Below are 61,931 nucleotides of genomic sequence, written 5' to 3'. Positions count from 1 at the left end.
GCATTCCATCTGCCAGCGTTACTTGGTGGATGTTAAATATCCCATGGTGCTCGTTGCAAGAGTAGCTGAGTTATCGATGGCACCATGGTCAAATGCCAGCCCTAACTGCTTCGAGTTTCAGGCATGGCCAGCCAGTTCGTGAACGACTTGAGCCAAAAAAAAAAAGGAAGTTTGTAGGTTTGTTCGACTTCTATACATTCTTCAGCTGCTGGATAGAATGAGTTGAAAACTAGTTGTTGTACTTCAAGTGTACATGTTTTTAAGATTAAAAAAAAAAATCGACTTTAGGGTTCAGGGTGGAGTGGAATCCTGCAAATTCTCTACGTAAATGTATTATGTGGCAGCTCTCCTAGTGTGAGGAGGTATTCCAAGTCATAAAATATCCCATTTCTCTGCATCAAAACCAGACATCATGGGCTTGAGAGAATTACACAATGTCATTGTGTGCTTGTTTTACTTCGATGCACTCTTATTCTTTCCATTGGTTCAAGATAGAATTGAAAACTGGTGGTTACACTCATGCTATACAGTATACAGGAAGGTTTAAGTAAGAAAAACAATTCAGTACCCAGAGTTCGGTGTGGGTGGAAGACCCCAATTTTCTCGAAGTAAACGTGCATCATAATCACAACTGGTGGAAGCTTATATTACAAGCCATACATCATAAGAGTAAGGGAACTAACTCATCTGACACGATGGGTTACTTTCTGATGAAATTAAAACTTAAAATCCCATTTACATCTGGGGGAACCAAAATACACACACCACTTACATCCACCCATCCATAGGGACCATACTCTGTGCAGAGCGCTGGTGCTGCCTAAGCAGTCTCCTTGGCTATTGGGCACAATCCTGGATGGGTCACCACTCTGACACAGGATACCAGCAAGCTGGCACTCATTTTGCCAAAACCAGAAGGATGACAGGCAGAGTCAACCCCACCTGGTATTAATTCAACAGCTGAGTGGGATTTGAACTCAGGATCCTTGGATCCCAAGCCCACCACCCGACCCATTAAGCCAACACCAGGCACCACTTACAAATGTGAGTCAATTTCCACAATATGCTTTCATCGACCACACAATTTAAATTTTATCTTTACAATTTCTCCCAAAAAAAAAAAAATTTAATGAAGGCAAAAAAAAAAATCATATTAATGTGTCCACCAACCAAAAACTTCAAAAGGCTTTCTTTGGCAAACTGCTAACCAACCAAAATCTTTATTTCAAAGACAATAAATTTTTCGTTCCCCATTTTCATTATAAACAAAACACCACAGGCAGAAACCGACTTTTCAGGCATTCTTGGCAATGACATACCTTACCCAGGGTTCAAAATATACAGCACAAAATGCCCTTACGTCCATTACAATACTAAAAAGTAAGTGGGGAGGGGGAAATCAATTTGACGACAAGGTAGCATGGTTGAATGAACCTTATCTTCATCCATGCATTCAATCATGCAATATCAGGTGTCAACATTGACCCTCAACTTTATGATCATGCTGTGCAGCCTGTCCCAAGCTCCAAGTTCACGTTGATTTGTCTCATTTTAAACCTAGCCCAAATCCAACTGCCAGGCAAAGCAAACCCATGCAAGGCAGCAAAAATGGAGGAAACGGGAAATATACATAAAGACCAAGAGGACAAACTCAAGCGACAGCGTCTTACGTGTGAAACAAGCAAAGAGAATACTGGGACATTTGGAACACTCGAGAGAAAACACACCGAACATGTAAGCTCAAAATACATTGGAAAATGGCAAGCGAGCTTGGCAAAAGCAGCATGAAATGGGGGGGGGGGTACAAATTACTGTAAATAGTGAATGTTACAGTTCATTGTGAAATATGAAGAAACTCCAATGTGGACATGAGGAACTGGTGCTCGGAGAATTGCTGTATCACACAAAAGCCTGTGTGGGTTAAGTGTGGTGCACACGCCAAATTACACTGCTCTACGCACACCAGAAACGGCTGCGTTCTGCACGTTTCTATTGGAGAACACCCCTTGTGCAAACTCCTCCTGTGCCTTTTGGAAGCTGGCATCCGTATGTCGGTATCGGGAGTGCACCTACGGAAAGGTAGTGGGGGAATGATTGGCACAGTCAAGCATCACCGAACCTGTTATTAAAATAAATAAATAAAATTGTCCACTCATCTAATCCCAACCACTCTCTCCAAATGCATATTCTGGTACTGTACAAACAAGAAAGGGCAAACTCTCACCAGGACTCGTTTTGTGTGTCAAATAAATGGAAGGATGTAATAAATTAAAGGTCTAAATGGTCTCGTAGTAAATGTGTCAAGGTCAAAGGTCTGAAAAGTTGAAAGGTCAAAATAATAATAATAATAATAATTTAAAAAAAAAAAAAACTTAAATCTGCTGCAAACCATTTCATGAATATGCATACTTCACCAATACTGTATATTGGTGTGGTTTTGACTTTCAGGGGGTAAAATAATTAATCGTTGGTGAAACGGTATTTATTTCATAGTATTTGCTCAGTTAAACATGTTGTGTTGCGTGTAAATAGATATGCTTTGCCAACGTGTGAGAAAAGAGTCCATCTAGGTTATTTTACTTTGCACACCATTTACTTTAACCACTTTCACACACTTCATAGCACAGAAACTCCTTCACCTCCACTATCAAAACCCTTCCAACCGGTTCAAAACATTCTGGGGTTCATCCTATTGGCACAGTGCGGCAGATGGTCAATCGATTGTCATCAACTCCGACAGCTCGCCAAAACCCGGTATCCCAACTTAGGACCCCATGGGGCCAATCACTGGATGTTTGGATTAAACCAATCACTGGATTGGATTAGACTGGATTAAACCAATCACTGGATGGCCCGAACAGAGTTCAGGGATCAGATTCACCAATCAGGTGAGAGGAGAGAAAACCCTGGCCCTGTGTCCCCTCCCATGGAAAAGGGTGGGAGCCCGAACGTGAGGGGGGGAAAGACGCTTTACAAGTTAATGAAAATGAGCCATCTTAATCTTGACTTCATGGTCTGAGAAGTCTCTTGTAATCGTTGTTCAGAATAATCTCTGGGCTTCTTGGAATGGACTTGGGATCAAGGAGAGAGAAGACACCACCCTCCTCATCTCGCTCTCGTCAGGGTCTTTGATCTGGGCACGATAAGCTAATGGTCCGGGGTCAGCACTATGCCCATCTTCTGGTTCGGTGATGCAGTGTGACACGGTGGACCACAGGCATGTGGAGTGGAGCCAGCGCCGGGACAAAATGGACCACGGCTAAAGGGACATTGTGCCAGTCATTGGGGTGTCAGCTCAGCCAAGTGGATGCAAGTTGTGCTGCGGGAATGATTGGTCACCACCTTCTTCTCTCTCATTTCAATGTCTGGATGTTTGATTGGTACCACATATGTAATGTGTTAAATTGACTGCACAAGGAATCTGAGGGTGGGAATGTTCACTTAGGGGATAAGTGAGAATGCCAATTGCCTTTGAAATACATGCCCTGTGAATTACCCCTGTAAATACGTACGGTTTTAATACATGCTCAACACCATTTTGTGGCCCGACTCCTCCTGTCTGTCCCGATGGCGGTGTATGACAGCTGTTGATTGGTTATCAATAAATTGTTGGGCTATAGAGATAAGAACACAACACGTGACATTGGTTACGCTCTGCCAATCAGTTAAGATCTGTTTCAGTGAATACTGGCATGACTCCACATTTGGAACACTAACCTCATTAGTAATGGCAATACAGTTTTGGACATGAAGCCAGCTGGCGGTACGAAAGACGATCATGGTCTTTACAGACTTGCCGTCCATTTGGGGTTATTCAGATGGGGGACGACCATAAAATATGTTTTTATTTTTGATAAATAAAAATAAGTTAGTTAAAGTTAGTTTCTCAATAATTTTTTCAGTTATTGCTATGATACAGGAAAACACAGCCCAGAATGCATGTTTTTTTCCCCCCCATGTGTATATTATTGGGAAGAGGGGTCTTTTGTAACACTGGCAGAGTACCCGCCATGATAGCGATCTTGTTCCAAGCATGCAACCCGTTCTGACACACACCTTTGTTTTGGGCTGTGTATAGGCAACTGACGACTGCCTCAATCACTCCCGAAAATTTTTTTAAAATAAAAAATAATAACTAGAACTGCCACTTTATAACTGCTGGCAGTGATGACCGGGTACCCAGACGTCCGTCTTTGATAAAACATGAGAATTAAATGATAGTCGCAAAGTTTCCCTTCGATAAGATAAGTGGTTCAAGAGAAAACATTATTTAATAGTCATACAAATACAGCCCTGCTTCGAGACAGCTTGGAACAGACAAGTTACGAACCGCGTCGCACAAAGTGTTCAATCTATTTATTACGTATGCAGTTAGCCCTTTTTCCTGGGGACATTGTCGGTATCAATTGAATTGAGATTCCTGTACCCTCAAACGCATGCAGGTGCAGCCAAGTGAACCTTCTGGAAAAAACAAATCTAAAAGGTCTCAGATTCAAATAATTAAATCATTCTGGCTGCCAAACCATGTGGCCGATTGTGTTGAAATTTTCCAGCCGTTCCAATGTGTCCAGCTGTTCTGGAGATTTTAAAAATTTATTAATTTTCAATCCAAGATGGCTGACGAACGTGACCTACGACATCATAAATTTATATTCTGCTTCCAATCGTGTAGTGGAACACGTGTGTGAAGTTTCGTGTTACTCGGATAAGATGAGTTTTTATCTCGTGGGTTTTTATGTCGTTTTTATGTCTTAAAAGGATGTCGTGGGGAATGTGCGTGTAAAGTTTCGCATCAATCTCTTCAGCCGTTCTGGCAAAGATGATGTTTTTAATTATCTTTTAAAAAACAAAATGGCTGCCGAACCAAGTCACCTATGACATCATAATAATTTTTTTCTACAGTGAATTGTGTAGATGACGCTCAAGAAATTTCAGATTTTTCCTATGCAGCGTTGTACTTAACAAATTTTCACCGGGATACCGCTTCAGTGATGACGTCACGAAAAATCACCCGTGTTCCCCATGGGGAGTTTATTAAAATGTATGAAGCAAAAGATTTTTCCATTGCACGGTTTCAGAGATAGAGGTCCAAAGTTTATTGGGTTTTTTCAAGATGGCACCTGTACCACGTGACCTATGACATCACATTTATCAATAAAGTATGCTCTCAAAAAAGATACATACGAGGGTGAAAATTTTGTGTTGATCGGACTTACCGTTCCTGGGAAAATGATTTTTAAAGCGAAAAAAACCCAAAAATCGCGGGCGGAAAAAAAAATAACATGCTGGTAGGCGACGAGGGATTCGCTAGGATCGAAGCGCTGGATACGATGCTTTTCATTCTGACCGATCCACTGACGAAGATTCATTGCCAAGACGTATTGGTTCACATACAATTGTTCCTCTACCTGGCAAGATTTTTCCTGTTGCGTATTGTTGTGGTTGACGAAATTCGCAAACCACCATTCAGGTCCCTTAGGTGAGATATCTCTGTAAGTATATGTGTAGTTAGGCCCAAACCCGTTGTTTAGAGGGAATAAATGTCATTCATTCGGGCTGCGACCCTTCTAGATAGCAGTTTTTCTTTTACTATCTTTATTTTGGACCAGCCGCCATTACTACCATTACTACCACCACCAACCACGTCTCAACAGCCATCACACAACAACCACCAACCGCAACGCCGCTTCACAACCACAGCCACGACCCTTGCCGTCACATCTCGCTCTCGCAACCATCGCATCACCGCCATTCCCGTGCCGCTTGTGGACACCGATCCTGGACTCGTGCAGGGCGCGCGCCGAGCGGCGGGTGCAAGAACACCAGCCTTTCCGAAGAAATCGGATCAAAAACGATTCACGCCCACTTCTGTTCCGTCCTATCAGTGAGCATGGGGCGATTTGGCCCCGCCTCCAGGTGCGTCGGAGTATAATTGCTATATGCAGATTCGCGGATCAAAAAGCATTCACGCCCACTTTTCCTCTGTCCAATGGGGAGCCAGCCAGAGGTAAAGGGTCGAAGGTGAAGGAGCGAAGCCACGGGGGCTATAAAGGGCCGCGTTCGCTCGCCAAGCAGTTGAGTTGGGAAGAGTCGGAATAGTTGAGTCAGTCAAGGAGAGAAGAGAAGAGTCGGAGAAAGCAGTTGGACGGAGCTGAGGAGAGTGGAGAGTTGGAGAGTGGTGGTGGCGGCGGCGAAGGCAGTCGAGAGGGCGCTCGTGTCAGAGTCGGGGAGCTGCGGAGAGGGGAGGCCGGTAACGCGACCGAGGTCGCGGTGGAGACGCTCGTCGCGGGACCCGAGCCAGCGAGATATCCTCATTCCCCCGAGCATCAACAACCCCCTCCTGTTTCCCCCCGCGCTGAGATAGTGTGAGAAGGGGGCCCCGTTCCCACCCCATTCCAGACACTGTCCGCGAGGCCCGCGGAGTCGGGGCGCCACCGCCATTTTGCGGCTCATCACCAGACGGGTAGGCTCGACGCGGTCTCGGCCCCAGGCCCGTCTGCCCCCTCATAGTGGAGGGTGGTTCCTTTTTCTTTTGCTTTGAGTATATGTGTTGTCGGCGCCATCTGTGAAGTAAAACTGTATAAGTGTTGCCGTGTGCTCGGTAGTCGGTAGTAGATCTGCAGTGTGTGTTTCTCTTTTATATTTGCTTTTTGTGCATTATTGTGTGTTTCTTCTATTTTTACATTTGCTTTTGGTGTATAATTGTATATGTGTGCTTTCCGTTTGCCGCGGAATAAATGTGTTTTATGTTGAACTGTTTTTCCCGTTTCGCTTCGTCTTTTCCTTTATTGAATCTCCATCTTACTTCACGTAAAGGGTTGGTCGTGGGCTAAAGACGCCCAATAATTAATCGAACCGTCGAGGTTGACTATAACACCGCTCGGTTATCCCGATAGTACGGAACGGGTCGCTTAAAGTGGCCCGTGTCCGAAGTCGACCTGCGGCGAGGTGCGATCGCCCGGTCTACCCTCCGTGTGGGTACTTAGGTAGGTCGAATTTGGCGAGCAACCCTATCCCACGCGGGGGGCCGATTGGCACGATCGTGGTGAGGCCGAAAGGCCCACCCGTGACTAGTTACCGGCGTTAGTCCGAGAGGGTCACGACGGGATTGTCCGTCCGGTGGGCGACGTGCCGCGATTCGAGTTACGTGGCCGTTCGCACGCCAGCGGGCGCGAATCCGCAACAGTATTTTGCCAACTGGCACTCCTCATAAAAAATGACGGTAAATAGACACCCTATTTTTGAAGGACTACCATTTGAAAAATAATCGGTTTGCTGGTTTGTGCTGTGGAACCTCGCGTTGCAGACACACACACACACACACACACACGCGCACACACACACACACCCACACACACACACACACACACACACACACACACACACACACACACACACACACACACACACACACACACACACACACAAAACCCGACAATAAGGGATATCTTGCATATATGGCGAATCCAATAAGAAATAATAATAAAAAATAAACAAGAAAAACAATGTTACCCAGTCCATTGGACTGGGTACCCTAATAACCTGGGTTACTTGCATGAAGCAAAAACATACCGACTGCTTCTTAATCAAAATACCTCACTGCACTGGAAAACGGGACAAGAATACTGTACAGTAAATCCTCAAATATCGCAGGGGTTAGGTTCCTGGAAAATGTCGCAATAGTTAAACCCTCGATCGTGAAAACCAAGGACCAATGGGAAAAGGGGGGTTCGGTTCCTTGACTTCGAGAAAATATAGAGGAAAACCAAAGGCAGCCAAAAATAAACACAAAACAATTGAGATAAACACCTAAATATATATATATATATATATATATATATATATATATATATATATATATATATATATATATATATATATATATATATATATATAGCATGTTAACATTGAAATAAACATGTAAAGACAATAAATATGGTTTAAATTAAACAAATCCACAAGACTTTTACCTTTTAAATTTATTCTAAAACAGGGAGGTGGGTGAGGGTGAACATATACATACGCATTCATACTGTACTCTGCCAAAAATTAGAAAACACAAGATTTAGCTCGGGATGACAATGATGCAGCTGTAGAGGGGAGGGTGGAGGTTAGAAAGATCTGGATGAAGAACTCGCGATGGCTGTTCAATCATTGGGATCATGACAAAGTCACATGCTGTGTTGCCACATAGAAAGAGGGTAAAACGATCATTAGCTACCTTGATCCGGAACAGATCTTCCTTGCTTGGAGAGGAAGGCACGAGATGGCATGCTCTTCCAAAATAATCCCGTCTCTTCGGCATTAAAAACCTGCTCCAGCACGAATCCCTTCGCCTCGATTAGTTCCATGGGCCATGGATGAATTGGAGCCTTCAGTCCAGGGGTGCCTCATGACAACGTTGATAAATATGAAATCGTTTCTTCCGTACACTGGACCACTCAAAGACATTTCTTTCTGTTTGGTCATCGATCCAAACATTAAGCACTTTTTCCATCCTTTCAATACGAGGATCGCTGGAATGAACCTTTTGTGCTTTGTTGGCGAGAATCCTTGCACGGATGGATATTTGACTCGAATTTAAACACAGTCGATTCCTTGATCCCGTAGTGGCGGCCCACAGATGCCGCACTTTCACTTCTTGCCGACGTATCTCACAACTCGATTTCTTCGCACAATGTCATAACCTTTCTCTGCCTTTTGGCACAATGAATTTTGTCCATCGATTTACGTTTGGGTGCCATTATTAACTGTTGTGTGTCAACGAGATCTTGTAGATCTAGTATTACAAGATCTCCCTCTGTCATTTTCTGTTCGATGACGATTCATTATAAAATCTAGCTTTGTTCCTGTGTGCAGTCGTAGTAGTAGTAATAGGAGTGGTTTTATTCAACCGAACAAAAACAAACATAGAGAGAAGAGAAATGGCTGCAAAATAGTACATTTTAATATAATTAAATTGCGTACTAATTAACATGCAGAGAAAAGTCATGTTATAACAAGGGACAGATTAATTCACAATGGACATGATCATTGCAAGCCAGAAAGACGAAACCATCCCCATTATACATGTGATGTATAAACAATTAAGGAAGAAAGTGCACTGGAATGGCTTGTCATTCCTCAGTATGTGTAGGTGACAAGGAAGGCAAACAAATCACATCGTAAAATATCATGACCATAAGGCAGGATAGACACTATATAGGAGGGTGAATACAGCAAAAAGCAAAGGGAGGATTAATGAATAGGTGCAATAGCACATCACAAGATGGAAGCAGAGATAAAGTAAACATGAGAAATGGGGGAACCAGGATGAATGGGATTAAAAAAAAGAGAAAAGAAAAACTCAGCCTGGGAACCATACTATTTCAGGTTCAAAGAAATAAAGAGCTAAAAAGTGAGTTACCTGAGACCAAAAGGCAGTGACAGGTGTTGTCATGTAAAATTAATGTAAAACATCAAAGGAGGACAGCAGCTACATTGTATATTTATACATCCATCGGGACCATACTCTGTACAGAGCGTCGGTGCTGCCGAAGCAGTCTCCTTGGCTATTGGGCACAATCCTGGACAGGTCACCACTCCGACGCAGGATACTGAAATGGCTCAATCATCCCAGCAAGCTGGTACTCATTTTGCTGACCTCAGAAGGATGACGGCCGAGTTAACCCCACCTGGTATTAATTCAACAGCTGAGTGGGATTTGAACTCAGGACCCTAGGATCCCAAGCTTGCCACCCTAACCATTAAGCCAACACCAGGCATACATGTATATCAAATATCAATTAAAATCAAAATCAGCAGTATGTTTGTAAAAAGACATACATGTAATTACTTTATACTTTAAAAATCTTAAAAGAGGATGTCATTAAAAATGAATAATAATAAAAAAGGAGAAAAAAAAAAGGGGTGAGTGCAATGTACATTATTCATTAAGAATCTTAAAGTATCGTCTGGCACCGTTTTTGTACCTTTGGGTTTTACACGTAATTTGTGAAAGTTGAGATGAATTTCTGAGAGAGTACTGTGTCCCATTCTGCCTGAGGTCTGTAAGCCATTGCCTAAACTCATTAGATGTTAGCAATTGGCCTGTGAATCTCAGACAAATTTCAAACCTACATTGTTTCAAGGTACAAATATCACAAAACTGAAGGGCCTGGTCATAATCGCTGTATAATTGTCCTAGAATGACTTAGAGGGCCCTTTTCTGATCCTGTTCCAATTCATTACTTTGGCAGATTGTGAGACCAGCATTCCAAACTCGAACGGCATACTCTAAAAGTGATCTACCAAAGCCTTTATAAATGATAAGCAAATCTTCCACGGCGAAGTTAAACTTTTTGAGCATATTCAACATAAACAACTTTCCATTTTCCCTGGTGATGATATTGCGAATGCGAAGGTTCCACTTCACATCAGATGAAAGAAGTAAAAATTACAATTGAAAAAAAAAGACAAAATGTAATAGCCCCCATTGTTTTTGTAATTTTGCTGTGGAGTTAAAGGGCGACCCATATTTACGTATAACTAAAATGGCCACCAGTCTACCAGTCGACCATCTATGATCAGATCGCAAAATATAGTGAGGTGCACGTGTATGCCATCATGTACTGTGCTTTCGCCAATTTTGAACAAAATTGGACGATGCATGTCTGAGAAATGGTTGGGGACACATTTGAGTAACAAAATGACCGCCAGTCAGCCATCTTGAATCTGATCTCGAAAACAAATGACGTGCACAAGTAAGACATCATTCTTTATCTGTGTGTCAAGTTTGAACAACATCAGTAAATGCATGTCCGAGAAATGGTTGAGGAAGTCTACATTGGGTTTTTTTTCCAACTAAAATGGCCACCAGTCAGCTATCTTGGATCTGATCTCAGAAAAAAAAATGATGTGCATATCTAAGCCATCATTCTTTATCTGTATTCCAAGTTTGAGCAAGATCGGTAAATGCATGTCAGAAATGGTTGAGGACGTGTCAGAAATGGTTGAGGACATGTTCGAAACCGTTTTTTATCTTGCCAAAACGAAGTTTTTGCAAGACATGTTAGTCAGCTTGTATTTTTTTTTTTTGTCGTTTGTTTGTCTGTAATCACGTATAAAAAAATTCTGCAGAGCACAGTTATCATTGGAAATTTTTGAAACTTCGTATATCAGAGGCCTATAGAGGTCCCTTTCAGCGCATAAAATTTTGAAGGTCAAGGTCAAAGGTCAAGGTCACTGTCGCAAATCAGGGGAGTCGACGAAACCCTTATTTTTTGAGTAATTTTGATCGGATCGTCTTCAAACTTCATGGGAATATAGTTCATGGTCTGGCGCTCAGCTGATTAATTTTTGGTGGCGATTGGCCTTGACCTTCATGGTTAGCGCCTAAGGTCAAACATATTTGACCCCAAGGTCAAATTTTCAAGTTTTAGGAACCATATTGTGTTGTACCTCAAATTGAACACCTCGATAAGTGCTTTCTAGATATGTCAAGCTTGAGACATTATGATGTCATTTGGTGACGTTATGAGGCAAAAGCATATTTTTCATGGTTACTCTGGAGAACGATTCACATCGGAATCTCTCGTAGGCAGATATTCCTCAAGGAGTCGCTTCTGGTGGATAGCAGCTCTGTTCACCTCAGTGTGACCTTAAAGAAGTCACACGTGGTCACCTTTTGGCAAGATACGGGTCACACTGCGGGTGACATTGGTTTATTTTTGTTGTTTTTTTTTAACTAAAATGACCGCCAGTCGACCATCTTTGATCAGATCACAAAATAAAGTGAGGGACACATTTATGCCATCATATACTGTGCTTGTGCCAAGTTTGAACAAAATCAGACCATGCATATCTGAGAAATGGTTGGGGACACATATAGGTAACAAAATGGCCACCAGTCGACCATGTGGGATCTGATCTTGAAGAGATCACGTCAAAGAGGATGTGTCACACATGTCCTCAACAATTTATCGGACAAGCATTTATTGATCTTGTTCAAATTTGGCACACACATAATGAATGATAGCTTACATATGCACATCTTTTTACCCCCCCCCTTCCCCCTCGATAAGATCCAATATGTCCGACGTGTTTCCATCGAGATGTCTCCTACACGCCCACGGACCAAGCAACTCCATACAATCCTAACTTTGCTTTGAAATTCCTCCATCCACCCCCACAACCATAACAATATGAACAGCCTAATAGTTATTTTCAAGGACATACCTGTACCTGCAAAGCACTTTTCCATAAACAATAGGTGCAATGACCATTTTAAACTATTCAGGTTTCTTAAAAGGGTTTGATGAAGAAAGCGCACAGTGCATCTGTCAGACTGTTAGGATATCTGTTACAACCTTCCTGTGCTTGGAAAAGAGGAAATGTTATATAATCGATAGTTAATAGTTTGTCAAAAAAAAATCCAAAAAAAAACATCTGAACAATTTAACAGAGTGAAATGACAAGACTCAATGGATCTCAAAACAACAAAATGAAAATTTGAAACCAGCAACATTGTTGATACATTCACTCCGATAAGAAGCCTGGTGTTGGCTTAGTGGCTTGGGCAGCTGGCTTCGGATCCAAGGGTCCTGAGTTTGAACCCCGTTGGCTGCTGAATTAACACCAGGTGGGGTTAACTCAGCCTGTCATCCTTCCGAGGTCAGCGAAATGAGTACCAGTGTACTGGTAGAGGGGCATAGCATCAGCGGCACAGCCGCACTTCCAAGCAATGATAGCTACCCAGCAGCCAAGCTGCCATTGCAAGAAAAGAGAACTCCCATAAGATGAGTTTTTATTGCAACTAAAGGGATTGCACCCTCAATGCCAAGAAATGATCTAATAAGGGATCACAGAGTTTGTGAAACTTTTATAGGAATAAAAAAAAAATTTGGAGCGAATTAATTAGAGTGGCCTTTATCCGATAATTGGAATCTTACTCAGAATCTGACAGCGTTTCACCAAATCATGAATCAGAAATGGAAAAATCGTGGAAAAAAAATGCAAGTTTCACCAAAGTTACATTTTCTAATCTTCATTGAAAGATCCACGTAAAGTTAAAATACATACTGTGTATAAATTTTTTTTTTTACATAAACCATCAGATTTGAGTCCGAAACTTCTTCAGTTTTTCATTGTAAATATATAAGTTTCAATAACATTTAAGGATAAACTAATGCATGAAAACCAAAATTCAATCGTATTCAACGTATTAATACTCAAATTGTGCTTTTGTCAACATAAAGCACGAGTTGCATCTTTAATAGAGTATTCGAGGCAGTCACAAATTATGATCACTGTTCAGCAGTTTACATTGGTGCAGTGTGATGTAAATGTTTGTATACTTGTGATTCGATGTGGAACAAATTATTTGTTTATATACAACTCTGTAATGTTCGTTGAGGCAAGATGTTTATTCTGAAAGTTGAGTGGAGTATCGAAGTGACAAGTTGTATTGTTGTCGTTAGACAGCTGTGTGGAAAGATTGCCAGAATTCGGGAAATTTCTGGTTACTTCCCGATACAGAATCTCGTACAATTAGGCCCCGCTGTACTTCACCTCGATATATGTTCTGCTTCTACGCCGTTGCCAACGTGACAGCAACGTACTATTTTCAGAGGTGGAATCAAAAAAAGTTGCTCATCAAATGGCCAATAATTCCTCATTCTCTTCAATATGAGGTGACTAAGATGGCTGAGCTAAAATACAACCAACGACATAGTTTGACGCATACGTGGGGAGGGGGGGAGGGGGGGCGGTTAAAATGTCCGTTGGAGGAAGTTAGTGATAAAAATAACAAGCATCACAAAAATCAAATAAATTAGTCTTTGTCACACACCAAACCTGTCCACCACGTTTCGTCGTAATCCGTCCGCAAGTTTTTGAGATATCCTGCTTACAAACAAACAAACAGACAGATGTGAAAACAACCTCCGTCCACCTTCAGTGGCAAGGGTGATGATACCTTCCAAAATGATATCCAGTTTATATGCACAGAGAACTCATCAACCAATTAAAGAATACTCTGAATGGTATCGTTAAGCAGTTTTAAAACAAGGGCAAGCACAAGACAGCATTGAAAGCTCAATAACCTATATTTCCCATGTCGGCTCGTTGCCGAGCTGTTTATGGGCTTGATGTGCATATCTAAGCCATCATTCTTTATCTGTATTCCAAGTATGAACAAGATCGGTAAAGGTTGAGGACGTGTCAGAAATGGTTGAGGACGTTGAGGATTCTTACAGTATTCATCATCCTGCTTTTTGTGACATCAGAACAGCACCGGAATTGCATGAAATGAGCATGAGGGATTCCAATGAATCGAAAGTCTTTCATATATATACATACACACACACACACACACACACACACACACACACACACACACACACACACACAAAAGTTCATGTAGTATATGCTTCAAAAAGCTTAAAGTAAAATAAAAAAATACTGAACAGAATCAAACCAAATTTGGCATGCTGGCCAGGGGTACCACAAGTATGGTTTCTTTCAGGGTAGCATATCCTGGGGAGGCAGTTCAGGGTGGTGGAAAGACCCCAATTCTTTCTGTAAATGTGAATCGTATTGTGCCTCCAAATTTTGCAAATAATATTCTTACATGAAGAAAGTTAAAACAACTTCATAATTTGCATTGCGGCAATGTTGAATAATGACATTTTTGTTTCATTTCACTCATTTTAAGTGGAGGTTCAAACCAAAGCATCCAATGCTGAGCTTCACAGCAAAGCAGAAGTGATTTTTGCTCATGTGATACACAGAGTGTTCCAAAAAGACCTGGACAACTTTAGTTGTTAATATATTTAATGCCACAAATGACACAATAACCTTTGTTTTATACGATAAAGAAACTCATGAAGGATTCTTCATTTTCAAGTCTGGTGGGTTAATGTAAAAGAAAATGGTAACTCTGCAGGAGAAAGCTCAAATGCGTCAAATGGTTCACCAAGACAAGATCCGACACGCAAATTCAGCGTAATTTCCGTTCAAGGTATGGAAGGAATCCGCCATCATGGACTAGTCTCAGAGAGTGGTACGAGAAGTTTAAGGAGACTGGAAGTTGTCAAACAGAAAAGTCGACCAAGCACAAGTGCAGCAGACGTTGAACGAGTACGTGAGTCATTTCAATGAAGTCCCAGAAAATCAATTAGACACGCATCCAGAGAACTGGAACTACCAACCACCACTGCACACAGGATTTTGCATAAAAGACTGAAGCTTTATGCCGATAAGGTGCTGATTCTTCAGGAACTCAAACCGAATGATGGACACAAATGCAAGACGTTTGCCATGGAAATGCTCAATCGCATATAGGATGATGAAGATTCCCTAAAAAAAGGTCATGTTTGTGGTGTATTGGCACAAGTAAGGTTACTTACTTTGATTCGGTTTGTTAGGGTTTGAACGCCCTAACAGCTTTCCTCGTGTCACGTTTGAGGTCGTAAAATTAAGGAATGAGGGTTATAATGTTCACAGACGAAGCTTTCTTTCATGTATCGGGGAAGTTCAACAGGAACAATGTGAGGATCTGGGGCTCTGAAAACCCCCACGTGGTCATTGAACACATATGTGACAGTCCAAAGGACAATATGTGGTGTGGCCTTCTCCATGACTGCTTGATGGGTCCGTTTTTTTGTGGAGGATACAGTGACCTTACCAATTTACAATAACATGTTGGAAGGATTTACCTTCCCAAATATTGAAGACCTGCAACCCGATATCATTCTTCAACAGGACAGCCCTCCTCCTCATTAGGCCTTAGTCGTTCAACCTGTCCTGAATGAAAATTTTCCAGGTCGCTGGATTGCCAAGATGGGCCAACCGTCTGGCCCCCATCATCACCAGACATAGCCCCCCTTGATTTTTTTCTGGATGGGTTTTATCAAAGATGTCTACAACACCAAGGTTGCAAACCTGCAGGATCTTTTTTTCTTGGAACACAGCTGGTGCACTGGGGGATGCAAACATGCTGAGCCGAACAAGGCAAGAACTCGTGTCCCACTTTGATGTCCTGCGCATGACAAATGGAACTCACATTTAGTGCGTTGATGGTGTGCACAAAACTTTATGAGTTTCTGTATCATATAAACCAAAGAGTATCGTCCTATCATTTCTGGTTCTAAATATATAAACAACCAAAGTTGTCCGAGTCTTTTTGGAACGCCCTGTATTTAGGCAGTAAAGATGGTTGATAAAGTTGATGCTTGCTGACTTCCAAGCAGATGGAAGATGACCTCAGGAAAATGACGGCGTGACAACAGTAGACTAATTGTGATGTCTTTCAATTAAATGCATCAGCTAAACGATGGGTACTTCTGCTGGTGGCAGATAAAACAGTTGGAGAAAAGAGGCATCGAGGACTTCAGTGATAATAAACTACATACCTTTCCTTAAGATGGGAGGAAGATTGACTGGTCTGCAATTAAGGGGTAGGTGTAGTCGAGGCATGATCATTTGGTGACTAGGTAATTATGGGAATTTTCCATTATTTTGGGAGCAAGGACTCTGACAAAAGCCCGTAAGAGAAGCAAAGAAAGCAACACACAGAATGCTCATGTCTGGTTCAGAGCACTAAAAGTCTAGACCAGTGGCTGGAATTTTTTTTTTTTTTTTTTACAAAATTGATGCTCATGGAAGACAAAGGTAGACAAAGGTAGATTCCATCCCTCTCCAGCAGACTTCACCACCATGGCCTGGAGTCAAACAGTTTGTGATGGTCCCATTTAAAGTGTGTAGCACTTTCCTCATGCCTTTTGTGCCCGTGTCCTCATCTAGCCCCACCCGCAAACAAGAAATTTTACACATATTACCCCAAGCTATACTATCTATAAATTATACACTGCCTCCTCAGTGTCACGTTTAACAACACGACTTAGCCTAACAGGTACATGGCAATCTAACCGACTGGAACAACATGGTCTATACTATAATCTTTCTACATTCGAACTATGGATCCCCCCATGCCCCTTCCACGTAATACTATTTGGTAGTTACATAGATGTTTGATGTTGATTAATGTATGAGAAGCAAGAGGATTATGTGTAAGAGATCAATGATTCATACCCGTTTCAGCATGATTAAAGAGAAGACAGCGGAGATGGTGAACAAGATGGCAATTATTATCATGATGGCCCCTGGTGCAGTGTCGGAGCGAAGCTCATCAATAGCAGAGATCCAACCACTGAAAGAGAAGGTTCATATTTAGTTTTAGCCAATCAAATATGACAGACCACAACTGAACCTGTGAGGAAAGATCTTGTAGAAATAAAGGAACATTGGTGACATAATAATGATAATCATAGTTTTATCAAAATTCACCTGCTATTTATGGAGGGAAAAGCAACCCTACAAGGATGGTGTTGCTGCTACCCAGAGTGCCCTGGAGAAGTTGCATCACTCCTCCCAACTGCCTCCCCTTCCCCTCAGTGGCTGTTTGTTTAAAGTAAAGGTGTTGTTTCATGTGCCGTATTGTCTTTGGGAAATTGTTGGGGATCGCCTCAGAGTAAGAGAGGACGAGAGAGTTGGTTCGGCTTCGGATCGTGTGAGGGAGAGAGTTTCATCGCCTCTGGTCTGGCTCATGTGCCTTCATCGTTCCTGCTCATCGTCTTGCCTCCCGAGTTTGTGGTGCCTGCTTTGTCGCAATCCTCCGTCGCCAAACACCAAGCTTAGGCCTCACCCAGGTTGTCGTTTCCCACTCAGTCCGTGCTCGAGTCTGGTGTGAAGGTGCCTTAGATTTTAATCCTCTTGTATATAATTATTTATCTGTTGCAATTATGTGTTTCCCCATCCCCCCCCCCAACCCGACTTATTCCGCCGTCGTATCCCTCCATCAGGTTTAATCTTCCCGTTATTGTGGTCAGGAAATAAACCTCGTTAAATCAGAACAAAGGTTCTCAAATGCTTCTTCAGTTCGCACGCATGCGAGCCACCATCAGTTGGTTTGAACGCAGTTAAAGATAGTTTCAGTTCATCGTGGGATGAACACCTCCCACAGCAGCATGCCCAATATTAATTCACCTGTTGATGCTACAATACATACAGTGCCTTCAGAAGGTATTCACACCTCTTGACTTTTTCACATTTTGTTGTGTTACGGCCTGAATTAAAACTGGATTGAAATAAAAAAAAATTGTCACCAATCCACACAAAATACCCCATAATGACAAAATGAAAACAGGTTTTTCGAAATTTTCACAAAGTCATTAAAAATGAAAAGCTGAAATGTCTTATATCAAGTATTCAATCCCCTGAGTCAACACTTTGTAGAAGTGCCTTCAGCAGCAATTACAGCTTCGAGTCTTCTTGGGTTTGTCTGCATCAGCTTTGCACATCTGGATTTGGGGATTTTTCTCCTATTCTTCCTTGCAGATCTGCTCAAGCTTCTGTCAAGTTTGATGGGGAGCATCAGTGAACAGAAATCTTCAAGTCTTTCCGCAGATTAACAATGGGATTCAAGTCTGGGCTTTGGCTGGGACACTCAAGGACTTTCATGCTTTTGTTCTGAAGCCATTCCAGTGTGGATTTGGCTGTATGCTTGGGGTCATAATCCTGCTGGAAGATAAATCTTCGCCGCAGTCAAAGGTCTTCTTCACTCTGAAGCAGGTTGTCCTCAAGGATTTGCCCCTATTGGGCTCCATTCATTGTTCCCTCGATTCTTACAAGTCTCCCAAGTCCCTGCCGCTGAAAAGCACCCCCACAGCATGATTCTGCCACCAACACGCTTCACGGTGGGGATGATGTTAAATGGCTGATGAGCTGTGCTCAGTTTCTGCCAGATGTAGCACTTTGCATTCAGGCCAAAGAGTTCAATCTTCATCTCATCAAACCACAGAATATTTTGCCTCATGCTGAGTCTTTCACGCATCTTTTTGCAAACTGCCTTTTTCTCAGGAGTGGCTTCTGTCTGGCCACTCTCCCATAAAGCCTAAATTTGTGATTTCCTGCAGAGACTGTTGTCCTTCTGACAGGTTCTCCCATCTCAGCCAAGGAACTCTGTTGTTCTGTCACAGTGGTCATTGGGTTCTTCGTTACATTCCTGACCAAGGTCCTTTTTGCCAGGTGCTTCAGTTTGGTCGGACGGCCAACTCTATGAAGAGTCTGGGTAGTTCCATATTCTTTCCATTTCCTGACAGAGCTCACTGTGCTCTTGGGAAATTGTCGAGAAAATGTTTTATACCCTTCCCCAGATCTATGCCTCTCACAATTCTATCTGGGAGTTCTACAGATAGTTCTTTGGACTTCATGGTGGAGTTTCTGCTCTGACATTCACTGGCAACTGTGGGAGCTTCTACACAAATGTGTTTTTCTAAATCATGTCCAATCAATTGAATTGACAAGAGATGGACTCCAATCAAGTTGTGTAGACATCTCTTGGACTATCAAAGGAAAGTGGATGCATCTGTACTCAATTTGGGAGTGTCATGGCAAATGGATTGAATATTTACAGTATTGAGGCAAGACATTTTAGCTTTTCATTTTTAATTAACTTGTAAAATTTCTCTTTAAAAAAAAAAAATTCAACTGGCATTTTCTGGGGTATTATGGATCAACCATTGATAATTTTTTTTTAATTGAATCAATTTTAAATTCAGGCTGTATAGTAACACAACAAAATGCAAAAAACTCGAGGGGTATGAATATTCTGAAGACACTGTATTTATAAATATAATCACATCTCTTACCCATAATTGGAGGCAATAACCAATCAGCTCTCACCTACTCAATTACCCCAGGTGTCTAGGATTTCTATAAATTAACCCCCATGCTCTTCCAGCCAAGTAAAGCTGTACAAGCCAACTAAGAAAAGCTACACAAGGTAAGCCCTTTGATGTTTCAAACCCTACCTGAGTTCTTCTACATTTGTGCCATTTCTGAATGTCTGCATACATAAGAATCCCAATGCTACATGCCCCCACAGCCACCAGACCGGTTTCATCAGAGCACAAACAAACGCACACCACCAAGGCTTCCAAGCATGAACCACGTGCAATATGAAAAGCAGTCTGCAGCTGTAGAGTCATCCAGGTAGGATTTGAAATGGCAAAGGGCTTACCTTTTGTAGCTTTATTTTGCTGGATGAGCATGAGGGTTAATATATGTGTATGTCTAAAACGTAACCATATGCAATATGTTAGAGCATGAGGAAAGACGGTCAGGTCAAAAGGTCCTTTTAAAAACTTTTCAATTCTACCTCTTGAACCCGAGAACTAAATTTTCTAGCTACCATTAGATGAGAATCTTGCTACGATGCATTTCATTTCTTCAGTTACACCACAGCACCTTGCCTCATGACATTCTTTCAAAATAACCTCAAACATACAAGCATTAAATGCCTAGTGTTGGCTTCATGGTTAAGGTGGTGGGCTTGGGATCCTAGGATCCTGAGTTCTAAATCCCACTTGGCTGTTGAATTAATACCAGGTGGGGTTGACTCTGCCTGTCATCCTTCCGAGGTTGGCAAAATGAGTACCAGCTTGCTGGTATCCTGTGTTGGAGTGGCGACCCGTCCAGGATTGTGCCCAATAGCCAAGGAGACTGCTTAGGTAGCACCAACACTCTGCACAGAGAATGGTCTCAATGGATGGATGGATACAAGCATTCCCATACGTTTTCCACCAATTTATCTCAACCACAGCTCACATTATCTAATTTCGGTTTGCACCACAAATAATTTTAATCCATCGCTCCATCCCATCCCAGTGGCTCGTGCAAACAACATCACCTTTGGACCTGCAAAGGGCACTATGCTTCGTCTCAGGAATGATGGATATACTCCAGCTGCAATGTACGATTTCAAATGCAACCTTTTCCAAGGGCCTCTTAAACTTATTGTTGTTGCCACCAAACACACTTTTACAAAATACATGGCTAAACTCGACAGCATTGTTTTTCGTCGATGACACGAAAAAGTTTACTTGGCAAGGTCATCAGTCGAGTTGCAGCAACCAAGCGTTTTAGGGTATATGCAACATAGTATAGTCTTTTCCATTAATTCCCAGATCTGTTGAAAGATGCATACAATTCAAGTAAATAAAGGGGGAATAAAAATGCATTTCTGCAGAAACTATTTTTTTTTTTTTTAAGTCAAAAACATGGCTTCCATTCCTATAGCTTCAGGAAATCGCCGGTGGAAAAATGACACACAAAAGGATCAACATCTGTGCAGTTTTTCTTCATGGGTCATAAAAAATAAAATTTGACTTCCCCTTATACAAATGGACTCAAATGATAATTTATGAAGTCAGGTGTGTTTATGAGCAAGATCCAAAAAAAGTTTCTCAGCAATCATAATACTTTGATCTGACCATAAAGCTTATACATCACTTTTGAGAATGAACAACGAGAAACAGACAGACCTGAGGCATCATTGTAACAGTATGGCACACCAGCATCACAATGTTCTCCTATGAGTGTGTTCAATTTGTATACCACATCCGACATTTGTTTCAAATACAAATTAGAGTGTGGGTAGGAAGGTGTCATTTGAGGTTCTTCTTCTTTGACACACAGCACATGGCTACAGGTAACATAATTTGCTAGGGGCGTAGCTGTGCCACCGATGCAGTACCTTTGCAGGTGAGAGCATCAATTTGTTCAGAGTGTTGACGTTAGCTCGCCTACTCTTCACGAATGACACAGTGCGATCTTTATAATCCACAAGTAATGCTGGCATTTGGGAGTGGCGATGGGCTTGCCTTAAGGCCCGGTCACACCTTGACGTTTTAGCCAACGTATGCCGATTTTTGAATTTTTTTTCTAAAACGCTGGCACACGTTGAATACGTTATGGGTAAGTTTTGATAACATTGAGAGCACGCTGAAAAACACTGCCATACGTCGTTGTACGTTGGCTTTAAACGTTGTACTTTTTGGTTGTCCTCAAATTTGTTCATGCTTGAAATTTCACGACGTATGCCGGCGTATGACTCACACGTTCTGCTACGCTGGCCACAAGTTGTATGCACGGTCTGCGATCGTTGACAGACGTCAACACATGCTACTTCTACTTGTAAGTTAATCATAAGTTGAGACACGCCGAGGTAATGTTTAGCGTACCCGAAACTTATTTCTAACCTATGATTAACGTGTTGTTGGCACGTTACGCGATCGTTGCCACACATCGACAGACGTTACTTTTAAGTTACTCATAGGCTGAAAGACGTCGGTATAATGGATCGTCCTTGCGTCAGCGTCCACGGCCACGGCCAGGACACTTATTTGCAGCATTCTTCAAACTTTTCTTCGGCATGACGAGGATGTTCACACTTCGATGTCTAGCTTGGCTATGATTCCAATTGTCCATCGGCAGCGTCTATTTAAAATAGTCGAATTTGAGCGTTTTAACACGTTCAGAAGAAACGCTTCAAATTTCCAAACAAAAAAAAGGCGTCAGCGTCAAAAAAACAAAGGCGAGTGACAGCAATTTAAATCGTTCATTGTAAACAATGAAAATAGCTGAGTGGTACCGTTTAAAAGTCGTTGAGTGTAAAAAAAATCCAATTGTTGAGCGCAAGCGTCTACTTTCAATAGTGGAGATGCAGCCAATTAAATCGTTGAGTTTATCATTTAAATCGTTAAATCGTTAAACGCAAGGACGATCCATCATAACCCACACCCTCCCCCTCACACTCACCTACTACTGCCAACATGAACAAACTACTACTAATACTAATACTGATACTGATACTGTTACTGCTGACATGGACATCGACTCAAAAAGGAACTCGAAAACACTGTTGGGTTCCCCTTTTATGAGCAGCATTTTTATATCCCAATTCCCAAAACCGCTGGGAACACGTCTTTATATGGCAGTTGTAAGCTAGAAACACGTTAATTCTTTTTTTTTGTCGATCGGAAGACGTCATTGGAATACGTCTACATACGTCGATGTGTGTTGGGACTACGTAAAGAATTGGTTCAAAGCACGTCAAACATAAGTTAGAAATAAGTTTCGCGTAAAAAAGACATTACCGCGACGTGTTTCGACTTATGAGTAGCTTATAAGTAGCGTTTGTGGACGTGTGTAAGCGTCCACATATCGTGCGTAAAACTTATCCCCATCGCATGCGGAACGTGTGTCATACGCCGAGTACGTCGTAAAATTTTGAACATGTTTAAAATTTCTTGACGTACTCTACTTACTACGACGTATGATAGCGTACTTTAGCATTCTACTCACGTATACCAAACTTACTCATACCGTATTTGACGTGCCCCAACGTTTTAGACACATTTTTCTTAGGTCGGCATACGCTGGCAAGATCGCCAAGGTGTGACCGCGATGTTGACACTTCCATTTCTACGGCAGTTATGATTCGAATCGTTGTGCATCAGCCTTTTAATAGGCTACGTCACGACATCGTCGGCGATGCGTGCAACGCGCTATGCCTAAGTTAGACTATCGTTGGGCATCGGTTGTGTAGGCCGACAACAGGTTCAGCATTCGTTGGTATAAGTTATCTATAACACAACGAAACGTTCTGTGTCCGTTACCAATGCGTTATATATATATATATATATATATAAGACCAAGTCGCTATGAATACGTCCGAATCTTTAAAAAAAAAACATCAAAAGTTCAACGTAAGCCAGCGTTTTACATACATTTTAATACGTTGCCATCGCTGGCTCAAACGTCAAGGTGTGACCGGGCCTTTACTTAGGTTAAACATTCATCTGAGCAATGGCACATGTTATTCAATCGCCCTGCCTGCGTAACACCAGAGTGACATTATACTTGGGTCAAGATTAATGGCTTGAGGTGGCAATGCAAGTCGAAGCTACTCCTTGCAATAGCTCGAACTCTGTTTTCAAATGGCTGTAAGTGCTCTAAAGTGAAAGGCAATGTTATGAAAACTTTCATTGCGCAGCATACCAGTTTCCCCAGCCTTTTAGGCCAAGGGCCTGGATGATGTGGATTACAAACTGTGCAGCAAACACGAAGAAGAAGAGGAAGAAATTGAAAGAGCTGTCACTCCTGGTAAGACACAAAGGAAGTGGATAATAATATCAAGCTTTAAAGATTGTCCACATGGCATTCTCATAATGTGATGGTGACTGCATTGTCATATTATATTTGGCATCCCACTGTTAATTTGCAATGGGTCACTGGCTTCGACACAAATATAATTGTTTTATTAGGGGCCCGGGGCATCAAAAAGCGACATATAATCGAACAAACAGTTTCAAATGGAGCACCTCGCTGCCATGAGAGCATTTAAATTGCATCAGGTATGGAGATAGATGTGAATTGTTTCTCCCAGCTTGCCGGCTCGATGACAGAAGATGCCATTTACATTTTTTTTTTTTTGCCACCTTATACCCTACCCCCTTTAGAATCCAGTGTGGGCAGGGGCAATCTGCTAGTTTAAATAAATGTCATATCCCAAACACGACATTTTCGTTCTGCCTTTTAAATCTCTCGCACATCTTGTTTTGTTCCATTTCATCATATATATCCATTTTTTACTTTTAGGTTTTAATTCACTAGACATATTTGGATGCAATTCCTCTCCCCCACTCCAAAATCATTTTTAACAGAGTTTACTTTGACGTGCTCCATGTGATGCTGTGCATTCCAAGATGTCAACTTTACATGGCCCTTCAAAATGTAAACTCCCCCCTCCCACCCCCCCCCCCTTTCCCTTCGACATGTGATTTGTGAAATTTTCCAATACACTGATGACACAATCGAAAAGCTCCGCTCCACGATCTCAATTCAGACAGGATGGTGAGATCCTGCATTTGAGAGAGCTCAGAAGTCTTCATCTTATACACATTTCATAAGCTCGAGCTAGTCAGTCCTAAAACTCAAAAATGGTTTCCTTTGGCTACACTCATTCATCCTGACAATGTCTCTCTTCAGAAATATCTTTAGGATGCAACAACAACAAAAAACTGTAAATATTTATTCTCAGTTCTTGAGAAACTCTCCCTTCTTGATATACCTGAAATGGAGAAGTTATTAATTCAGCTTACAGGGCCAGATTGATATTTATAAGTGGAAACTGCATATTTTTTTTTTGACAACTTAATTTTTCCAGAAACATATGATGGAGAATGTATGGGGATTCCAAAAGCAAGTGATCCAAGCCAAAAAGACCCCACACAGAGGTGAGAGAAAGGAAGAAAGAACAACAGGACCACTTCCATAAATTACGCAAACGTTACACTTACCTGAATGCCTTGTAAACAGGTCGGTACCAGCAGAAAAATGAACAGGGTACAAACAGGACGACCCAGAGTATGGACATTCCAAAATCGATGCCACGATCAGGTTTTGCAATGAACCAAGCCAAGGTACCAAGCACATTGAGAAGCAGAGTGACCACGTGAACTGTGGAGAGACCGAAGGGAAAGGAAATCAACAAGGAGCAGAAGTCGGAGGGTCCAATGGATTACAGACCCAGAACTCATGCAGATGTTCACATGAATGTGCAGCAAATCATGGAGACACAACAGCTGCACATCTGGCATTATGAAGTTCTACAACAGTAAAGTGCATTCATCAGCAATTACAATGCTTTTCAACATGATATCTCATCTGTGATGCTTCGACATGACATCAGTGTTCGTTATGTCCACAACAGCGGGTGACTCAGAGATGGGATAGCACCAAGTGGATTCTTGTTATTACATTGTCATGACCCACTAAATCGTGCAGTTTATGGTAAACACCACAATTTGGGGAAATAGCACCACCATGTATTCATTCAAAAATACCCCCCACCCCTTTCCAACCTTATAAACACTTAAGATTATTCATTCCTTTGTCAGTTTTGGTGCACATTAGCAGAAGAAAAAAATATTTCATCAGTTATACATGGAACAAAGGGCATCGCCAAAAATGATGCAGGCACCCATGGAGGAGGAGGAGGAGATTGGGACCACACTGTGCAGAGCATTGTTGCTGCCTAAGCAGTCTCCTTGGCTATTGAGCACAATCCTGGACGGGTCACCACTCCGACACAGTATACCAGCATGCTGGCACTCATTTTGCCAACCTCAGAAGGATGACAGGTCGTGTTAACCCCACCTGGTATTAATTCAACCGAGCAGGATTTGAACTCAGGACCCGAGGATCCAAAGCACACCACCCGAACCATTAAGCCAACACCAGGCATACCGACGGAGAATCATTAAATAAATAAATATATTAAATATACATAAACAAGCATGAGGTGTGTGTGGTCTGGCCTGTAGTTTGTGGCCTGTGGTGTGTGGTCTGTGGTGTGTGCAGCCTTTTCTTTGATTTATATATAATTTAATGCACCTGGGTCAATCTCAACCAAATTTTGCAAACATGCCAAGGGTACCGAGGGTCAGATAATGGAACCCCCCCCCCCCAAGGCAAATGTATGTACTGTGTGTATACGTCTGAAAAGGAATTGAAAAAAACAAAAAAAACAAAACTGGCAACAAGCGACTGCTCGACCAAATGAGACAGAGGAGAAACTGATCTCAAACAAGGAAATGAGGCCATGTGCCCCAATATTGCCATGGTGCACTCACGGGTTAATTTTTGCTGCAGCTTTAAACGTCAATCTTCTCGATTGTTTACTGAAGTCTAAATAATCCAATCTTGATCGGGTGACCCAACTTGTAAGTATATAATGGAGAAAGCACGAGGATTCTTGTTATCAGATTGATGGTTCGCAAGCCAATGTTGTTTCTTCGTCAAAAATAAGGCAGGTATGGATATTTATTTTTATGCAATTCAACAGCAGCTTTCTTGGGCAAATGAATTTTTCTTAATCCAATACCCCTATATACAAAATAATACATACACAACAATGCAGCAGCTAATGACGTTTCAACACAAACACGTTATGTTATTGAATTTTCATCGCCTGGTGTTGGCTTAGCTCCTAGGGTGGCTGGCTTGGGATCTTATGGTCCTCAGTTAGAGCCCTGTTGGCTGCTGAATTAACACCAGGTGGGGTGGGTTCAAAAACAAACAAAAAAAAAAGCACCAAGGCGCCAGAAAGCACCAAAAATAAATAAATAAAATTTTCTGCAAAATGGGTTCCAAAACAACTCACAGAAGAGCACAAGCACAACAGTGTGACAATGCCAAAGCCTTTTGAACAGTTTTTATCATGAAGGGAATGCTGTTTTGAGACTCATTGTCACTGGAGATGAGACGTGGATCGACCATTACAAACCAGAAAGCAAACGCCAGAGTATGGAGTGGAAACATCCGACATCACCAGTCAAAAAGAAGTTCAAAAGTCGACCATCGGCCAGAAAAAATGATGTTCACTCCTTTCTGGGACTCACAAGGCCCAATTTTGGAACACTATCAAGAGGGGGGGCACAATGGTAAACAGTGTCTGTTATTGTGAAATGCTCTGGAACCAGTTAAAACCAGCTATTCCATGGAAACGCCAAGGGCTACTGTTCAAAGGTGATGCATTGTTGCATGGCAATGCCCGTCACACACAACCGCCCATACTGTGGAAACACTCCGGCAATTGAACTTTGAGGTGTTGAAGCATCCTCCATACAGTCCTGATCTGGCCCCTTCAGACTTTCACCTACTTGGTCCACTCAAAGGCACTTTAAGAGCCTGCTACTTTGGCAGTGACCAACAAGTGAAAGAAGCGGTGCATGTGTGGCTCGTCATTCAGCACAAAACTTTTATTTTTTTTTGAGGACATACAGAAGCTTGTAAACCGATGGACTAAGTGTGTTGAAAAGGAGGGGGACGATGTGGAAAAATGAAGCTCTTGTACGTGCTCAATTGTAGGTATATTATTTAAATAAAGATATACTGCAGATACTTTTTGACTCGCCCTCATAAACAGTGCCTATAGAAAGTGTACATCCTCTTTCGAAATTTTCACCTTTTGTTGCCTTATAGCCTGGAATTAAATTGCATTGACTCAGACAAATTCCACCTTTATTTACACGTCGTAACTCACAACTTCCAAGTGAAAAACAAATTCTTCAAATTTCAGAAAATTAATTAAAAATACAAAACTAGAATATCTTGGTTGAACAAGTGCCCACACCCCTGAGTTAATACTTGGTGGAAGCACCTTTGACAGCAATTACAGCTGTGAGTCTGTTGGGATAGGTCTCGACCAACTTTGCACACTTTGAGTGGGCAATATTTGCCTATTCTTCTGCACAAAACTGTTCAAGCTCAGTCAAGTTGTGTGGGGAGCGTTGGTGGACGGCAATGTTAAAGTCACGTCACAGATTTTTTGATTGGCTCTGACTGGGCCATTCGAAGACATTTATCTTTTTTGTGCCTCAGCCACTCCAGTGTAGCTTTGGCTGTGTGCTTCTGGACATTGTCATGTTGAAAGGAGAACTTCTTTCCCAATTTCAGCTTTCTTGCAGAGGGCAGCAGATTTTCCTCTCGGATATTTGTGTATTTTACTCCATCCATTTTCCCTTCTATCCTGACAAGTGCCCCAGTCCCTGCTGATGAAAAATATCCCCATAACATGATGCTTCCACCACCATGCTTCACAGTAGGGATGGTGTTCTTTGGGTGATGTGCTGTGTTGGCTCTGTGCCAAAAAGCTCCATCTTGGTTTCGTCAGACCCAAAACGTTTTCCCTCATGGTTTCAGAATCTCTGGAGTGGTTTTTTGCATTCCTCAAATGGGACTCAAGGTGGGTTTTTCTGAGTAATGGCTTCCTTCTTGCCACACTTGTGGAGTGCTTGGGATATTGTTACCACATGCACACAGTGACCAGTCTTTGCCATAAAGGCATGTAGCTCTTTCAAAGTTGCCATTGACATCTTGGTGGCCTTTCTGATTAGTCTCCTCCTTGCCTGGTCATCCAGTTTGGAAGGGACGGCCTGATCTAGGCAGGGTCTTGGTGGGACCATACACCTTACACTTAATGATTGTCTTGACTGTGCTCCATGGGATATTCAAGGCCTTTGAAATATTTTTAAACCCATCTCCTGATCTGTGCCTTTCCACAAGTTTATCCTGGAGGTCTTTTGAAAGCTCCTTGGTGCTCATGGTTGAGTCTTTGCTGTGAAATGCACTACCCAGGAGAGGAATCCTACAGGAACAGCAGATTTTATTCTGAAATAATCAGAATCATGACAATTTAACACAGGTGGAGGCCAATTAACTTGGTGTGTGATTTTGAAGGTGATTGGTTCCACCTGAGAAAATTTGCAATTGCTGTTATAAAGAGGGGGGGGGTGGACAATTATATAACCAAGATATTGTAGTTTTGTATTTTTAATCAATCTTCTGAATTTTGTAGAATTTGTTTTTCACTTGAAGTTGTGGGTTATGACGTGTAAATAAAGGTGGAAAAAAAGTGTGATTTAATGTCATTTAATTCAGGCTACAAGGTAACAAAAGGTAAAAATTTAAAAAGGGGGTGTCCACTTTCTTTCGGCACTGGATATGTTTACAAGGTCACACTTTCTTTTTTTCTTCGTCAGTTAGGAACTCCCAGTGTATGCCCCGGTTAGAATAGGTGTACCATATCCCTGTGTATCGTAGAAGTGACCAGGGATGGCGTCAGGAAGGGCATCTGGCCATAAAAAACATTGCCTCAAGAAGGGAACCATGATTGCATGGAGCCCGCAAAAAGCAGGGAAAATAGCTGTAAAAACGGCTGTAGTTAGGAAATCACAATCCAACTTTACTTTTGGTCCCATTAAAAAAAAAAAAACAACAACATAACTTCCACTCAAACCAACCTTTACACATGTTCATGAAGTATGGGGGGGGAGGGAAATAAAACAAGAGTTAAACAGTGGAATGGGAACATTTTATTTTAATTATTTATAAGAGAATATTATGATAAATTTGAAGGCAACTTTTGCCCAAACTTACAGATCCACAGATAATATAGAATTTTGACAGTACGCTGGAATTCCAAAGGGATTTCTAGAGCAAAGTCTTGGTAGAAGCAGGGCTTCACAGGACAGAAAGATGGTAGGGGCGGCCAATTGTTCTTGCTTGTACCTGTACGACAAGGGGTTATGGAGTAAGAAAGGGATGAGAAGATAATGCGTTTTGGACAAATGGACATTGGACAAGAATTGCAAGCTATGGCTGAGCAATATGATAATCTGGTCAATTATAATTATACCTGTCTTCATATATTGAGAAATAAGATGAACACCAGCTGTGTGTGTGTACATTCATAACATTATATCTGCATGAGAAAAAGCCATGTGTACACATAGTATACACTAATATATCAGGAATTTGGTGTACAGAATGGTGAAAATGTGTAATAAAGAACCGCCGCTGTTCAAGTTTGTGCCGTCATCAGCCTCGTTTGGCAGGTAAGGGTGTCACACCGGACATACGTAGGCTCACCTGTCAATAATTAAGTTGTAGGTCCACACTGCAAGTCAATGTAAAACAGCACCCCCCCCCCCACCCCAATATTTGAATGATGATAATCCTTCTCGCTTCAAGAAACTGAAAACCAAAGGCCAGGGACGACAATCCACATGGGATCGAGAGAATAGAGAAGCACATCCGGATTAGCCTTTCAGTGACCCACTCAATCGGCCTACCTGTACATCTGCATGCGAGAAAAGCGAGGTGTGTGCCTGCACATCCTGCCAACACACAGGTCAGATTCTGCAATCACCAACCCATCCCCAGCCTCCGCACACTATCCCAGTTAATTTACATTCTCCTTTCTCCCGCTCAATGTTGCGTGGTTCTTTTGCGCACCACACCTTCCTATCCCATTTCTCTGTCATATTCAGGTCTGTTGCAAGAAATAGATTCAAAATAGGATTTTTCTTGTGGCACGCCAGGACCCCATTCAGGATTTGTGCACTTGTGGGGGGGGGGGGGTGGAGGGGATATAGATTGTGTGTATTTATTTAGTACTGCTAATATGTTTTACATACTACACCAAAATATGCAATTTGGTGTCTGACCACGATACATTCGGTCGTTACTTATCCAATCTCACCAAAACTTAACAGGAGGACCAAGAGTTACACAACGGAGGTTGTAGCAACTTCATTTGCCCCCCTCCCCAAAGGGGTTTTCTGTTTTGGGTGAAATCAGTGTTCAAGTGTATTGATAGCTTATCATGGCGTTTTTCCAAGGCCGCTTGCAACACCAAAAGTAATAGTACAAATTATAATATCCCCTCTCCCCAATTGGTTTTTCCTCCTTGGACAAATGCCAAATCAACGTGTATAAATATGTGTGGGCCATTGTGGGCCACCCCCACCATTTGTAAAAAAAATGATAAACCACAAACACGTATGATTACCTTTTTAAACAGTCACTGCTGCTGTTTAACATTAAACTAACAGTGAGGCACAACGTTCTTGAGGCATTATATGTGCATCGCATACCCCACAGACTAATGTACTCGACCCTATATCTACTGTAATCTATGTACCCCAGAGAGGATAATGGCATGACCATTCCTGCTGCTCCCATATGGAGCGGGTGTACTCGTAATCAAAATTTGAGTTTCTGAATCTTTTGTCTGGAGACGACGACTTTTTCGCCAACTAAATAATTTGGACAAAGGGGATGAGCAGCACAGGATATCTTCCCATAGTATAGTTGATGGACCAACAATGAGCACATAATGGTTGATATTAGGAAACATGCATCCTAAAATGGTTGTGGACAAAAGTATGGTTAGGTTAAGCTGGTTGTTTTATCTTTTGTATTGCCTGAGCTCAAGTCTTGGAGCTCCTGCTCACGCCGATCCAGTTCGGCTGCCTTCCGCTCCAGTTCTTGTTGCTGTTGCCGGAGCTGCTCTGGAACTGGAACCGTTCCCTGCACACAATAGCCACAAGGTCGTCACTTCCACATCCGAGAACCACATGAATTGCACAGCTTCCCTGCAAAAGTGAGCTTTCAAAAGCATGATTTTTACCTCCACCAATGAAGGTGAAGGAGGTTATGTTTTCACCCCCTTTTCTGTCTGTTTGTTCATGTGCAGGATATCTCAAAAAAGTTATGGACAGATCCGGATGAAATTTTGTGGACATGTTTGGTGTGTCCCTGTTGACAAGGACGAACTGATTAGATTTTGGTGAAGATCTGGATCAGGATACAACTACTAGAATTTTTTTAATTGATTCTTCACCATTGAGAGATTTGGCCAAAACATGACGTATAGTACGATATCTCAAAAAGTTGTGTACGGATTCGGATAAAACTTGGTGGACATGTTGTGGGTGTGGCAATGACGAATTGATTCGATTTTGGTGAAGATCTGAATCGAATCTGGATACGAGAATTATTTAATTTTCAAAGTGATTCTTCACCATTGAGAGATCGGGCCCAAAAAAAAAACTATATAGTACTGTATAGCACGATATTTAAAAAATATGTTGGACTCAATATGTTCTCGTGGATCAGGCATTACGTAGTGGAGGTATGCGTTCTCCCGAGTGTCCTAATTGTAAGCAAGATCATCCATGTAGCCTACTTCATGAAACAAAGGTAATTCGATTTTTATTTTGAATCTCCTACATTGACAAACACGAATCAACAGGAATAGTCAACATCACGGAACAAAAGTCAAGCACGGTGTGGCATACTTGTCACGCATGGTACCTGTGGAGTGTACGAAGGCTCCTCGGTGGGCTGCATGACGGCTGGCTGTGTCTTTGCCAGGTCATCTGGGCCAGCTGGTGTTGTTGCTGGTATTGTGGTTCCCTAACAAGTATCAAAGAGTCAATTAAAGGGGCACAAGGTGCCTTTTCTCAACATAATATGCACATACCATCTGTAAAACAAACTCATGGTCCAACACATGGCTCCAACTTTTTCCACCATTCCCTTCCATCCTTTGCTTGGGTCATTAGTTACCTATAAACCAATCTTTGTACATAAACACAAGCTAGCTTCCCATTTTACATTGCTTCTTGATGCATTTTACCAACAATGATGAAAAAAAAAGAAAAAGTGAAGTGTGGAAGGTGTTGGTTGAACTAACCCAAACCTTTTACCGTAACGCCCAAACTCAGAGAGACGTCGCTCGAACAGTTCAAAAGACAAAACGTTCCACAAAACTCACAATTTCAATGCTTTAAAACCTCTGAAGGCACACCTTATTTTGATCGGCAAATGGGTTCTTCTCCATGATGCCACGCTGTGATGCATTGGTCACATCAGTCACCGACGGGTCCTACAGATCACGTGAAAAGGTTTAGATTACACAAGTGAACAACAACGACGACGATGATGATGAAGACGATTAAGATGCAATGGAACAACGAGAAGCACAGTCCGTTACCTTAAATAGATCGCCAAACGCTTCCCTTTTAAACACATGCCATCAAATTTTCCAAGGAATATTTTTTTGGTCGACTTCTCAACAAAATGTACATCTGATGAAACTCAAGTCTGGCATTGAAAACTGGACAGCACAACTTCATTGGACCAGAGTACTCGTCATCTTCTCAGGAAGGAAAAGATGGAATACAACTTCCAGTTATTACTGCAATCCTTGTGGGATGGTGCTAAGGATCTGCTACTCAACTGGCAAGCATCTTCTGCTTCAAATGTCAATTACAAAATAGCAACAACAGAAAGAAGCGACACGTTTGCAGAAACCTGCAGTTGAGGACGAGAGGAGAGAAACAGCAAAGTGTTTAGGTGAAAAATAAATAAATAAAACGACTTAAAACTTGGCCTCATGCTGAATGGTATGGAGGTAGTCACTCTGCCCAGAGCTGTCCTGAGGGGGAGAATGTGATTTCACACCTCCTTCCACCTCTTCATACAATTTACACGTTTTAGCTCCATATTGTTTGTTTTCGTATTTTTATTGCTTCTGGAATCGGTCGGTAAACAGTGCCCGCAGTACTGTGATTAAAATGGCTTGTTTGCCGTTCCCATCTGAGCACAAATCTCATGATGTTGGGATCCCGGGTTTAAATCCCATTTTTGGCGTTCATTTTTTTTTTTTTCCATTGCCAACAAATCTTCTTCCAATTCATGTAAAATAGATAAGCCCTCAATGGCTGGCAGGATAGCCTGGAGGTATGCACAATCACCTCCAAGCTGTCTAGCCTGGGTTTGAATCCCAACCCAGCCATAAACTGTCATCCCGGTGAGTGTTTCACAGGCAGGGCGATTCATCAATATGTGTGCCGTCCCTTGGATGGACGTTAAATTGGCATCCCGTCTCCTGGCATTAGTTGGTGGATGTTAAAGACCCCACGATGCCCTTTGCAAAAGTCGGAGAGCTATCGCCGGAACCATGAAAAAGTTACAAATGCCTGTCCAGACTACTGCTGGGAAGGCAATGGCAAACCACCCAGTATAACCCTTGCCAAGAAACTGCTGTGGCAGCACCAGCGCTCTGTAACAGAACATGGTACATCAGAATAAGACCCCAGCCGGGCTGACGCCCAGTTGGAGGACAATGGATTTTATCAATGGTCTCATGTGCAAGCTCCTCAGTGAGTCTCCACATAAAGAAGGCAGAAACAGAACTGTGAACTTCAAAATGAAAAAAAAAATTCCCATTATTTAAGAAAGAATCCAGAGAAGAATTGGGAAACTATAGACCTGTTAGTTCGACTTCAGTTGTGGGGAAGGTGTTGGAGACATTAAGGACCAGATGAGGTTGAAGGTAGTCAGCATGGGTTTACCAAATGTAGTTCCTGTTTAACAAATATTTTAGAGTTCGATGAAGCAGTGTCTGATTGGGTGGATGAGGGAAAGGCAGTGGACATAGTATATCTTGAGTTAAAGAAGGCATTTGATAAGGTACCACATTGGAGGTTGTTAGCCAAAGTGAGGGCTTGTGGAGTGGCTGGTTAGGTAGGCAATTGGATTGCAAACTGGCTTAGTGATAGGAAGCAAAGAGTGGCTGTGAGTGGGAGGATGTCTTGCTGGGAGGATGGAAGTAGCGGGGTCAGTACTCAGGGATCAGTACTCGGACCATTACTATTCATTATTTATATCAATGATTTGGATAGTGGGGTGAAGAGTAGGCTTTCCAAATTTGCAGATGACACAAAGCTTGGAGGTAAGGTGGATAGCAGAGGGGGTGGTGATCAGATTCAGGAAAGTATCGATACTTGTATTTATTTGGGAAAAACATTGGCAGATGGAATTTAACCTGAGCAAGTGTAAGGTGTTGGGGATGGGAAAGAACGATGAAAATAGAGATTACAGGATGTAAGGGGTAATTTTGGAGCATGTCACACAGGAGAAGGATCTGGGGATGGTAATAGATAAGGGAGGTAAGCAGGCAGCAGAGTGCCAACTGAACACACAACATAGATGCCATAGAGAGGGTTCAGCGCAGGGCTAAAAGATCGATTCCAGGCCAAGCTGGACTCAACTACGAGGAGCGGCTGAAGGAGACGGGGCTTTATTGACGAGAAAGGAGGGGGTTACGAGGAGATATGACAGATGTTTAAGACAATGAAAGGTTGAGATAAAATAAGTGAAGAGGAATTATTTAACAGAGTAGACAGTGACAGAACCAGGGGCCATAACCTGAGAGTAAAGAAGAGAGTTAAGATGGTAGTCTGGGTGTGCGCTGCCGCTCGCCACAGGGCGAATGTCCCTTACCTGTGGCTAATATTTTAAACCACCCATTAGCCACTGTGGCTACTCCATGTTTTAGTGTTTTTTAAAATTTTTTTTTACCAGTTTTAGACAAATTTTGGGCGATTTTAGCACAGAATTCAACCTTCGTTGAGATGGCCGCCATTTTCTGTTTTGATTACGGGAATCACGCCTGATTTCGTACAAGCTTATATATGCTAACTTTAGTAGTTTTAAACTAGTTTCTAGTAAAAAAAAAAAAAAAAAAAAAAAAAACGAGCAAAATTACGCATGATTCTCGTCTCAGTTTTATTTAATTTTTTTCCGGAATGATTCGACATGATTCGGCGCTACTTGGCGCTAGATGCTTCGTTGGGACAGTGGTTGCCAGGTGAGTTTTCACACAATCAGTAGTAGTACGAGTTTGTCTGGATGAGTGAAGTTGATGGGTGACTTTGGTTGGTTGGATGAGTGAAGTCGATGGGTGAGATTAGTTGTATGAGTGAGTTTGATGTGTGAGATTGGTTGGAAGTGAGAGTTTGATATGTGAGATTGGTTATATGAGTGAGTTTGATGTGAGATTGGTTGGATGAGTGAAGTTGTTGGGTGAGATTGGTTGGATGAGTGAGTTTGACTGGCATGAGGTTGGTCCAATCCTGGTCCACAACCACCCCCATCCCCCACTACCACCTACTAAAGGCACAACGACCATAACCCCCTCCCCCACACACACACACACACCATCACCACCACCATCCCTCACAATCACCACCTCCCCTGATGGTCGTTCATTCAACCAATCTCACACGTCAAACTCACTCATCCAACCAATGTGAACAATCCAACTCACTCATCCAACCAACCTCACCCATCAAACTCACTCATCCGCCTTAAAAGTAACTTATTATTTCATATTGCTAAAAAAAAAAACTTTTGATAAAATATGTGGCTATTTCCTTTCTCCTGTGGCTAATCATTCTAAACCTGGATTAGCCACAGTGGCTAATTCCTTTTGAAAGCCAGAGCACACCCAGGTAGTAAGGCAGGAGACTTTCACTCAAAGAGGAGTTAACCTCCGCCATCGAAGATCGGAGGTAACTGTTTTCACCACTTTCTGTTTGTTTGTTTGTTCGTGAACAATATTACGGAAAAACTCCTCGACGGATTTCGACGAAACTTGGTGGGGGGGGGGGGGTTAGGTATGGTCCAAGGATCATGCCATTAGATTTTGGACTTGGTCCAAAGTCCAATATGGCCGCAATGGTGGGCATTTTGAAAAACACATTTGAATTTTTTTTATTTTTTGCATTTCTACATGTTTTAAGTGATTTCCAACCCCCCCCCTCCCCCCCAAAAAAAAATTGTTAGAGAAAAAAACATTTTTTGCAACTTTTTTTTTTCAACAAAATTTCGATTTTTTTTTTTTTGCATTTCTACATGTTATAAGTGATTTCCAACAAAAAACATGCCAAAATTATAATTGCGGCTGATTTTGGAACTTCAGGTGGATATACCCACGTAAAATCAATTTCTGTCTCAAGGAATCTAGTTATGACGAATGAATTGAGTATGTAAAAGTTAAAAGTAAAAGGGAAAGTTGCAAACTATAACTCTGTGGAGCACTGTTGACGTCAAATTGAATGAATATGATATCAGGTTGACTTGAGTGACCTAGCAGTATTGGCGGCGGAGGTTTTGCACTCTACCGAGTCCTCCCCCTCTAGTTAATGCATGGAATGGTCTCCTTGGAAAGGTAGTGGCAGCAGAAACAGTAGATAAGTTTGAATTAGAATTACATAGGTACCTGAAAGTTATGGATTTCAAGGGGTATAGGGATGTTGATAGGACTAATTGGTAGTTTGAGCATTGATGGGTGATTGTGTGCATGTTTCCAGAGTGCTGCTGGTGGGCGTCTTGTCAAGGGGTCATGTGTGTAGTTGAGTGTGTTTTACCCAAACCCATGCCCCCTCCCACGGGGGGGGGGGAAACAAAACACAAGAAAAAAAAAACACTTAAAAAAAAAATTGCATTTCTTTATTTAGGTGTGGTGTTGATAAGTGAGTGTGGTGTTGATAAGTGAGTGTGGTGTTGATAAGTGAGTGTGGTGTTGATAAGTGAGTGTGGTGTTGATAAGTGAGTGTGGTGTTGATAAGTGAGTGTGGTGTTGATAAGTGAGTGTGGTGTTGATAAGTGAGTGTGGTGTTGATAAGTGAGTGGGGAGTTGATAAGTGAGTGTGGTGTTGATAAGTGAGTGTGGTGTTGATAAGTGAGTGTGGTGTTGATAAGTGAGTGTGGTGTTGATAAGTGAGTGTGGTGTTGATAAGTGAGTGTGGTGTTGATAAGTTAGTGTGGTGTTGATAAGTTAGTGTGGTGTTGATAAGTGAGTGTGGTGTTGATAAGTGAGTGTGGTGTTGATAAGTTAGTGTGGTGTTGATAAGTTAGTGTGGTGTTGATAAGTTAGTGTGGTGTTGATAAGTTAGTGTGGTGTTGATAAGTTAGTGTGGTGTTGATAAGTTAGTGTGGTGTTGATAAGTTAGTGTGGTGTTGATAAGTTAGTGTGGTGTTGATAAGTTAGTGTGGTGTTGATAAGTTAGTGTGGTGTTGATGTGGTGCAGGCATGATGGGCTGAATGGCTTCCACTTGTGTCTAATTTCCTTCTGTTTCCCCAAAGGAAGGTAGTTAAATGGAAGGAACATATATTATATATATATATATATATATTTTTTTTTTTTTTTAAGTTACATTTGTTTCTTGTATTGCACGAATGCAAGGTGAAAGTTCAATTTATTCATAATAATAATTTACCAACACAATGAGCAACTCAACCAGAAATAAATACAGTTAAATAACATTTAGAAACAACCACCTGAACACACCCTCTGGAGGAGACCACATAACCACTATACACGATCCTGGCACCAGATAACAATCCCACACAAACCCACAAACCAGAGTAAACAAACACCCATAGTGGGGGTGGGGGGAGGGGTTAAATCACCCATAATGGGGAGGAGGGGGAGGGGTTAAATCACCCATAATGGGGAGGAGGGGGAGGGGTTAAATCACTCCTTCGGCTTGCCAAGACGTTTCGTGCAATTACAGCAACGAAGCAGGAAAAAAAGGGAGAGATTTAAACAATAATAATTAAATAAATACCACGCTCGAGGGCACCAACAAGACGGAGCAAAGGACATGATGTATCGGAATGAGGACGTGTATGTTTGGAGCCGTCGCTCAACGACGGTCCTTCCCCATCGTGGACCAAGTACGTTCGTGTTTGTATCGGATAAATAAATCGTCCGAACGTGACGATCTGAGGGAGTATCCGAGGAAGTCCGACCAGTCCCGCCAATCGCACAAACACCAAGATATTGAGCCGTTCGAACTCGGCCTCCGAAAGTGTGTGAAAAGTTGAACATTCACGAACAATGAGACCTGCTTCGTGGGGGGGGGGGATCGGGATTCCAAAGACGAGGCCGACCGTACCTGGAAAGGGTTCACAGCCGCAGGATCGGCGAAAGGATTCGGGTCGAAATCTGCCATGGTTACCACAGGCCTGAGGTATCTGTCCTTCCCAGATCGATTCCAGATCGTACTTCCACCGTTGCAGCTCCGTTTATACGAGTCGAAAAAAACCCCCCAATGATCGAGCGTCCTTGGCTCCCCCTCGGAGACCAAACTCGAAATCCGACGTCACAAAGCAGGCCCGACGGACGACGCACCTCAAGGCACACGCACACACTTCCGGGATACTCGCCTCGAAAATGACGTACGGAACGTCACGTGATCCTCCACGTGGCGCCTTGCCACGCCCCTTGATGTCGGGAAATCGGTTCGGTGGTTGTTGCGCGCGATTTGTTTGCGATTTATTTATTTATTTTTTTTGATTACAGAAAACCGGTAAATCTACAATAGCCACCGCAGTACTCGCTCAGGGTGCGGCAGTCAAAATAGTGACGTCAAGACGCAAATTGCAAAATGTGACCATGTTTTTTTTTAACGTTGCGTTTTATTATATATTTACAAATTGGCGGAAATGCAAAGAAATAGCGTACAATATGTTAAAAATAATAATAATAATAATAATAATATGATGCGATTCCGAATTATTTTCAACCATCACTGTGTCACTCTGAAGTCAATTTGCATATTTCCAAGATGGCGGGGCACCCTCCCGAAAATGTGGTAAGTAGAAGTTGTCAATATATCGCATATTCCTTGAAAGCAGCACGTAAAAGATAAAGACGAGCATAAAATTTAATACTCACTGGTCATTTTGATATATGGTTTAGAGGGGGAGGGTCAGGTCCAAGGGGAGAAAATTGCGGTCCATTTATTTATTTTTATTTGTCTTGTTTACAATATTAAAAGCATGGTGATATATGGTTTTACATGGTTTTTTATGAGTAATACAGGTGTTTTATTGGCATTTTATCTTACGTTCTACCATTATTACGTAATATCCGTACATTTCTGATTTCACGATATCCGCGCTTTGACCTTGAGAAATAAGGTCAAGGTCATTCCCAAGGTCATTTATTTATCTTCGGTTGTATTGCTTACAATATTTCCTAAATGCTGATCCATGGTTTTATATGTCTTTTTCCAGTAATAAAGCACGTTATTGACATTGTATCTATTTTTGTGTTATTTTTTACACTATTTCCTCATGGGTATTGGACACAACTCGTTACACATAATAAATGTATTACATATTGTCCCCAAATACAGCCGATATTGAAAATTTAAAACTTGAATATCTCGAAAAATATTCGGTCATTTTCAAAAATTCCAAAAGCTATGAGTTCATATTAATCTATGCTATTAGAAAATAACATTATATATATATATATATATATATATATATATATATATATATATATATATATATATGTAGGGTTTTGAAATTTTAATTACGGTGCCTGACTACAATGTTGCTCGGACGGAGGCGAACCCATCGCGCCTCGAGTGAACCCGCAATGGTACTCTGTGGTGAAATTCTGAGAGTGAGGAGGAGGAGGCCGAGCACGCACGAACCAACCATACGTTCACAGTTACAGCTTTCATGGGCCGATGACTGGGCTCGGCAACCCAAATAACAAGAAGAGCCGGTTTGTTTTCAATTTAGGTGAAATACGCGATGTCGTAAACAGCCGCGATGGATGTAATCCCGATTTTAATAATTAGTCACATCAGTCACCAAAAGAACAAAATGACATCGACATTGCAGAAACCTTCACCAGGACTTGTTTGTGTGTGACGTTTGTTTTCTGGTGTATTACGTCATTAATAAGAGACATAACAAGTGGTGCCAGGCACAACAAATCCCGCACATTTAAGGCATAAAGTTATTTTGGGGATCAAATTTAAATTTGATACATCCTTAACCTGAATGTTGATTTATAAGGAATATTTTAGTCCTAGTTTGAAAAAAACCTCCTCTTTGAAAAGTGAGGTCAGGTGGAGGATTTGTGAAAATGGAACGAAGAAAGCACTTTGGACCATTAAGAAGTGTTGGCATGTGTGCATAGGCCATGGCACTGAGATGCACTGGAGAAGCCCGGAAGGGCTAGAAGAGCCCTGTGATTGGCAGAAAGCAGCCTCTTCGCTCTCTGCAGACCTGGATAAAATCACAAACTGGTCCAAAACGTGGAACATGTCTTTTAATCCCGACAAACCTCACACTCTCGCTATGTCTCTCCAAAAGGACCGTTGGGAAAACCCCACACCATCTAATTTCTCAACAATCTTCTGGAAGAAGTCCTTTCTTTCAAGCTTCTGGGTCTCACTATCTGCCATGATCTTTCATGGGAAAGCCACATTTTCAAGCTGGCGTCCAAAGCCAGTTACCGACTGGGAATCCTCCATCGTGCAAAGTCCTTCCTCGGCCCTCTTGAGTTCCTGACCACAAACAAAGCTTTCATCCACAGCTTGATGGAGTACTGCTCTCCCCTCTAGGCTGGTGCTCCGGCCTCTCACCTTTCTCGGCTTCACACTGTGGAAACCAAGGCATTGAAGATCATTGGTATCTCCCGCGGTGAGGCTGAGTCTTTGGGCCTCTCACTCTCTCAATACAGGCAGGTCGGTGGTCTTTCTGTCTTCTAGCATCTCCTCTCCGGTCTCACTTGCTTTGTCTGCGATATGTCTCCCCCCCATATTTTTGCAGGGTGTTCAAGGTCCACCAACAACCCCATTCTGGTAAAATTACCAAAATCACGAACCACTGCTCACCTTCACTCTTTCATTCCTCTTTTTTCCCCACCTTTGAAATAAACTCCCGCACTCTCTTCAATCCCATTCTTACCTCCAGGCCTTCAAAACAGCTGTTCACCATCACCTCTAATCTTACCCCAACCAAAACCACGACATTTTCCACCCCCGTTAATCCACCCCAAATCCACCTCCTTCAAATCCCCTGCTTTTCTTTTTTAAAGTTCGCTGTCATGTAAGGTCCTGAAAGTCCCTGTAGTGTCCATCTTGTTTACACCGTATATCCTGCCCCATCCTTCTTCCTTCCACAGATCTAATGTCTCTGTGCCCCACTGTTTTGATCTTCCCTCTCCTGCCCCTCTTGTCTCCTGCCCCCCTACCTTTATGAGCCTCGACAATGTATACAAAAATAAAAAGACAATTATTTGGAAATGTATATTTGGTGAAGTGAGCGAAGGTAGTTACCTTTGTTGTACAACCTCTTCTTTCACCTTTGAGAGTTAATTCATGAGATGAGCAGTAAAATTACCTTGAAATCCATGTATAGCTTGTTTTTATACTATTTTCAGTTTTTGAATGATTAGCACATTTGAGAGGTCACATGACTGCTTCTTCACTGATCTTTCCGATCATGGGAAGGTCTCACGAGTTATTTCTGTCATTTCACACCATATTTGACGGTGGGAATTCACCACCTCACGAAGTGTGTTGGTACCTGGGTTGAAATGCGGAGAAAATTGAGTTTTTTTATGAAGCATTGAAGAAAATGGATCTACCTTCGCAGAGATGCTCGTCTGTTTATAAGTTATAAATTGTGAGAAAATGACTGATGACTGATTAAAACCTCTTATTTAAGTGCATCTTGGTAAAAAAAAAAAAGTGATTCTAGAGGTATAAAGTTTCATGGCTATTAACCTTGGGAGCTCAGAAGAGTAGGGTCACAAACAAACAAACATTTCGCAAATACATAATATATATATATATATATATATATATATATATATATATATATATATATAAGATTAATTTATAATTGTATCAAATTGTCAAAGGGCAAAGTCACAGTGACTACAAGTAGGCCTTATTAGCCCCTCCACCGCCCGTCAGCACGAGACGGCCGGTTTTGTACTCGCTTCTGTCCCTCTTTATTTTTTCCACATATATTTTGATATGCTGTTTAGTTTACTATTTGAGCTTTTGTCATCAAACTTTCAACAAATCGTTATTATGAGAATATTATGATGACAAAACTAGATGGATGAGTTGGTTAGGTGACAAGAACAAGCGGATTCGATTTTGGTTCAGGTCCGGATGCAAAACCAAGTGCCATTTTCGTTGAATATGGATCCCCTCTCTGGAATGATGCCCCTGCATCGCACCTGGAACTTTTCAACATACATGGTATAAATGGCATCTCCAAGTGATAAACCTAGGTTCATGACATATAGCTTTTTAATTATTATTGTTAAATTTTTTTTGTATACCTTGTCGAGGCTCGTGTGAGAGCCAACACACAACGCACAGCAAGGGGGTCATGAGACAAGATGGGAGGGAGTGGGAAGGACAAAACACTGGGGAACAGAGACAATAGGAGCTCTGTGGAAGGGAGAGGGATGGGGCAGGGAACATGGGGAATAGAAGATGGATATTACAGGGACTTTCAGGAAGGAAAGCAGGGAATTTGAAGGAGGTGGGTTTGGGGTGGATTAACGGGGGTAGAAAAGATCGAGGATTTGGATGGGGGATGATAAGAGGTGGTGGTGAACAGCTGTTTTGAAGGCCTGGAGGGAAGAATGGGATTGAACAGAGTGAGGGAGTTTATACCAAAGGTGGGGAAAAAGAGGAATGAAAGAGTGAAGGTGAGCAGTGATTCGTGATTTTGGTAGTTTTACCAGAAGGGGGTTGTTGGCGGACCTTGAGCGCCCTGTGGAAATATGGTGGGGACAAATCGCAGAGAGAGCGGGGGGGGGCGGGTGGGCGAGGCTGGAGAGGAGACAGTAGAAGACAAAAAGTACACTGACCAACTTGCGGTGATTGAGTGAGAGGCCCAAAGACTCAGCTTCATTGCGGGAGATGCCAATGATCCGAAATGCCTTGGTTTCTCTAGCGTGAAGCCGAGAAAGGTGGGAGGCAGGAGCACCAGCCCAGAGGGGAGAGCAGTACTCCATCAGGCTGCGGACAAAAGCTTTGTAAGTAGTCAGGAGCTCAGGAGGGCCGAGGAAGGACTTTGCACGACGGAACATTCCCAGTCGGCGACTGGCTTTGGAGGCGAGGTTGGAAATGTGACTTTCCCAGGAAAGGTCATGGCAGATAGTGAGACCCAGAAGCTTGAAAGAAAGGACTTCTTCCAGAGGATTGTTGAGAAAGTGGATGGGGGTTTTTTCTAAACGGTCCTTTCGAAGAGTCATGGTGAGAGTGTGAGATTTGTCCGGATTGAAAGACATGTTCCACGTGTTGGACCAGTTTGCGATTTTATCCAGATCTGCAGCGAGTGAAGAAGCTGCTGCTTTCCGGTCTGAGGGATGACAGGTGGTACGGCAGAGGGTGGAGTCGTCAGCAAAGAGATATAGAGGATTTTCCAGAGAGTCGGAGAGATCATTGATGAAAACTAGAAAAAGAACAGGGCTCAGAACGCTACCTTGAGGAACTCCAGCCTGGACTGGAAGAGGGGATGAAAGAACTCCATTTAGGGCCACACGTTGACTGCGACAGGAGAGGAAGTCTGAGTGCAGATGGCCTTGAATACCATGGGAAGAGAGTTTGGTGAGTAGTGCAGGGTGCCAGACTGTGTCAAAAGCACGTGATATATCCAGGGATACGGCTCGGATTTCCTGTCTGGCGTTGAGGATCTCCATCCATTGTTGGGAGAGCAGAAGCAGCATATCCAGGGTAGAGTGACCTGGTCTGAAACCAAATTGATGATCGGAAATCAAGCCATTGGAGAAGAGGAAGGATTTAATGTCTGAAGCGATGATGGATTCCATAACCTTGCTGATGATTGGGAGAAGGCTGATTGGTCTGTAGTTGCGGGGATCTGTTTTTGCACCTTTTTTGTGCAGGGCAGTGATGTTTACTGATTTCCAAGCAGATGGCAGATGACTTTGAGCAAATGAGAGGGTGAATAGAACAGAGAGAGGGTGAGCAAGAGCAGAAGAGCAGGCTTTGAGGACACGTGGGCTGATTCCGTCTGGACCGGTTGCAGAATCTAAGTCGACGATTGACAACAAGCTCTCCAGCTTGTCAGGAGAAAAGGACACAGAGTCCAGGGACAGTTGGGTGCGACTGGGTAAGGTGGGTAGAGAAAGTGATGGGTTTTGGACACAAGATTTATCTTGTGATTTATCTTGGGGATGGTATGGAGGGGAAATATACACCAGAAACAGATTTGATTAGACGCCACCAGGATTTTGAGGAGGGAGCGGTTTGAGAGTTCAGACTTGAGATTGGAAAGATGTTGTTTTCTGGCTCTCCTGAGAGTAGATACACACTTGTTCCGAGCTTTATGGAAGGAACTGAGATTGCCCTCAGTTGGGTTTGCTTTCCATGAGGCAAAGGCAAGTTGTTTCAGGACAACTGCCTCACCACAAGCTTCAGTGAACCAAGGGCGGGAGGAAGGGTAGGACAACTGAAGACGAGAGGGGATAAATCTGTGCAGGAGGGAGAGCAAGTTTCTTTGAAAGAATTCCCAGGATGAGTTGATGTTGGAGAAAGTAGCGATAGGAGACCAGTCTATAAGTTGATGGCTGCTTGGAGACCCTGCCATTCGGCTTGAGTGAAATGCCAGACTCGACGGCGGTGAGGTGGTTCTCTGATAATAGCGAGAGAGATGTCCACTTTGACAAGGACGTGGTCAGAAGAACCGATTGGAGCGGAGGAAGAGCAGCAGATATTGTCAGGGAAATTTGTCAAAATCAGATCCAGAAGAGATGGAGTACCATTGGTTGAGATCCGGGTCGGGAAGTTGACCGATTGAGTCGCAGAAAGCTTTTGCTGAGGTGCCATGGCAGGTGAGAGAGGTACCCACACCTAGCCAACTGGCATGATGACAATTGAAGTCGCCACATATGAGGAAGAGAGAGTTTGGATGAGAAGATAGAAGTTGGTCCATGTTTTCGGATAGTGAGGTGTAGATGGAGTCATCACTGTTAGGTGGACGGTACAGTACACATATAAACATGAGGTGGGAGTGGAGGTGAAGCCGTAGCCAGAGGTATTCCTGGGGGTGTGGGGGTGTGGGGGAGTGAGGGCAGTGCATGGAGAGTGAGGAATAGAGTCTTTGATGAAGAGAGCAACTCCTCCACCAGGACGAGGCTCAGGTCTGTCATACCGGAGGAGGGAGGAACCAGGGAGAGATACTTGGGAGTCAGGCACGTCTTGGGGGAGGAAAGTTTCTGTTAGGCAGATTATGTCTGGTTTGTCAGTGGCAACCTGTATGGAAAGATCTGAAAGGTTTGAGCAAAGGCCCCAGATATTTGAGGTCCACACTTTTAATGAAGAGGTAGGGGAGGAGGCTTTGGGTGCAGGGGTGGGGGGGAGGGTAGGACAAGGGACGAGGGGTGGAGGTAAGGATGGTTGTTGAAAGAGTGTGGGGGATTGCAGAATAGCTAGGGGAGGGGGCCGAATGAGGAGGAGAAAAGGCTCTGTGGTGCTGGGGGAGAGGGGGGGACAAGATAGTGGGAAGAAGGCAGTTGAGGATTTGAGGAGGTGGAGTGAAGAGATGGAGGCGAGAGGGCAGTGGAAGGAGGCAGCTTTGTGGATGAGGGGGGGGGGCAACTTTGAGAAGGATGAGTGAGGAGGATGAATGGTGGGAGAATGGTGATGGGGGAGTTTTTGAGAGAGGTGAGAGGGAGGCTTGGAGGGAGAAGAGTGGGATGGTTGCTTTGAGAGTGAGGGGTGAGAGGGGTGAGTTGGCACTGAAGTTGGAAAAAAAAGAATGGTTGAGGGAAAGCGAACATTCATAGCAAACTGGGGTTTTTTTAAGTTTTAGGTCAGATTTAACACAATTCTTGATGGATGCAATAAAGGCGAATTCAGAGAATGGAGAGAAGAAACGCTGTAACCGTTGGACTTTTTAGGCAAGGTATGAAGGAGAGGTCGAATTGAGAGCAGTCTGTTTAAATAGCAGAAGAGTAGTGCATTATGATACAGTAAAGAGTACCACACATGTGAAAGAGGAAGATGAAGCATTATAAGAGATCGTTTTTGTTATTATTATTAATTTTTCAGAGAGTTTTCAACAGGTTAGGTCATGAAAGTGTTGTCGAAAAAAAATCGAGGAAGAAGAAGAAGAGGAGGAAGAAGAAGAAGAATCGAGAGTCGTGAGTGTGCAAGGAGAAAGGTCGGGGTTTTTTTTTGTTTGTTTGTTTTTTTTTAAGATAAGAAATAGAGTGATTAGTTGCGAGGGATGGGGGGACGTTAGGAAAGTGGGGAAATAGAAATTGAAGGTAATGGGGAGAAAAAACAAATAAACGTGATCATACACCAAGGGGAACCTGTACGCCTCAAGCCTCAAAGGTAGGCCTCAAGCACCCGGAAAGACAAGGTCGACAAAATCTCACAAAATAGCACGATTTTTGAAACAAAACCGAATTAGGAACACACAGTAACATGTAGGTGAGAAAATAAACTGTTAAAACGGGACAGATAACGACCGGAAACTTAACTTTGAGATCGTCAGCAGAGAGCCCCGAAGGAGACCTGTCGACGCTCCAAACCCAGAACCGGACGTGAACAGAAAATATGATATCCCAAAGCAGAAAATATGATGGTTTTTCTGTATTCTACCAGATTCTTTCACACATTGCACCACCAGCTGCTTTCTCCATCTTCTCCAGAATCACATGATCATATCCATCCATCAGGACCATACTCGATGCAGAGGGTTGATGCTGCCTAAGCAGCCTCTTGGGCTATTGGGCACAATCCTGAACAGGTCACCACTCTGACACAGGATACCAGCAAGCTGGTATTCATTTTCCTGACCTCAGAAGGTTGACTGGCTGAATCAACTCCACCTGGTATTAATTCAACAGCCAAACAGGATTTGAACTCAGGACCCGAGGATTCCAAGCCCACCACTCTTGCCATTAAGTGAACACCAGGCTTACTCCCTCTTTGTTTGCTCCATAAATCTATTTTTGTACCCTCACAAATCCTCTTCTACTTCTCCAGGTTGTGCTTGCTTTCCTCTTCTCCCTCCTGTTCGATCATCCACTTGTCTCATCAACATATTGTTTGTATGGCCCCACTGTCAGAGTACTGCCTCCTCTCCTCCGTTGTCTTGTCCTTCCATAAACTTGACGTTGTATCAATAATAAACGAACGGTCCCCGCTCCTTCACTCATTTTCCTTCCTCTCTCCTGTCTGGTAAATATCCATCTCGTTGCCATCTTATGACGAGCTTTGTCTCAACATCTGAGCTTTGTCTCCTCTGTCTTATCACTCGTCTGCTTATTCTCCCAATTGCCACTGCCATTTTGTAAACTATTGAGACTTATGAAGCTCTTCAGCCTTGTTTGGAGTAGACAAAAAAAAGGACTTTAAAATTTTAATGCCTCCTTATGTCGGCATAATTTATTTCTCTGCTATACCCTTGAAATGAGAAAGAGATGAAATGTAACTGTCTTGCTTATTTGCAAATCTAAAAAAGGTTGTGTAATAATTGTGAAATTATCAAATTAATGTTGTGATTGCCCTTAACCTTTCAAATGCTGAATATCAAGCAAGGAAGCAACATGCACCATTTTAAAAGTCTTTGGTATGACTTGGCCGTGTTTTGAACCGCCGATCTCCCCGCCTGAGAGCAGGCACTCTAACCATTACACAACCGAATCTGATAACTAGAACTTTTGACATCAAATTTTCAACAATCCTTTATTATGAGAAGATGGAGAACATAAATTGATCAATTATACTTTTTTTTTTTTTCTTTTTTCGTTGAACTTTGAACTTTGAGTTCAAAGTGTATGCAGACTGGCTTTGTATTTTTAGATGCTTTCTAGTTTCATATGTTTTTGCAATGTCCAGACTCGTGTGAAAATGGCTTGAGGGAGGGAGGAGGCATGGCTGTGTGGGTTGGTGTGGAGTTGCAAGAGGTGAGAGGAGTGGAAACTTTTGCCGAGAAGTTATCCATTTTATGTTCAGTAGTTTGAGTTCATCCCATGAGCAACACTTTATTAAAACATACCTGTGTTGTCCTTTTGGTTCATTCAAACATTTGCAATGTTATAACATTGCTGCTGCCGCCAGAGGGCACTCTCCAATCAGGTTCATGTTTTGTCATCTTTCTGCAAAACATCTTGAAAGAAATTGTTTATTTTGTGCTACGAGGAAACGTCGTTATCTGAGTTCTTGGAATTCCATCTTTCATTGAGATTTTTGGAGTGGCTGCAGTGATTACAGACCAGTTAAGATCAAATTGAGGCAAGGTGGTTCATCAAATTAACATCATGGTTGCTGTGCAAATGCCTACTCTTGGATTTCCAGAACATAGTATATTTTCCATCAGAATATTGTTGTTAAGCCACAAGGTCGATGCAAAATGCTATCGCAGAAGAAAATGAACACCCCTGATTGTAAACATTCTTTTCACAATCTGTAATACGAACACAATCAAATGGGCTACATATACTATACGTATAAGCAGGGCCGGATTTAGATATGTGGTGGCCCCTGGGCAGCCTTCAGAAGTGGAGGCCCACCCTACTTTAGAATACTAAAAAGGTGACGAGACATATTTACAGTTATCCATAAAGTATATTTTTCAAGAACAAAGAATCTGAACTTTGAAATAAAATATAGAATGAGATAAGATGAATATGTTATATCTGTTATAGATGAATATCTTGTATTTGTTCCACTAACTACCAACTACCATTCAGGCACTCACATCATATTTGTTCCACTAACTACCAACTACCATTCAGGCACTCACAAATACATTTTTCCTTACAATTTTTTTTTTCATTAAATATGTGGAGGCCCCCTGGTTGTGGAGGCCCCTGGACAACTGTCCAGCTTGCCCATGCCTAAATCCGGCCCTGCGTATAAGTACCTGGTACCATGGCAATTGGTAACTTAGTGATTGAACTTGTGAAGATGTTGAATAATGATTTTTTGTCTGACATCCTGATCCATATTTTCTTGCAGCTCTTACATGTTAGTTGGCAGAGGTTGGCTTTTCTGAAACTTCTGAGTTCCTATCCAAATGTTCTCAAACGTGTTCGATGGCGTTCATGTCAGGACTCTGCCATACCCAGATAATTAGTTTCAGCCCCTTCTGTCTCTTCAGGCAGAGATGGTTCTGGAGGAATAGCTTGTGGCACTGTCTTCCTGCAGTAAATGTTTTCCAAAGTGCAAAATGCCTTGCTGGCAGAGTGTGGTAAGAGGGTTTCTTGGAACACATGTATATATATATATATATATATATATATATATATATATATATATATATATATATATATATATATATATATATATATATATATATATATATATATATTGTGTTCAAAAAGTATCCAACCTTAATTTTTCGTGCGTAAATAAATGAAGTTAGAGAGGCGTGGTTTGGTGCACTATGTAGGCGATCCTAATCCGTATGCGTGAATATTTTCCCGCCTGCAGAATTTGTCAGTCGCCGACAGACCGCCGTTAAGTGAGGAAGTGTAAGTGAGCGCCGTCGGATTTTCGTTTTTGACAAAATGACAGATCACTGTGGTCTCATCGCCAGTGATCACTGTGTTGAAGAAGTTGGGATCTCTGTTCACAGTCTCCAGCATGTCCTGTGCGATCTCCAAACGGAGTTGCTTCTGCTCGATCGTTAGCAGCTTTGGCACGAACTTCGCTGGGATTCTCCTTAAGCCCAAATCCTCAGTCACAATGGAATGAACGGATCCAATGCTGACACCCACCTCTTCTGCACGTTCTCTGATCGTGATTTGACGATCCTGCATCAGCAGGGTCCTCACTTGGTCAATGACGATCTCATTTCGGATGTTGAGGGCCTACCAGAACATGCTTCACTTTCCACTGATGTGCGACCATCTTTGAAGCGGTTGTACCACTCTTTTATCTGTGTGGTGCCCATTACTTCATTCCCGAAGGCCTGTTGAATCTTGCGGATCGTTTTCACTTGGGAATCGCCAAGCTTTACACAAAATTTGATGCAGTCGCGTTGTTCAAGTTTTTCCGCCATTTGGTAAAAAACGAAAATCCAACGGTGCTCACTTACACTTCCTCACTCATCGGTGGTCTGTCTGCGACTGACAGCTTCTGCAGGCAGGAAAATATTCACGCATACGAATTAGGATCTCCTACATACGTGCACCAAACCACCCCTCCCTAGCTTGATTTGTTTACGCACGAAAAATTAAGGTTGGATACTTTTTGAACACACCTCGTATACATATATTGTTGTGGATTCTCACCACTCCGGCGTGCGGGCGACTGCCTTTAGCTAATTGCGGCCGCGCGCACCCGCCAAATGTGGCAATCCAGTCGCAGCTTTCGGATCAACGCCGAAATCCAGCTATAGGTGTGTTTTTAACCACACCCACAACCTTGTCAATGCTCTGCCCGTGCGCTACAGGGTCGATCGACGAATTGTCGATTTACCTAATTATTCGCGCGGACAGACTACCGAGAGGTTGTACCTCAACGGGACCTGCTCGGAAACGAGCCGCTTTAAGCAGCTCTTTCCGTCTGCGATTGCCGAGCGGTTTATTATCGCCAAGCCCCGTTGGACCCAATTATCTTATCGGTGTTAAAAACCAGCTAATATTCAGAACGCAATTATAGCAGTTCAATGGAGGAAGGGACGCAATGAGCAGGTGAATATTCAAACAAAGGGGACATTTATTTTACACGCATACAGTCAATGAAGCAATGGGGGGGGGGGGGGGGATGGGGACAGGACACGAGCAAAAAGACATACAGCCGTTGTTTGATCAGTAAGTACATGCACTTATAATAATCCTACTTAAAGGACAAGGCGCCACAGCCTTCCATGCAAAAACCCCAGAAAAGAAAAGGGAGAACTGGACCCGTAAGTCTTTAATGTTCCTCGGAGCTTGGGAGACCGAAGGAGCCGTGCAGGTTTCCTGCCACCCTCGTGGTGACTCGCTGGGTCCTGGTTCGGCGACCCTCGGTGTCTCGACCTGCACTCCGCTGGACTCCACCAGTGCCTTCAACAGCACCTCCAACGGCGATCCGGCTGGCGACTCCTCTCCGGCTTCTACTCGACCAACTCCTCTGTCCAATTCCACTCACTCCGGACTCCAACACTCAACTCTGGCGCTCTCCACACCGACTCACCAAGGAGAGAGACTCTCTCATCAGCTCGTCAACTGCCCACTCTCGTTCTCGGCATTCCAACACGGCCCTTTATCGCCCCGGGGCCTTCGCCCCTCCCCCTTTCCTCCCGGCACGCGGGGCAAAATCCTTGGGATCTCCGATGGGGACGTGCTGATGCCTTTTTGAGGGCCCCGCTCCAACCGTCATATCTGTTTTCTTTTACGAGTCTCCCCCAACACGTCTCCCGAATTATTGTGTCCTTACCCGTCTTTATCGCGGGCCGCACAGCCATTGCTTTTGTTTGTAGAGGAGGGCTGGTGTGTTGTTGAGATTGACGAGGTTGTTGAGATGTCGTTGGTGCTGTGGTGGGGATGGCGTGGTTGTTGAGATGTCGTTGTGGTGGTGGAGGTGGCATGGGTGTAGTGGTGTCGTTGAAGAGATACTGTTTGTTTGAACGAGATGTTGGCGGTTGTGGAGAAGGTGGTGAGGAGATGTTGTTTAAAATAAAGATAAAAAAGAATAATACTACCTCAAGATTCACAGCCCGGCACACGAATAATACCCTTTTAGTGGGGCAACTTAGCTAAATATAGCATAACAATTGTGCATTTTGTGAGGAAAGCACCAAATTTGGCACACTAGTAGTCTATCATATTATGAACAGATTTGGATATTGGGCCATCTCAAATTTTTGATGGCAGTGGAAAATGGCTGCCACAGCCATCAGCGGCTGAATTTGAGATCGCCCAATATCCAAATCTGTTCATAATATGTTTGGCTACTAGTGTGCCAAAGTTGATGCTTTCCTCACAAAATGCACAATTGTTGTGCGAAGTTGCCCCACTATTTAGACATTCGTGGGGAAATCTAATCTGGACACACACTTATTAACATAACTGATCTTTGGGGAACCTTAATGATGATCTGTGAATTTCCACAACCGTAACAATATATTGTTGCAAATTCGCGCCCGCCAGCGTGCGGACGGCCACGTCACTCGAATCGCGACTGCGTCGCCCACCGGACGGACAATTCAGTCGTGACCCCTCTCGGAACAACGCCGGGAGCTAGTCACGGGTGGGGGTTTAACCTCACCACGACCATGCCAATTGCCCACCCGCGCAGGATAGGGTTGCTCGCCAAATTCGATCTACCTAAGTACCTGCGCGGATGGTCGACCGGGCGATCGTACCACGCCACAGGCCGACTCCGGACACGATCCGCTTAAGCGGTCCGTTCCGTGCTACAGTGATAACCGAGCGGTGTTATCGTCGGCCTCGACGGTTCCGATTACTTACCGGGTGTATTAAGCCCACTACGAACCCTTTACGTGAAGCAGGATGGAGGGTCAATAAAAGAGGAAAAGAGACGAAGCAGAGTGGGCACAGTTCAACAAGCAAGCATTTTATTCACACGCACACACAGACAAGCACGTAAGGCACATATTTACAGCAATACACAATCAAAATGCACATATAGTAACCAGAACAATAAAAGCAACGATGCAGAGCTACAACCGAATACGCGTACACATGGCAACACTTAAACAGTTCTACTTTAGCCAGACTGGCGCCACCCATGGACATTCACACCAAAACCCCAAAGAAAAGAAAGAAAGAAAGTCGCGACTTCCCTTTTGTCTCTGGTGAGTCCCTCTCCCACGACCGTCAGCGTGGTCGCGCCTGGCCCCGACCTCTCTCGCGGCCGGCGAACCCTCTCCGGCACTCCCCGTCCGGACGCACAGGTCCACCTCGCAACGGGCGCTGCCGCGTCTCCCGTCCGTGCCTTTGTGACAGGCCCGCTCGCCAAGGCGCGGGCGCAGGACCTCTTCCTGATGACCAACCAACCGAACCACCAGCCAAGATGAAGAGGAAGAAGAAGCGCGAGAGGGAGCCTTTTAGGAAACCTTTTTGGGAGCCTCTCAGGGAGCTTTTTTGCGCCCGCCCGTGTCCGTCTTTTATCGCGCGGGACTCCACCCTTCCGCCCCGCCCCGTTTTCGGCCCCGCCTCCCTTCGAGCTTCTTGGAGAAGCTTCTTGAAGGGGGAGTGCCCTTACGCTTTCCCTCCACCCCGCTCCGTCCGGGGGACAAGGGAGTCAGTTCTTGGCTCGGAGCCAGGGAATTATTCCCCCAAAAAGAGGCCCCACCTTCACATGACCTCTGACCTTTGACCTGCATCGCTCTTCTGCCACTCCAAAGCGCGGGGAAGTCAGACGGTAAAAACAGGCGGGAAAAGCCCACCGAGCGTCCTTGTTGGTTTTTGTTTGTCCCTTCGCGGAGATCGTAACCGCACGGAGGCTGTTGAATGGCGAGTGGCGAAGATGTGGTAGCGTAGATGGTGGAGGTGGCGTGGTTGCAGTGTGGTTGGCGCTGTGATGGGGATGGCATGGTTGTTGAAATGTTGTGTGTTTGAAATTAAAGATAGAAAAAGTAAAACGACTGACTCAAAGCGTCGCAGCCCAGATGAATCACATAAATTCCCTCGAGACAACGGGTTAGGGCTAACTACACATGCACCTATCAAGATATCTCACCTACGGGTCCTTTATCGTGTAATGCGAATTTCCACAGCCGTAACAATATATATGTTTATATGTATATGTATATATATATATATATATATATATATATATATATATATATATATATATATATATATATATATATATATATATATATATATACCGGGCGTAGTGGCGTGCGCCTGTAATCCGGCTCCTCGGAGGCTTGGGTTGGAGGATCGCTTGAGGACGGGAGCTCTGCGATGGGCCGCGCTATGAGAGGGTGTAGGGCAGCCCAGAATCATGGCGAAACCCAATCCTTATCCCTGTGTCGTAAGAGGTGACTGGGGTCGCGTCAGGAAGGGCATCCGGTGTAAAACCTGTGTCAAATCAGTCTGCGGATCATTACGGATGATCCGCTGTGGCGACCCCTAACGGGAGCAGCCGAAAGACGAACAACAACATATGTATATATTTATATATATATATATAAATATATATGTATGTGTATATATATATATATATTATATATATATGTATGTATATACCAATGTATGTGTATATATATATTATATATATCTGTATATATATATATATATATATATATATATATATATATATATATATATATATATATATATATATATATATATATATATATATATATATATTGTTGCCGCTCTACAAAACCGCATGCCTCTAAGGCAATGGTACCCAACATACAGTGATCCCCAGGCAGTTATTTCATTTGTCTTTGTGCAGTCAGATGTCCCCTCATGTCTTGGAGGTTAATGGGACGAAGTGTGATGCGTGGTTCGTGTAGTTAGGTCTCCTAACTATTTCATATTCTGATTCCTACCCTAATTCTGTCCTTTTAGCCATGGTATAAAACAAGCAAACAAGTACACACACCATTCAATATGCGATTGATCATAAGCACACCACGACGTCTTCCGTGGTTCAGAACCACAACCCCACTCCACACTATACCACCCGCGCATCGCGCATCATTATTTCATTCAAATCTGTGCACCAATCCCCAACTGGCACTCCACCTTACTTCGCACCTCGCTCACCAAACCTCACACTTCAACCACAAACGCCTCCCGCACACGGCGAAAATATTCCCGCGCCCCCTCGTACCACTGCATCGCTACAATTTGCCACTCTATATGGAGGCAATAACTTGGGATGACTTGGGCTGGCCTCGGGACCACGCGATGCTTGGCCAAGCAACAGATGTCAATAGCTCGACCGCATGTCGCCGGGAATGTCCCTGGTGAACACGCAGAATTGATACAACCCACATCCAGTCACCAGACCATGGCAAGACAGGGGCAGCGAGGAGGGGTCGAAAGAAGGGCGATCTGGGAGTTTGGTACGGGGCCTGAGTGTGCATTTTGGCTCATGAGAGGGGGTCCGTAAGTGGTGGGGAAAGTCTGTTGCTATTTTGCATTCAGACTAAACTCTGAGCACGTTCAGGGCCGGGGTTCCGGCTCAGGGAGCATACCCCACATTGAGTCAGGAGCTCCGACCCGTGCCGAAGCGAATGGGTAAATGAGACAATTTCTGCTCCTGTATCCTGGCAGGGCATGGCTAGGGCTGCTGTGCCCCAATAGAGGAGCAAGATTTGGGTCACAGCACGTCGCTTTGGGTCATCACCCCACCCTTCGCCCGGGGATTATAAAAGGGGAACGCGGAGCAGTTAGCTCTCTTCTCTTCATTGCCTCTTCTTCAATGGCTCTTCGCTCGCTGTCTCGCTTGTAGTGTGCGATTGCCAGGATGTTCTTCTTCTTGAGAGCCTGATCCGGGGCGACTGCCGAGACTCCCTGCCGTGCTGTCAATGTTCTGCCACCCCTATGCAGCCAGACGGACCAGTGTGGAGTGCACGTTGCCACGAGCCCCGGCAAAGTGATTAAGCAGGAGATAACGTGTTTCATTACGAGGTGGGAACACTCAGGCAGAGCATCCCACAGAGGTACATGCTACACAAACAGACATTTACACGGCGAGGTTAGGTATATTTTGCCTCGCACATTTATTCTCCTCTCTCTCTATCCACCGCTATATCCCGTCTTCTTTGGATGCACAAAGAGCATTAGTATTGACTCGAAATCCCATTTTCCTCTGGCACAACACCGCACCCCCCACATTGCACTACGCCACACCTCCCACTCCCACACCTTAGACACCATGGTCAGTATTCCTCCCACAAACTTCTCTCTAAGCGTTCTGGGTTGCATTGGTCTGCCGACCACATTAGGTATTGAGAGGTGTTTTATCCTGAGCTGCTCTCTCTCTCTCTCTCTCTCTCTCTCTCTCTCTCTCTCTCTCTCTCTCTCTCTCTCTCTCTGGGATATATCTAATCTTCCTCAGGTGTGTGTGTGTGTGTGTGTGTGTGTGTGTGTGTGTGTGTGTGTGTGTGTGTGTGTGTGTGTGTGTGTGTGATGGTGCCTGTCCTTGTATAAATTAAGATTGTCGAAGTTATAATGGGATAACTCTGCACTGTGCCTTCTTTTGCAAGTTGTTGCCTTTTGCCGCACCCCACAAATTCCTTGCTATCCCGTGCTACACAGAAAAATAAACTCGATTCACAGTGCCACATACTTTTTCTCGCCATTGTAAATAAATGCTTTGCATAGAAATGTTTCCAGCTTGTTTTTGTCTTTTCCTCCATTGGTCCAGCATGGTTCACACCCTCATTTCGCCAGGACATTATCCCCCAACGATCTGTTTCCAAGCCGGAAATTGCTTGTCAGTTCCGCTTGGCTGCATCTGATTAGGTGATTCGGTTTGAGCAAGTGCATACTGAGGGCATGTACCCTGGTAATTAGATCACGTGACCTTTAGGAAAGCAGTATGAGACGGAGGACCCTAAGTCATGTGGTTGAGTTATTGGTGTTCATGGTCGATTCGCGACTCGCCGCGTCACAAAGTTATTCGTGTGTGACGCTCTGCGATTCCGGAGAGTCTTGTGGGAATCCGAGGTAACTCACCCCTCGTGGTCTTCGCTCCCGACCCCGGGTCCGCAACAATATATAAAATATAGATATCATATATATGTATATACATATATATGTATATACATATATATATATATATATATATATATATATATATATATATATATATATATATATATATATATATATATATATATATGTATGTATACTGTATATATAAATAGATATATGTATTTTTATATATATATATATATATGTATGTATACTGTATATATAAATATATATATATATATATATATATATATATATAATATCTACATATATAAATAATATCTACATATATATAATACATATAATATGCATATATAATATATTATATATTTATACAGTATGTATAATATGTTATAACATATATATATATCAGCAGGGGCTACCCAGGGGGAGGGGGGTGGGGAGAAAATTTTTCCTGCGCTGATTCGCTAGACGTGCTTTTCCTGGCAGTGGTTTCTGCTGTGAAAAAGTAATAAACAAACATTAAAAAACACAACACAAACAAAATTATTTACAAGATTTCAACATTTTTAATGTACAACATGTGTCAGAAACCCGACGTGGTTTTTTTTCCCGCACAGCACCTTGTGGGTTTGTTTTTGTACCCATGACCTGACACTGGGTACCCCCAGCACCTTTGCAAAATTTGGTGAAGATTGGCCCAGCTGTGTATTTTGTATGATTTTTAGATGTACCCACAATACATACAGATAATTTCCTTGTTTGGATTTGTTTTTTGTGCCCATGACAAGGACCTCGGTACCCCCAACACTTATGCAAAAGCAGTTGGAGATTGGCCCAGCCGTTTTGTGTTTCGATGATTTTCAAAACTACACAAGCATACATGCAGAGAATCTCCTTGATGGTGGGGGTTGGCGGGGAGTAGCTTAAAATCTTGTCTCGATTCTGAAGTTCTTCGATCCAAAATTTGGGGCATCTCGGTGCTACGGTTCAGCGATGAAAGATACACACACACACACACACACACACACACACACACACACACACACACACACACACACAGTTGAAATAACCTTCTCCATCTTCTCAGGTGCAAAAGACACAGTCCAGGAGCAGTTAGGTATGACAGGGAAGGATTGGTACCGAGAGTGAGGGGTTTGGGACACAAGATTTGGAAGCAAACACAGAATTGAGGCATTCAGTCGTCTCACGAGCTGAGTTGGCTATGGTGCCATTTGAAGGGATGGAAGGGATAGAAGCGGAGCATACACCAGAGATAGACTTAACAAGGCACTTCCAGGTTTTAGAGGAGAGACTCAAGTTTTAAAGTTAATTCTTGAAGTTGGACAGGTGTTGTTTTCTGGCTCTCCTGAGAGTGGACACACACTTGTTGCGGACTTTTTGGAATGTACTGAGATTGCCTCCGGTCAGATTTGCTTTCCAGGAAGAGAAGGTAAGTTGTTTCAGAGCAACTGCCTCACCACAGTGAACCATGGGTGGGAAGAGGGGTAGGATGAGTGAAGACAAGATGGGATGGATCTGTGCATGAGACAGTGCAGGTTTTTGTGGAAGAATTCCCCAGGCTGAGTTAACATCAGGGACAGTATATATGGGAAATACCTGATAGATGTATGTGAGATTTACCATAAAAGTGTCGGGCTAGTTTTTTTTTGGACCAGGAGAAGGATTTTGATTTTGTTTCTCACACCTATCTGTTTAAAGTTTTGTAGCATTTTGGTTTTGGCCTTTCTTTTTATCATGTATACATTAATGTTGTTCTCACATTTATAGCCTCCTTGGTCCTTAATGTCAACAATGAAGCTGTGCCCCCATTTTGTGTTGAAAGATGGGTAAGGTAGGGCTGTCCACCTTCACGTGCTTTATATGCCTTATCCCTTGAATCCCCCCTGAATACCTTTCAGAAGTTGTTGTCTGGCTTTACTGTGAGAGGATTAACACACCCTATTAATAGCATTGCTTACGCTGATGATTCATGTGTCTGCAGCAACCATTCAGGTGATGTTGCTGGGGTGATGCATTGTTTAGACCTCTTTAGTAAAGCTTCATCAGCTAAAATAAATTGGATTAATATTCTGTGACTTGAACTTTCTACCTTCCACCACCCTCACTCCCTTTCCCCCTTCTTTTCCCACGAATATTACTTGGAGGGGAGATGTGATTAAATATTTGGGGGTTTTCCTTGGTCACGGTAATTTTGTGAGGCTCAACTGGGAAGGCTTTTGCTGAAATGGAACGGCCTACTCTGCCAAATCTCTTTGTAAAGCAGAGTATTAATAATAAACAACCTGGTTACCTCCATCTTTTGGCACAAAATGGGACATTCTTGTGCCATAACAGTTGGAAGTTCTGCAGGAGAGCTTTCGAGTTTGGGAACTTACCCGAAGCTGCAGACAAGCCACCGTTTGATATTGCCAAACAAATAACCAAAGGGGACACAGCCAATATAAAACTGCCGTTCTGTGTCCTTACTTTCTACATATTATAACATTTTCTTCAAAGTCCTTGCCACTTGTTTAAAATAGGTCATTTTCTTCACTATGTTTGCTTCAGAGCAGCCAAAAACATTTGCTTCACTACGTCCAAAACTGGTCATTTGAAATGTATAGTTGTAATTTCTTCCATTGGTTAACAAATGTGTATATTTAGGTTAACAACCGTCCTCACTATAACTTAATGAATAAACCCAAAATGGGACAGATGCTCATCTCGTGATGAAGGCGAGTCGTAGTTGGGATGCATTTGGTGATAAAGTTGATTTTCAGTTTGATTCGATGGAAAACGATGTAGGATGAGCGGGTCCTGAATTGATGAAAAACGTTCCATTTGTTTTTGTTCATTGAAGGGACCCTTAAACCCTGATAGATCCTAAAGAGGTGCAAAGGGTCTTCAGAGGTCTAAAGTGTTGAAAGGGTCGAAAAAGGACTAAAAGGTCTTAAAAGGTCTCTCTCACACATGTGGTACTCTTTACTGTTTCACAATGCACTACTCTTCTGCTATTTTAACAGACTGCTCTCATTTCGACCTCTCCTTCATTCCTTGCCTAAAAAATCCAACTATTACAGCGCTTCTTCTCTCCATGCTCTGAATTCGCCTTCATTGCATCCATCAAGAATTGTGTTAAATCGCATCTCTGACCTAAAACTTTTAAAAACCACAGTTTGCCATGGATGCTCGCTTTCCATCAACAATTCTTTTTTTTCCAACTTCAGTGCCAACTCACCCCCTCACCCCTCACTCTCACTCTCAAAGCAACCATCCCACTCTTCTCCCTCCAAGCCTCCCTCTCACCTCTCTCAAAAATCCCCCCCTCACCGTTCTCCCACCTTTCATCCCCCTCACTCTTCCTTCTCAAAGTCGCCCCCCCTCTCATCCATCAACCTGCCACCCTCCACTGCCCTCTCACCTCCATCTCTTCACTCCACCTCCTCAAATCCTCAACTGCCTTCTTCCTTGTCTCTTGTCCCCCTCTCCCCCAGCACCACAGAGCCTTTTCTCCTCATTCGGCCCCCTCCCCTCGCTGTTCTGCAATACCCCACACTCCTTCAGCAACCCTCCTTACCTGCCCCCCTCGTCCCTTGTCCTACCCTCCCCCTCCCCCTCCACCTCCTGCACCCAAAGCCTCCTCCCCTTCCTCTTCATTAAAAGTGTGGACCTCAAATATCCGGGGCCTTCGCTCAAACCTTTCAGATCGTTCCATACAGGTTGCCACTGACAAACCAGACATTATCTGCCTAACAGAAACTTTCCTCTCCCAAGACGTGTCTGACTCCCAAGTATCTCTCCCTGGATACTCCCTCTTACGGTATGACAGACCTGAGCCTCGTCCTGGTGGAGGTGTTGCTCTCTTCATCAAAGACTCTATTCCTCACTCTCCATGCACTGCTCTCACTCCCCCACACCCCCAGGAATACCTCTGGCTTCGGCTTCCCCTCCACTCCCACCTCATGTTTATATGTGTACTGTACCGTCCACCGAACAGTGATGACTCCATCTACACCTCACTATCCGAAAACATGGACCATCTTCTATCTTCTCATCCAAACTCTCTCTTCCTCTTATGTGGTGACTTCAATTGTCATCACGCCAGTTGGCTAGGTGTGGGTACCTCTCTCACCTGCCATGGCACCTCAGCAAAAGCTTTCTGCGACTCATTGGGACTGATTCAATCGGTCAACTTCCCGACCCGGATCTCAACCAATGGTACTCCATCTCTTCTGGATCTGGTTTTGACAAATTTCCCTGACAATATCTGCTGCTCTTCCTTCACTCCAATTGGTTCTTCTGACCACGTCCTTGTCAAAGTGGACATCTCTCTGGCTGTTATCAGAGAACCACCTCACCGCCGTCGAGTCTGGCATTTCACTCAAGCCGACTGGCAGGGTCTCCGAGCAGCCATCAAACTTACAGACTGGTCTCCTATCACTACTTTCTCAAACATCA

General features: G+C 43.1%; 1 protein-coding gene across 3 annotated transcripts; it reads right to left on the bottom strand.

The window, feature by feature from the left end:
* Positions 1-1,187: 1,187 nt before the first annotated feature.
* On the bottom strand, positions 1,188-39,273 carry LOC147015279 (secretory carrier-associated membrane protein 1-like). Of its 3 annotated transcripts, none has more exons than XM_085849867.1 (9): positions 38,983-39,273; positions 33,041-33,118; positions 32,545-32,646; positions 31,659-31,758; positions 29,824-29,955; positions 25,182-25,341; positions 23,881-23,982; positions 17,071-17,188; positions 1,188-2,069 (listed from the first exon to the last, which is right to left on the bottom strand). In XM_085849867.1, exons 1-9 carry the CDS (start codon positions 39,037-39,039, stop codon positions 1,944-1,946), a joined length of 975 nt encoding a protein of 324 aa, XP_085705993.1. In that variant the 5' UTR covers positions 39,040-39,273; the 3' UTR covers positions 1,188-1,943. The 3 variants fall into 3 exon arrangements, with proteins under 3 accessions (XP_085705993.1, XP_085705992.1, XP_085705994.1); XM_085849866.1 differs by having other exon boundaries at positions 31,653-31,758; positions 38,983-39,272; XM_085849868.1 differs by lacking the exon at positions 23,881-23,982 and having other exon boundaries at positions 31,653-31,758.
* Positions 39,274-61,931: the final 22,658 nt, after the last annotated feature.

The sequence above is a fragment of the Eptatretus burgeri genome, chromosome 12 (assembly GCF_056783735.1).
Source record: "Eptatretus burgeri isolate ZD-2024b chromosome 12, Ebu_testis_v1, whole genome shotgun sequence".
Classification (NCBI taxonomy): domain Eukaryota; kingdom Metazoa; phylum Chordata; class Myxini; order Myxiniformes; family Myxinidae; genus Eptatretus; species Eptatretus burgeri.
The sequence above is the reverse complement of the archived record's forward strand: the minus strand, read 5'-3'. Positions and strand labels throughout refer to the sequence as shown.

Excerpts from the sequence above, each read along its gene's own strand:
- LOC147015279 (XM_085849866.1), bottom strand. The coding sequence starts at position 39,039 with ATGGCAGATTTCGACCCGAATCCTTTCGCCGATCCTGCGGCTGTGAAC. Across the intron at positions 29,956-31,652 it reads GCTCCAAGACTTGAGCTCAG|GTACAAGCAAGAACAATTGG; the intron begins GCAATACAAAAG and ends CTTGTCGTACAG. Across the intron at positions 23,983-25,181 it reads CCTGTTTACAAGGCATTCAG|GAGTGACAGCTCTTTCAATT; the intron begins GTAAGTGTAACG and ends GTGTCTTACCAG.